This window comes from Ptychodera flava, unplaced genomic scaffold, assembly GCF_041260155.1.
Source record: "Ptychodera flava strain L36383 unplaced genomic scaffold, AS_Pfla_20210202 Scaffold_36__1_contigs__length_1797346_pilon, whole genome shotgun sequence".
In the NCBI taxonomy this organism is placed as follows: Eukaryota; Metazoa; Hemichordata; class Enteropneusta; family Ptychoderidae; genus Ptychodera; species Ptychodera flava.
Window position 1 is genome coordinate 1 of NW_027248358.1, and position 72,089 is coordinate 72,089.

The 72,089-nt window shown below is 37.7% G+C and overlaps 2 protein-coding genes across 2 annotated transcripts; one reads left to right on the plus strand and one right to left on the minus strand.

The window, feature by feature from the left end:
* Positions 1–13,909: 13,909 nt before the first annotated feature.
* Positions 13,910–35,530, minus strand: LOC139127749 (GA-binding protein subunit beta-1-like; the record flags this gene model as incomplete). Its single annotated transcript, XM_070693636.1, has 5 exons — positions 35,501–35,530; positions 33,124–33,222; positions 20,638–20,736; positions 16,876–16,974; positions 13,910–14,008 (listed from the first exon to the last, which is right to left on the minus strand). Coding segments are annotated over exons 1-5 (426 nt in total), but the record flags the coding sequence as incomplete, so codon positions are not given.
* Positions 35,531–68,012: 32,482 nt separating this feature from the next.
* On the plus strand, positions 68,013–68,540 carry LOC139127750 (uncharacterized). Its single transcript, XM_070693637.1, has one exon. The coding sequence runs from the start codon at positions 68,013–68,015 to the stop codon at positions 68,538–68,540; it is 528 nt and encodes a 175-aa protein (XP_070549738.1).
* Positions 68,541–72,089: the final 3,549 nt, after the last annotated feature.

Sequence of the window (72,089 nt, forward strand, 5' to 3'; positions counted from 1 at the left end):
AAATATCACTATTTGCTGTTGACTTAAGTGTGGTTTCCATACGTATTTACAAATGGGAGGAGAAGTTTCAGTCCTTCGACTTCATGCGTGAGATGGTAAAGCGACCCCTGACAAGAAATGTGACGAAGTCTTACGACTGCATTGCCTGAAAGTTGGGTACAGAAGGCTTTATATTAAAAAGATTTGACTCATTTTAGATTAAGATGGATTCAATTCATAGTTTTTGTCAATAAACTGATGTATTATATATATATATATATATATATATATATATATATATATATATATATATATATATATATATATATATATATATATATATATAGTAGAAACTAAATTGAAAAACACACAACTACATCTGAGTGTCTCTGCACAGCAAATTTTTGGGGCTTGAAAAAATGACCCATGTAGGACTTGAACCCACGTCCCCCGAATTCAGTTCGGATGCTCTACCAACTGAGCTAACGGATCAGTTCAAGTTGGTTTGACGTGCGCCGTCCTGTTGGCCTTTTTTCTTCCCCGAATGAGACCTCAGATTTACACTGGTTATTCTCTCGAAAGAGTTGTTTTAAGGAACCGTAATTATGTAACTAGAAACGTGATAATGAAATATGACAGGTTCCCCAGTGTTGTGTAGCGTGGAAATTTAAAGTAGAAACTAAATTGAAAAACACACAACTACATCTGAGTGTCTCTGCACAGCAAATTTTTGGGGCTTGAAAAAATGACCCATGTAGGACTTGAACCCACGTCCCCCGAATTTAGTTCAATTTCCACGCTACACAACACTGGGGAACCTGTCATATTTCATTATCACGTTTCTAGTTACATATTTGCGGTTCCTTAAAACAACTCTTTCGAGAGAATAACCAGTGTAAATCTGAGGTCTCATTCGGGGAAGAAAAAAGGCCAACAGGACGGCGCACGTCAAACCAACTGAACTGATCCGTTAGCTCAGTTGGTAGAGCATCCGAACTGAATTCGGGGGACGTGGGTTCAAGTCCTACATGGGTCATTTTTTCAAGCCCCAAAAATTTGCTGTGCAGAGACACTCAGATGTAGTTGTGTGTTTTTCAATTTAGTTTCTACTTTAAATTTCCACGCTACACAACACTGGGGAACCTGTCATATTTCATTATCACACACACACACATATATATATATATATATATATATATATATATATATATATATATATATATATATATATATATATATATATATATATATATATATATATATATATATATATATATATATATATATATATATATATATATATATATATATATATATATATATATATATATATTAAAATATCCTCCATCAAGCAACACCACGGTAGGAGAAATCAGCTACGGCTAGCAAACAGCTAGTCTCAGCGCTAAACCCCGTCCCGTACATCCGTAACATGACATTTCACAGTTCCGCACATAAAACAGGATACTGAGCATGTCAACTCGAAAACACTGCAAATAAAAATTTCTCTTCTAAAAAAATGTGAAAACCACAAGCGTGACTAGCTTTTTTGGGAGAAGAATTTGACAACCTGTAACATTTAACATGTTCGTCTACAGTATAGCCTGAAACGTGCATGTCCGTAGTGGCGTACCGGTTAGCGTGGGTGACCCATAACAGGCTCGTTCGATTGAATATTTATAATCTACACTTATGTTCAAGATTTCGGATTCCAGTACGGATTAAATCTGCTACGCCTCCTTACGTATTTAGTACTAGCTGCAGTAAAATAAAATCTTATATATTTTCCTTTCGTAAATATTACTGTAAATCAATGGTTCTCGCATTGGTTGAACGAGCTTGAATATGTTCACCAAGCATGACGAACTCCTGGCTTGTCAAGCGGGACTATTCGTCAGATTGGCAGTCACATGCGGCAGTACATGGTTGGTGCATGCAGCTACATCAAGGCGTACACTCTGATTCAGCGGCAGTAGGAATGGAACATGGATCACCTGAAGAAATGCATTTCCGCAATACAGTTCGAGTCGTGCGACCTCGTAGCTTGGTGTGATCGCGTATAAAAGCCCGTAGACTTGAGAACCTTCCGACTTCTGGTTATTTGGTGAGAACAAATGCATATGCAGCCGAAGCAAACATTCAGAGCGAAGCACATAGTAGAAAAGAAGTGATATAACAGAGGAGATGTACAAGAAATTATTCATTTAATCGTTTTTATTCAGACTTTAAACAGTAGTGACAATAGTGACATTTATAACTCACCATATGCTCATTCCGTGTCGCTATTCGCCAGAATACGTCACGTGATGAGAAATAGATACGTCTTGTACCCATTGAATCGACAAAAGTGACGTCAGAGGGTATTTTTGAAAAGCTATTTCCCTAGGGAAATAGTTCAGATCAAATTTGGAAAAGTGCCCGGTCACGTGACCATAGTGTTGTCTGCAACTTTGCAACAATGGCAGGTGACTAGAACGTGATGTGAGTATGGGATGAGCGACTAGGTCTCTCTAAAACAGATTTTCTAATATTTTCCAACATTCCAACAGCATAGGACTTGAAAAGCTCATCGACGAAAAAGATTCGAGTGCAACCAAGGATTGTTGCTGGGTATGCTTAGGATATTCTTTGAAAGAAAGTGGTACAACGTACAACTGTATAAAGCACTGTGGAAATATCGCCAAGTTAACTTGTCATGCGATACCAATGGGAAGATGGTCCCTTCCACATCACATGATGCAAGCTCCTAGCCTGGAGCTTTTATCCAAAGATTGAAATTACATGGGTAACTTCCTCTACCATTTCTATCGGTTTTTGTAAAAAATCGCGTGAGTTATAAATGGCGAAAATAACTTTGCCGGGGTAAATGACCACAAAGCTGGCACATAATTATGTAAAATCATCCTTGCTGAATTTGCCCTTTAAGTCAAATATTCCGAGCATTGTAAAGTTGGCTTATACATCCTTAGACAAAACTAAGACTCTTGTTCAGTTAATACCCTTGTATTATTAGATGAAGGATAGAGTGAAGCGGAAGTGATCTTTAACAGAAGTAAAATCAATATGAAAGCAGCAGTTTCTAAATACCAATACAAATTGGCGGAAAGTCCAAAACCACTTTAAAACCAACAAAATATAACATCTGTCCTAAAAATGTAACGTCGAACGGTCAAAAATACCTTCAAAAGTTCAAGTTTTACTCTGGTAACTAAATTTGACTGATACATGCCAAAGGCAGCTCAAATTACTGTCGGGCAATTCTTCGCATCTCTCATTGCCAATCCGCATTGTTTTGACCGGAATGTATTTTAGCAAAAGAGAAACAAATCACCAAAATTATCGATTTTTCAAAGTCAATAAGACCCGTGCACAACTCCAATCTATCAAATAATCTTACGTGTGCAAAAGAGTTTCAAAATATAAGCTGAAACGAGCAAAAGAATGTGACATTTCAGAGTCCGAGTATTTGAAACGAAGCGAATATGAATCATTTAGAACATACAAGCTGTTTTAGTATTCATATGCAAATATGTCAAATGAACTATTTTGTAAAATGCATGTTTCAGAAGATAAAGTACTACCGGAAAATAATGCACATAACGATAAAAAAGTGATTGCAATTTAATTTCTTGTATCAAAGGTTGTCATTCCTTTATCCATTAATTACGTCCAATACAAATAGAAAAGTAGAAGTCAACGTTTGCTTCTACATGTAAAAATTCAACGTGTTAGGACAATGAAGTAGTCCTGGATTTAAGCGTTGTATTAGCTTGGCTAATACTTGAGGTAGATTGACAGGGATATTGGCAACATTATCACTCCCATGGAGCCCTGCATCTATATTTATTATTTACTTCAACGCCATCATGTGTCACTAATTCAGTTTCAGGAATAGAGGGCGCCAGAAGACATAATTTACGCACGCTTTATAGAATAATTCTGTTCACCAGTTTGATGTAAATGATAAAGACGATTATCATATACCTATGCCTGTATTGTGTCTGTATTGAGTTCAGTGACATGATTTATCATGTTGATCTGCATGTCAATAAAGTGATACGCCTGTTGATTTGCATATGAAAGGAATGATCGGCGCGTCTTTTTTTATTCAATTGAATATTTGCATATGAAAAAGTGATACGACCTGTTTATTTACATAACAAAGCCTGATACGGCCTGTTGATTTGCATACCGGACTACTTACATGGTGGCGCCCTAATCAAACCAACCATGGTGCCCGTCTATGATTTTGACTTTGACTACGATTATCATGTCCGATCTCCAAAAGTGGCAGGGTTTTGAAGCATAGGGAAATGCGGGGTAACTAAATAAAACACATGTGTCGATATCGGATTAACCTGCTAGTAGTGCTACCAATTTGAACAAATTAAAGAGCAGAGCATCACACCGTACGGGCACTGACAGATCGATGACAGACCAGCTGTTCCGTCCGTGCATAAGCACAGACGCGCAGACGACAAGCAAAAGTGCTATCGGACATGTCGGAGGACCGGCAAATTCAAAAGCACAACTTTCAAAAATATCATGTATTCATGGTAAATGCGTTCTGGAAAATAATACCAAACACAACAATAGCATGTACCGTACGGATTCGGTAGATATCCTACATGTTTGATGACAGAGTTCAGGCATTTCTCAGGCATTAACTGTCAATGAGCCAGCTGATAGATTACGTCAGACGCTAGTATATCAATCCGCCCTAGCAAGATGACGCAAACAAATGTAGTCCATCAAGAAAAACTACAGTGAAACGTATCATATTTTAATATACGAGATTTATTCATTCAATAACGTGGGCATAGGTATATGATAAAGAGGTTATCCCTCAATATCACCTCTTGGTAGGGTCGTATTGCTGCTCGTGCGGTGTGGGCCGCATCACACATCGTCTTCGACTCGTGTGATGCGGCCCACAACCGCACTCGCAGCAATACGACCCCACCAAGAGGTGATATCGAGGGATAACCTCATAAAACCATCGCAATGTCTATGCAGTGTTTGTCTGGTGTCGTTGACAGTTATTGTGTTGGTCGTGTATGTCAACGCCAGTTTCAATCAACGGCTCAGTATATAACTTGGCTGAGATAATCGTAGAGTAAGATAAAGATATCACTTGCTGAGAATACGATATTCAAGGATTAGTTGTATCATATTCTCAGCAAGTGATATCCTTACATGCGTTTTCCCTAGGATATTTAATGCTATAGTTTAATCAGCAATTCGATATCAAAAATATTGATATGTAGGTTTGTCTGACAGCAGTGCTGAGGTGATCGTGACCACGAGACAACCATACCTGAAAAAAATAATCGCCCTCGTAGTAATAGATGGAAAAATGCAGAGTTGTTGTTTTTGTTTGCCGTTTTTGTTGTTGTTTGTTTGACTTTTCCATTTGCCGCTAAGTTTTCATAGAAGATTCCTTTAATCATTCGGTCATCAAAAATCTCCAGTACACATGTAACCTCTGATAGCGTAGATCGCGTTTTAGGTTTGTTAGGCAAAAAAGAATAATTTGTTTCTGTTTACCACCACGCATCGCGCATCACTTGAAGTGTGCGCGTCAAGTCTTTATTGTGTGTTTTTCTTTTGCCCCTACGGAAAAAAAGATAATGTATCAAATTCCACCAAAATATAAAAAAAAAGAAAAAAAATCCAGTCGCCGCATAATTTTTGCACATGTCAATGACTAGACACAACCCTATTATTTTTTGACCTTACTAAAAAGTATAGCTGCACGCGCGCGACTTCAGACAACTCTGCCTGAATGATGCGGACAAATTGTAGGCATGGTAACAGTAGCAGGTTTTATTGTCGTCGTTTATGCGGAAATGCTGACAAATATTTATTTATGAATATTAATGATAGAAAAAGTTACGTCATTTGCGATCAGCGCTATTGCCACGTTCGACATATTAAAAACATCGTTGGGTCGACCTTTACGTAAGACACGATTTTACGGAATATTAAGTCAACCACAACGAAATGAACGAGATACACAGCGACGATCGCGACCTACGGTTACAGACGTCATGTCTTACTGGCGTTTCTATTGCCCTAAGAGACCATTGGCGCCTTATAACTAGTTCAGGCAAAACACTTCGGACCCTGTTCACTGAAAGACTCTTGTATTCTTGTATTCTTTCAACGCACAGGGTCCGAAGATTGTGTCATTTTCAAAGCATTATGGTGATCATGTACAGCCTGCAGTATTTACTTAATCGAGAAAAAAACATCAATTCCGATCCTTGTATGCGAAGAGTATAAGAACACCAGTGTTGAACCCGTGTGTTCTCACATTCTCAATAATTTTGTGATAAAATGCGTTTTAATTTCTAACTTGTGTTTAAAAACACTCCATCACTACACTGTTGGAATTCTCGTAATCGTAAATATATTGTCAGGAACGTGAAAACGGGAACTATATTTCTGGGCGGTCGAACCACGTTACAGAATGACATGGTTTATGGATATTCCTTAATTACGATATATGTGGATAACATCCATAATGGGACAAAGTATTCAGTTGATATAGACACCAGGGTTCTTGGGGTAAAAAGGGACTACTCCCCCATAAAAGCCGGATTATCATAAATCTATGCAAATGTAAAAAAAACACGCTACTGATCGGACGTGCCGTGTTTGGTCCAAGAATCCCATAGTTTCAAGCGTTCATTATAATTGAATCTTGCATATGATATCGGTGAATACATAGCGACTAAACTTGAGTCGAAAATAAACTGAAAAAATGTTCCGTTTTTGTAGGAGAGCGCATATGTTTCACATTGTGTTCCCTGTACGATCATTTGACCCCTCTTTGCATATGTCACGAAAGAGCCCATCATGATTATTTAATTTTATCATACGGTAAAAGCGATGCAAACTGCTGCGTCATCGGTAATACCCATATTGTGCGCCCACGATCCTGTAACTTCGCGTTTAATGAATTCATACAGTTGCTCAAAGTGCAGTGTAGGTAGTGATACAGAGACCTCCACCTTGAATATTATTTTCTTCTTCTTTAGTCTGCGTAAAGGTCAATGAGCTGGTTACAATTGTGAATGACAGATCAAACAATTTCTATGGTGCTGGTCATTGATACATTTCATAACTAGGGACACATTACGAGATACATGAGTTTTGTGTAATTGACAGTTCAAATAGAATGACGTCACGACTTTGCATCATGCAAATAAACGCCATACGTTTATTGACTGGAGGAATCTATTTTCGGAAATTCTTAGGTATTGTAGTAATGAAGCCACGCCTTTCAGTCATTAAACATGTCCTAACAATACGATGGATAGACGAATGACTCCTATAAGGAGCGAGACGAAAACAATGTCAGTCGTCGCTCTGTGCCAAGACATGGGAGAAACTTGGGTGATGGCTACTGTAAGCTTGTCTTCTTTGAAATAAATACTATGTAGTACCAAAGAACTCTGGATGTCTCGTGCAGTCAATACTCTATATATTTCTGAGTACCTCTGAGCAAGCCAAACGAGTAATCTCCAGTGCGAAGGAGAAGGCATTTCTCCGAGTCCGTGAATCAATAAAGCAAATTGCAATTGTACCCATAGATCTATTGGTGGAACGTAAAGCGGGCTGTTTTTTACACTTGCATAAGGTTCGAATTCCGCCGATGGATCCAGGGCCATGTCCTCGGAATTTCAAGCTGAAGCCAACAACCTGAAACCCTGTTCAGCGATATATACATTGCTTAGTAAGATTGCTGTCATAAGTTTGCGTGTAATGCACGACTCTGTATATAGTTAAATGCTTCATGAACTTCACAGTGTTTTGAATTGTCGCGCTGAGAATGAATTGTTACAAGTTAGTTCGTTTAACTCACTTTTAGGTTGGGAATTAGCCAATTACTTTTGACTACTACCATTTCCGTTAGATGAATAGGTGCTGTGAGTTGTGGGTTCAAATCAGATACGGCAATCTAATGAATGAACATCCTTAGTTTGATGCCACAGTCATTTTGTTGTGTATAAAAGGCCATTTATGTTTGCTCCACCTATCTCAATAATTAATAGCTCTACGCTTTGAGCAGAACTAGTATCGAAGTGTCATATTTGACTCCGGACGGTATACATACACTCACTGTAATATGTTGGTTTCAGCATGATCTCGCATCCCAACCTTTCTCGCACGAGTGTCGCTAATGGCGCACTTCTGACCAAGAGCATACAAAGTGCAAACGCAGGTCGCTTTGTGCAGGAACACCATCATTTCGAGAACATGTCATGTGATATTACTAATTGTAAATATAACCTAGGTATTTGTAGCAGGCTATGATCAACTAAAAGTTACTGGAGCATAAACTTTCAAAGACGAGTATTCTTCTTTTATCAGATACAAGGATGGAATGAAGAATTGAAGCATTAACAGAATAAAAAAATGTTCATTAGGCTATGCTCATGTAACATTTAGTAAATTACTGCGTACTACCACATCATAGATAATATAATTGTATTGTTGATCTTTTGTCAATGTAAATACTGATCTCTGTCAGCCAAGAAAAAATGGAAGCATATTAATGTGAGTACAAAGAGATACAATGCTACGATTTTTTATCTTTTTCGTTTAAATATTTTTCCGTCTCATAACTAAAGCTTAAAGACACTTTCTTTGTTTAAATTACTCTAACACAAATTAGCAATATCCTGAGTTTTTCTAATTTGGGATGTCTACTGCAATATTATTATGTTCAGTAGCGTCAAGAAAATAAAAGACACATGCCATATTTACAAAGCAAAGTTTGAGCTCAGTTAACATACACAAAAACTTTACTATCCACCTGTCAAATTCAATCTGAACACAAAAAATAATTCTTAGCATGCATTTTAAGCGCTGATCAGAAGAGACCAATTACGTCGTTGAGGGCACACATCCATGAGATCAGAACGAATTCCGCTCCAGTTGAAAGAGGAACTGTGACGAGAGCACCAATCCGGGTTATGTCTCAATTACAGCATAGTAGGATGGATTAATCAGTGGACGTCCGTCGCCAACCTCATGAATAATGAATTGTGTAAATGTAAACTTGTAGATTGCGAAGATTTCGGATCTTTTTGGCTAAAGACATTCTTTACTTTTAACACACGGTAAATTTTCGATATAGATATTACGCACATGGTTCAGTACAGTCGACATGGCAACCAACACAAATGACTAGTACATCGAAAATTGCAACCTTTGATGATTGTCCTTGTCAGGTACGGCTCCTAGAAATCAGGATTCGACACTAGCAAATTTACAGTAACTTATTTGTCGCCAAATATCGCCTATTGTAGGCCAAATTTTATTTATGATAACTTTGCTAGCTGTTGTATGGAGATTTTTTAAGCTTTGAATGCTAGGTCAACAGTTCTTGTCGGTTGTTGGAGCATGGTGGAGCACGATTTGTTTCGGTCATCATGCATTTTCCGTAACAATTGACCACTCTCATACCTAAGTGGATGTGCATTCTGTTCAGGCTCGCTTTTCATTTATTTCTTACTAGGTTCTTGATGCTCGCTTACTGTAGACCGAGTCACAGGTGCTAGCATCACGCTATCATGGATGTCCGGTTTAGTATATTCATTTCAAATACATGTATATGTGTACTAGATTCGAAACCTGTTACAGCGAGATGACAGGCGCCCATACTACGGCCTACACGTTAGCTTCTGCCAAGTAAATACAATGACACATAGCGCCCGCACCCGACATACCAACACCTCAAGTGAATTTTGCCGAGTAGTGGTAGAGTATCGGATACTCCTACGAACTCCGCGACTAATTATGAAGTTTTTTACCTAAAGTTATTGATTCAAATAAATTAACTATGTGATACATAGTTTTGAGCTACATTAAAATAATTCCAGAGGTTTACTTCGTCTTCTTGGCGGGCTTGCTCAAAAAAAAAACAAAAAAAAAAAACGCGAGCCGGATCAAATCACCGAAAAAGTAACCAAAAACAGGAAAAAGCGGACGGAAAACGTCCGATTTCTCATTGTCAAACATAGTAGAGAGGGAAAAAGTAGTCAACTTTATCAATGCAGACACACCTCCGGGTACCCAACAGTCGAGCTTGATCGATGGATTTGTCAGGTGCGATCATGATCTCAGAATAAAAAAAATCAACAAATATACGCCCAGTTGAAGAAACATTTCAACACATGTAACTTTTAACCTCAATTACATTATTATACGGTACCGATTGGTTCTTTTGTAGTATGCTGTATAGAGAAATAAACCAGGGTGATATACTGCATGGGTGCGTTCACCAGCGAGGCCTAACAACCGACAATAATACCATGCATTCGTGTCTAACAGAAATATTTGAAAGTTGCAATACCATCAGCATGTAAACAAAAATCGATTTGCCAATGTATGGTTAATATAAAGAGTAATTCAAGTCATAGGCATTAAATAATCCGCTATCAAACATTCAAAATTTGGATAATATATTTTTCAAAGACATACATCACTCTGTCTCTCTCTGTCTCTCTCTGTCTGTATATATGTCTCTCTGCCGTTATATTTTTTTCGAGGCGACGCTATTGTTGTGGAATATATGGCTAAACAAACAACCAGAACAAATACAACTTTGAAAAAATGATACACTGTTACCAGTCTTCGTGCAAAATTATTTGAATAAAATCGAACGCCATATGAGTGCCGGGTCACCCATTTTGCGGACTGATCGCGGCCATCTTAGTATAATCTGTTCTTCTACATTTTGAAGTATTGCAATGGGATTATATGACTAGGACACCATAAAATGTCATAGCATTATAAGATTTAGTGACGTCGACTGTAACGTTAAAGTGGAAGAGAGATAAATGAAGTTGTTGAAGTATTACGATTCCGATATCCATATCGAGTACCGAGTCACATTTACTTACGTCATTCTTAGCATTGACATCTGCACCATGTTTAATCAGCACTTCAGCGACGTCTGCATGACCTCCTTTAGAAGCTGCATGCAATGCTGTGGAATTGTACTACAAAAATTTAAACAATGTTAAAATTGCTGTTCACCAATAAGAACTAAATCATGTCGGCATGGTATGAGGCATATACCGAAAAAGTCTGACAATATTATTGAAATCAAAAAAGGCACAGTAATCAAAGAGTATGCTTTCATTGTGATGGGAAATTAAGGATGTACGATCGGAAAAAGGAAAAGTAATGTAATTTTTTTCAAATGGGGTTTTTGAATACCTACACATGAGAGTAGTCCAAAACTGGGGAAAAAAATGGGGTCATCAGCTTGATTTTTAACAAAATGACATTAAAAATTCATGATTTTTCACAGAATCACTAAAAATCAATAAAACAGGTCATCATTTTCATATTTATATCATGATTGCATTTTTAACGTTTACACTGTAAAAGAACAAACAAATTTTAAATTTAAGCTACTTTGAAGATTTCACTTACATTAAAATTGAGCTAAAAAGCCACGATATTTATTTTCTAACCAAAATTGCGACAAATATGCCCCAAATTTAGGAATTGGAGAGGGTAAATTATTAATTATTGATTATTTCTAATAATGTCAATTTTCTCAAACTTTGCTACATAATAGCTTTTTTTGTGAATTTTTCAAAACCACATTTTGTTTAGTAGGTCTGTCTAAAGAGCAAGTCATAGGCATTAAATAATCCGCTTTCAAATATTCCAAATTTGCATAATAGATTTTTCAAAGACACACATCTCTCTCTCTCTCTCTCTCTCTCTCTCTCTCTCTCTCTCTCTCTCTCTCTCTCTCTCTCCTCTCTCTCTCTCTCTCTGTATATCTGTCTCTCTGCCGTTATATTTTTTCGAGGCGAACGTTATTGTTGTGGAATATATCGCTAAACAAACAACCAGAACAAATACAACTTTGAAATAATGATACACTGTTACCGGTCTTCGTGCAAAATTATTTGAATAAAGTCGAACCTCATATGAGTGGTAGGTCACTCTCTTTGCGGACTGACCGCGGCCATCTTAGCATAATTTGTTCTTCTACATTTTGAAGTATTGCAGAGGGACTGTATGACCAGGACACCATAAAATGTCATAGCATTATACGATTTACTAACTGTAACGTTAAAGTGGAAGAGAGATACGTGAAATTGTTGAAGTATTATCGAGTACCGAGTCACATTTACTTACCTCATCCTTAGCATTGACATCTGCACCATGTTTAATCAGCACTTCAGCGACGTCTGCATGACCTCTTTAGAAGCTGCATGCAATGCTGTGGATTCGTCCTACAAAAATTTTAACAATGTTACAATTGCTGTTCACCAATAAGAACTAAATCATAACGGCATGGTATGAGGCATAAACCGAAAAAGTCTGACAATATTATTGAAATCAAAAAAGGCACAGTAATCAAGGAGTATACTTTCAGTGTGATGGTAAATTAGGGATGTACGATCGGAAAAAGGAAAAGTAATGTAATTTTTTTCAAATGGGGTTTTTTGAATACCTACATATGAGAGTAGTCCAAAACTGGGGGGAAAGATGGTGTCATCGCGGTTGTTTTTTACAGAATGACATTAAAAAATCATTATTTTTCACAAAATCACTAAAAATCAATAAAACAGGTCATCATTTTCATATTTATATCATGATTGCATTTTTCACTTTTACACTGTAAAAGAACAAACAAATTTTAAATTTAAGCTACTTTGAAGATTTTACTTACATTAAAATTGAGCTAAAAAGCCACGATATTTATTTTTTAACCAAAATTGCGACAAATATGCCCCAAATTTTAGGAATTGGAGAGGGTAAATTATTAATTACTGATTGTTTCTAATAATGTCAATTTTCTCAAACTTTGCTAAATAATAGCTCTTTTTGTGAATTTTTCAAAACCACATTTTGTTTAGTAGGTCTGTCTAAAGAGCAAGTCATAGGCATTAAATAATCCGCTTTCAAATATTCCAAATTTGGATAATAGATTTTTCAAAGACACATCTCTCTCTCTCTCTCTCTCTCTCTCTCTCTCTCTCTCTCTCTCTCTCTCTCTCTGTATATCTGTCTCTCTCCGTTATATTTTTTCGAGGCGAACGTTATTGTTGTGGAATATATCGCTAAACAAACAACCAGAACAAATACAACTTTGAAATAATGATACACTGTTACCGGTCTTCGTGCAAAATTATTTGAATAAAGTCGAACCTCATATGAGTGGTAGGTCACTCTCTTTGCGGACTGACCGCGGCCATCTTAGCATAATTTGTTCTTCTACATTTTGAAGTATTGCAGATGGGATTGTATGACCAGGACACCATAAAATGTCATAGCATTATACGATTTACTAACTGTAACGTTAAAGTGGAAGAGAGATATGAAATTGTTTGAAGTATTACGGATTGTGACACACAGAGACAGAGAGAGACAGTAAAATTTCAAAGTACTTAACTTTATAATCTTTTGTTTTTTAACAGTGTAAAAGTGAAAAATGCAAGCATTATATAAATAGGAAAATGATGACCTGTTTAATTGATTTCTAGTGATTTTGTGAAAAACCGTGAATTTGAATGTAATTTTGTAAAAAACAAGCGCGGTGACCAATCTTCTTTCCCAAGTTTTGGACTACTCTCATATGTAGGTATTCAAAAAACCGGATTTGAAAAAATTGACATTACTTTTCCCTTTTCCGATCGTACATCCTTAATTTCCCATCACAATGAAAGCATACTCCTTGATTACTGTGATTTTTTTGATGTCAATAATATTGTCAGACTTTTTCGGTATATGCCTCATGCCATGCCGACAGGATTTAGTTCTTATTGGTGAATAGCAATTTTAACATTGTTCACATTTTTGTAGAACGGTTCCACAGCATTGCATGCAGCTTCTAGACAAGGTCATTAGTGACTGTATCCACATCGTTTACCGAGTCACATTAACTTACCCAATGCTTAGCATTGACATCTGCACCATGTTTAATCAGCACTTCAGCGACGTCTGCATGACCTCCTTTAGAAGCTTCATGCAATGCTGTGGATTCGTCCTACAAAAATATAAACAATGTTACAATTGCTGTTCACCAATAAGAACTAAATCATGTCGGCATGGTATGAGGCATAAACCGAAAAAGTCTGACAATATTATTGAAATCAAAAAAGGCACAGTAATCAAAGAGTATACTTTCATTGTGATGGGAAATTAAGGATATACGATCGGAAAAAGGAAAAGTAATGTAATTTTTTCAAATGGGTTTTTTTGAATACCTACACATGAGAGAATAGTCCAAAACTGGGGAAAAAATGGGGTCATCGCGCTTGATTTTTAACAAAATGACATTAAAAATTCATGATTTTTCACAGAATCACTAAAAATCAATAAAGAGGTCATCATTTTCATATTGATATCATGATTGCATTTTCTACGTTTACACTGTAAAAGAACAAACAAATTTTAAATTTAAGCTACTTTGAAGATTTTACTTACATTAAAATTGAGCTAAAAAGCCACGATATTTATTTTTAACCAAAATTGCGACAAATATGCCCCAAATTATAGGAATTGGAGAGAGTAAATTATTAATTATTGATTATTTCTAATAATGTCAATTTTCTCAAACTTTGCTACTAATAGCTCTTTTTGTGAATTTTTCAAAACCACATTTTGTTTAGTAGGTCTGTCTAAAGAGCACGTCATAGGCATTAAATAATCCGCTTTCAAATATTCCAAATTTTGATAATAGATTTTTCAAAGACACATATCTCTCTCTCTCTCTCTCTCTCTCTCTCTCTCTCTCTCTCTCTCTCTCTCTCTCTCTCTCTCTCTCTCTCTGTATATCTGTCTCTCTGCCGTTATATTTTTTCGAGGCGAACGTTATTGTTTTGGAATATATCGCTAAACAAACAACCAGAACAAATACAACTTTGAAATAATGATACACTGTTACCGGTCTTCGTGCAAAATTATTTGAATAAAGTCGAACCTCATATGAGTGGTAGGTCACTCTCTTTGCGGACTGACCGCGGCCATCTTAGTATCACATGTGTGATTTCACTCATTTTTTATTTAATAGAGAAACAGTAACTTTCATATGTTGTCAGACTGCTTCTACACGTATGATTGAGTGAATGTGTTTTGTGCACTCAGTACACTTACACAATAATAAAATGATTGTTCGGAGGATACGCGATGTTATATTGTTGGAGATAGAGACTCTATAAATCTTCGTATCTTTGGATGGAGATGACGAATTCGAGAACTTATTGCTGGTCTTGTGTGGTGGCCAGCGAACGGAACATTAGCCTAGAAAGTTTAAGCGGCTAAACGCCAATGATTGGCGGGCTATGACGTGTACTATGTACATGTCTGGTGACGTAGAAGAAGCTGGAAGACGGCATGGGGCCGCATGGTCGCACGCGGCTCGATTGCAATCGATTTTCAAGCTTTCCGTTCAGACGTTGTGAACGTCTGAACCGACTCAATATCAAACCTTTTAGTGTGGGCGAGACTCAAGAACATTTAGTGAGCATTCATATGTGGTAAGAGAGACATTTTCTGACAGAACGATCCATCGAGCCCCGACCACGTGTGGGCGAGTGACGTAGCTACGAGTGAAAGGACAGGCCGGAAGCTTGGGCGCGAATGGGAACTCACCAGCCTATATGGAACTTCTGTGCACCTTCAACGCTACGCCGGCGCGCCGCGCTACCGGACCGGACGTCAGGAACAGTAACTCTCAGGTTTAGTAGATAGACACCCTTGTAGGATAACAGGGACCTTGTCCTCGTCCTTCGAACCGCGTAAACTTTACTTACGAATCCGAACTTTCGGCAGAATCGAAATTGTACTTCAATAATCTCACACACACAAGTGTAAGTCGATTTCGTATGAGTGATTCTTCGCCGCTTGGAGGGACGTTTATAGTTTGGATCGTGGGTGAAATTTGTTCGAAAAGTGGGCGATTGTTATTTCCCTACAAGAAGGCTTAGAATAGCATGAGTGTTTGTATAAGTTGTCTGACACTACGTATTGATTGACGTTTTTTAGTGTCTACTTATACCAAACTGTTGTATTGTTTAAATATCAATTTGAGTTAAAGCCTCACTGCTGCAGGCTACTGTTGTTTTCTGTACACTTGTAAAATTTACTACAGTGTGTTCAAACTTTGAGATAACTTTATTTGTCATAGTGACCGGAAATACTGTAGAGTTGTCACTATTAGACTGCTGAGTTTGTTTTGAGTGCACACCATATGAACAGAGAACTGGTGTATTTCTATGTGTTATGAGTAAAGCCAGTTTAAAGACATTAAGGCGTACTAGCACATAGCTATCATATTTTCAGTGTTACTACAAGTTGTGACATCACGGAAACAGTTTCTTTGGTGTGTTACTGTCAGTCTTTGCTATAGTTGTTAGCGAGTTGTCAATCATTGTACCATACAGGGGTATCTGCGAATACTCGCTGTTGTTGTTGATTAATTTCTTAGTAATAAATATTGTTGTTGGCGGAATTGTTATGCCAACTGATATAATTGTGAGATAGCTTTCTATTGTACATTTAGAAGTAAATACCACCTATCTGAGCGAACTATCGCGACCAGGTTAAGAGGTCTCAGTGGAACGAAAGTGAGGAACATTTTAATTGTTAAATTAGGCACAGACTTTCATGCCGTTTGACAATATATTTTCTTATAGTCACGCCTGGCACAACTTAAACAAATTTTTGTCAACTCTCAGGTGTGACATTAGCATAATTTGTTCTTCTACATTTTGAAGTATTGCAGAGGGATTGTATGACCAGAACACCATAAAATGTCATAGCATTATACGATTTACTAACTGTAACGTTAAAGTGGAAGAGAGATACGTGAATTGTTGAAGTATTATCGAGTACCGAGTCACATTTACTTACGTTATTCTTAGCATTGACATATGCACCATGTTTAATCAGCACTTCAGCGACGTCTGCATGACCTCCTTTAGAAGCTGCATGCAATGCTGTGGATTTGTACTACAAAAATATAAACAATGTCACAATTGCTGTTCACCAATAGAACTAAATCATGTCGGCATGGTATGAGGCATAAACCGAAAAAGTCTGACAATATTATTGAAATCAAAAAAGGCACAGTAATCAAAGAGTAAACTTTCATTGTGATGGGAAATTAAGGATGTACGATCGGAAAAAGGAAAAGTAATGTAATTTTTTTCAAATGGGGTTTTTTGAATACCTACACATGAGAGTAGTCCAAAACTGGGGAAAAAAATGGGGTCATCGCGCTTGATTTTTAACAAAATGACATTAAAAATTCATGATTTTGCACAGAATCACTAAAATCAATAAAACAGGTCATCATTTCATATTTATATCATGATTGCATTTTTCACGTTTACACTGTAAAAGAACAAACAAATTTTAAATTTAAGCTACTTTGAAGATTTTACTTACATTAAAATTGAGCTAAAAAGCCACGATATTTATTTTTTAACCAAAATTGCGACAAATATGCCCCACATTTTAGGAATGGGAGAGGGTAAATTATTAATTTTTGATTGTTTCTAATAATGTCAATTTTCTCAAACTTTGCTAAATAATAGCTCTTTTTGTGAATTTTTCAAAACCACATTTTGTTTAGTAGGTCTGTCTAAAGAGCAAGTCATAGGCATTAAATAATCCGCTTTCAAATATTCCAAATTTGGATAATAGATTTTTCAAAGACACATCTCTCTCTCTCTCTCTCTCTCTCTCTCTCTCTCTCTCTCTCTCTCTCTGTATATCTGTCTCTCTGCCGTTATATTTTTTCGAGGCGAACGTTATTGTTGTGGAATATATCGCTAAACAAACAAACCAGAACAAATACAACTTTGAAATAATGATACACTGTTACCGGTCTTCGTGCAAAATTATTTGAATAAAGTCGAACCTCATGTGAGTGGTAGGTCACTCTCTTTGCGGACTGACCGCGGCCATCTTAGCATAATTTGTTCTTCTACATTTTGAAGTATTGCAGTGGGATTGTATGACCAGGACACCATAAAATGTCATAGCATTATACGATTTACTAACTGTAACGTTAAAGTGGGAAGAGAGATACGTGAATTGTTGAAGTATTATCGAGTACCGAGTCACATTTACTTACGTTATTCTTAGCATGACATATGCACCATGTTTAATCAGCACTTCAGCGACGTCTGCATGACCTCCTTTAGAAGCTGCATGCAATGCTGTGGATTTGTACTACAAAAATTTAAACAATGTTAAAATTGCTGTTCACCAATAAGAACTAAATCATGTCGGCATGGTATAAGGCATAAACCGGAAATGTCTGACAATATTATTGAAATCAAAAAAGGCACAGTAATCAAGGAGTATGCTTTCATTGTGATGGGAAATTAAGGATGTACGATCGGAAAAAGGAAAAGTAATGTAATTTTTTTCAAATGGGATTTTTTGAATACCCACACATTAAAGTAGTCCAAAACTGGGGAAAAAAGATGGGGTCACCGCGCTTGATTTTTAACAAAATGACATTAAAAATTCATGATTTTTCACAAAATCACTAAAAATCAATAAAACAGGTCATCATTTTCATATTTATATCATGATTGCATTTTTCACGTTTTACACTGTAAAAAGAACAAACACAATTTTAAATTTAAGCTACTTTGAAGATTTTACTTACATTAAAATTGAGCTAAAAAGCGACGATATTTATTTTTTAACCAAAATGCGACAATTATGCCCCAAATTTTAGGAATGGGAGAGGGTAAATTATTAATTATTGATTATTTCTAATAATTTCAATTTTCTCAAACTTTGCTACATAATAGCTCTTTTTGTGAATTTTTCAAAACCACATTTTGTTTAGTAGGTCTGTCTAAAGAGCAAGTCATAGGCATTAAATAATCCGCTTTCAAATATTCCAAATTTGGATAATAGATTTTTCAAAGACACACATCTCTCTCTCTCTCTCTCTCTCTCTCTCTCTCTCTCTCTCTCTCTCTCTCTCTCTCTCTCTCTCTCTCTCTCTCTCTCTCTCTCTCTCTCTCTCTGTATATCTGTCTCTCTGCCGTTATATTTTTTCGAGGCGAACGTTATTGTTGTGGAATATATCGCTAAACAAACAACCAGAACAAATACAACTTTGAAATAATGATACACTGTTACCGGTCTTCGTGCAAAATTATTTGAATAAAGTCGAACCTCATGTGAGTGGTAGGTCACTCTCTTTGCGGACTGACCGCGGCCATCTTAGCATAATTTGTTCTTCTACATTTTGAAGTATTGCAGAGGGATTGTATGACCAGGACACCATAAAATGTCATAGCATTATACGATTTAGTAACTGTAACGTTAAAGTGGAAGAGAGATACGTGAAATTGTTGAAGTATTATCGAGTACCGAGTCACATTTACTTACGTTATTCTTAGCATTGACATCTGCACCATGTTTAATCAGCACTTCAGCGACGTCTGCATGACCTCTTGAGAAGCTGCATGCAATGCTGTGGATTCGTCCTACAAAAATTTAAACAATGTTAAAATTGCTGTTCACCAATAAGAACTAAATCATGTCGGCATGGTATGAGGCATATACCGAAAAAGTCTGACAATATTATTGAAATCAAAAAAGGCACAGTAATGAAAGAGTATACTTTCATTGTGATGGGAAATTAAGGATGTACGATCGGAAAAGGAAAAGTAATGTAATTTTTTCAAATGGGGTTTTTTGAATACCTACATATGAGAGTAGTCCAAAACTGGGGGAAAAAAATGGGGTCATCGCGCTTGATTTTTAACAAAATGACATTAAAAATTCATGATTTTTCACAAAATCACTAAAAATCAATAAAACAGGTCATCATTTTCATATTTATATCATGATTGCATTTTTCACTTTTACACTGTAAAAGAACAAACAAATTTTAAATTTAAGCTACTTTGAAGATTTTACTTACATTAAAATTGAGCTAAAAAGCCACGATATTTATTTTTTAACCAAAATTGCGACAAATATGCCCCAAATTTTAGGAATGGGAGAGGGTAAATTATTAATTATTGATTGTTTCTAATAATGTCAATTTTCTCAAACTTTGCTAAATAATAGCTCTTTTTGTGAATTTTTCAAAACCACATTTTGTTTAGTAGGTCTGTCTAAAGAGCAAGTCATAGGCATTAAATAATCCGCTTTCAAATATTCCAAATTTGGATAATAGATTTTTCAAAGACACATCTCTCTCTCTCTCTCTCTCTCTCTCTCTCTCTCTCTCTCTCTCTCTCTCTCTCTCTCTCTCTCTCTCTCTCTCTGTATATCTGTCTCTCTGCCGTTATATTTTTTCGAGGCGAACGTTATTGTTTTGGAATATATCGCTAAACAAACAACCAGAACAAATACAACTTTGAAATAATGATACACTGTTACCGGTCTTCGTGCAAAATTATTTGAATAAAGTCGAACGCCATATGAGTGGTGGGTCACCCATTTTGCGGACTGACCGCGGTCATCTTAGCATAATTTGTTCTTCTACATTTTGAAGTATTGCAGTGGGATTGTATGACCAGGACACCATAAAATGTCATAGCATTATACGATTTAGTAACTGTAACGTTAAAGTGGAAGAGAGATACGTGAAATTGTTGAACTATTATCGAGTACCGAGTCACATTTACTTACCTCATCCTTAGCATTGACATCTGCACCATGTTTAATCAGCACTTCAGCGACGTCTGCATGACCTCCTTTAGAAGCTTCATGCAATGCTGTGGATTCGTCCTACAAAAATTTAAACAATGTTAAAATTGCTGTTCACCAATAAGAACTAAATCATGTCGGCACGGCATGAGGCATATACCGAAAAACGTTTGACAATATTATTGTAATCAAAAAAGGCACAGTAATCGAGGAGTATACTTTCATTGTGATGAGAAATTAATAAAACACACAGCTTGCATACTGATATTTAAGGTAACGAATCAAATAATAAATAAATACTAGAAACGTAAGCAATTGACTCATAGTAGCCATTTACCAAAAAATTACGAACAAAACAAACAATGCGCATTGCATTGTCCATTGTACGTCTTTGCAACATTTGTAAACAAAGACCTTTAAAATTCGTTATAATCACTAGTGAAATAATTGGATTAAAATAATTCATTTCGACCATTCTATGACAGATGAAATGACTTATGTGAAGCACGGTCACTCCACAAAACGGACGTCCATCAACGCCGCTTCGCCATGACGCGACGTACCAGCTATCCGGACTGGCTTTGCGTTGCAGCTATGGCGGATATGACATCAAAAAGACTTATATTAGAAGCCGTACATTAACAATATTGCAATGACGTTTTATGCGTAGTTCCGTCAATTGAACTTCAATTCTTCATTATTTTGCGATTATCTATTGTTTTCCTTCATCAAAAGTAATGGCTTTGTACACCCCAACCTGATATTCACGCACGCCTCACAACAAATAGTCTCCTCATCTAGTCTACACATACAGGAATCATCTACATTACCTTTGTGAATACTTTAGTCATAGCGTTGTGAGCTAAATACTGTCTTTTTAACAGTTTCAAGCGAATTATTGATGAAAAGTTCGTTTCGATACATGGTCAGTGGCGTCGACAACATAACCATTGACCATTCAAACTGCTGTCAATCACAAAGTGACGCAGCAGAATGTGCTAATGATTCAACATTTGCTGCGTACACCGGATCACCTACGATATACACAATGCAATATAAAAATCCCCAATAAAGAACATTCAGTTGACTTGAGAACGGGCGAATGCATACCGCCGCGATTTAGTTACAAAAGTTTTTTTTTATATCTTTATTAGCTGTTTCCCAATCTTGATCACAAATATATTAGTCGAATACTTGCAAGGAAAAGCTACTTGAACCAACTGCGAATATGTTTGAATAGTTCTGCCATGTTTCGCCGCTGCCACAGCGTACACCAGGTTCAACTTTCTGTGAACCAGTATGTTTTATGTTTATCGATGGCCCCAACATAATCTATCTTGATTTCCAAGAACGTTCTTTTTTATTATAACAGAATGTATAATAAGACCGTATCACCATTTTACATTCTGCTGTAACCTTTATTATGAAGGTAGTAGTCTAAGCATAAGTTTCACTTTCATGCCTACACTATGAAATGAGCTCGCTTCGACCGGATACTATAGAAATAACGGGCGACGCGCTTACCATGAACGTTTATTTGTCGACAAGGGCGAGAGGAAAGCCAAAAATTAACGGGCGAGCCTTGCCGAGCCCGACAATTGGCTTTCCTCGAGCCCACGCCCACAAATAAACGTTAATGGTCAGAGCGGAGTCTGTTATTTCAAGTATATTATCAGCGAACCCATGATAAACCGTCAAAATTTCCGAAAATTTCAGGAGCGAACGACAATCTGGGCCCGAGAAACTGAGCATTAATACCCGACGCACTGTCACGCGCGCTGTAAAAAATTGGCAAATCCGGAGATGTTTTCAGAAAGAAGTATCAATCCGGAGATGTTTTCAGAAAAAAAGTATCTCAACTTGACCTACAAGTGCTCCATTTATTTTGTGATTGACTATGATTTAAGTTTGAGATGTAAAGTTATGATACTTTGAGTTGTTAATCTTATTATTCATATTCCCGGGCATGTAAACAGACGTCGACCATTACTGTGTATTTGTGGTCAGTCACGTGGTTCAGCTCGACCGATGAAAATGCGACGGGCAGGGCATGGTAATTAGGGGCCCAAGCCGACCGGCTGGGACCCTATTGTTATTGCTCAAGTTCTACTACTTCCTCTTCTTCCTCTTTTTCTTCTTCTTCTGCCGATTCTTTGTCGACCTAGATCTCTAAAACGGCTGAACGAAAACTTCTCAAATTTGCAGGGCTAGTAGGTATCAATTAGTACTCGTGCACCGACCCTTGAAATTTTGATTGGTCACGTGACCAGGTGGCCATATTGGATTTTCCAAAAACCTAAAAATGGCTTCTCCAGAAGACCTAGGGGTCTAGTCGATTTGAAATTCTTTTGTATAGTAAGCATGACCTAAGGTCTCTAGAATTTGCAAATAAAATCGCATGCGGTCACCTGACCTTGGCCACCATATTGGATTTTCTAAAATAGTCATTTAATCTTTAAAAATCTTCTTCTCCAGAACCGAAACATCGATTAAGCTCAAATTTTACTCATGTCATCCTTACAGTGATCTCTTTTAAGTTTGCAAAAGACATTTCGATCGGTCACGTGGTTTGGCCGCCATATTGGATTTTTTGAAACACAATTAATCTGTAAAAATCTTCTCCTCCAGAACAGATTCACCAATTGAACTAAAATTAATAAATGTCATCTACAGTGTGATCTCTTTCAAGTTTGCGAAAAGCGTTTCGATTGGTCACGTGGTTTGGCCGCCATATTGGATTGTGCAAAAAATCGTAATTTAATCTTTAAAATCTTCTTCTCCAGAACCAAAACACTGATTAAGCTGGAATTTTACTCATGTCATGCTTACAGTGATCTCTTTCAAGTTTTTGAAAGGAGTTTTGATCGGTCACGTGGTTTTGCCGCCATATTGGATTTTGCGAAAATCGTAATTTCATCTTTAAAAATCTTCTTCTCTAGAACCAACACACCGAGTAGACTGAAATTTTACATGTATCATCTATTGTAATATCTCTTTCAGGTTTGTGAAAGGCATTCGGATAGGTCACATGGTTTTGCCGCCATATTTGATTTTGCAAAACTCGTAATTTAATCTTTTAAAATATTTTCCTCCAGAACCAATACACAGATTGAACTAAAATTTACACTCATAATCCCTAGTGTGGTAGTTCTTTCTAATTTCCGAACGGCGTTTGGGTCAGTCAGGAGGTTTGTTCGCTGTAGTGGATATAGCGAAAATCGCAATTTCATCCTTAAAAATTTTCTTCTCAAAAACCAACACACAGTTTTAACTGAAATGTTACTTCATATCTTTCTTAGTGCGAGCACTTTCAAGTTTGCGAAAGGTATTTGGATCGGTTAAGTTGCCCCAATGTTTATAAGGCAGCAGTTTAAAACCTCGTCAGTCAGAAGATCGATCAGTGATGTATGTTATCATGTTATGGTTATATTGTACACTTGAGAGTCAAAGACGGAACAACAGACTGCAATGCCCGCTGTCAAATTCAACTAGCAGTCGCACGAACCCTAATCTCGGCCCCTTGTGTATACTAACTTGAGCGCCCAGGTTTTGTACGCCATGATGACGTTGTCAAGTATACTGCCACGGAAGTACTTAGAAGAGTGTGCCACTAACTTTAGGGGTGGCCGACTGCTGTGATTGACTGAAATAGAGCAGGACAAGGTCCTGCCACAATTACTGGGGTCTACACACAGCTGTTTTGTGAGTGTCAAGGATCATAAATGAAGCTATTCGGGTAATTTGTATGTAGGTGTCTGAATGCACGCTCACTTGTTCATCACGAATAAAAAAGTAAGATATATGACATTGCAAGGTGTGGTGATTTTTTATGTTTCTCTATCTGACATGCATGGAGTGGCCCTGGTGTGTTGTGTAACTGAGAGCATGTAGCTGATTAAAAATGTAAACAAGACCACATCAAAATTGCTGATACACATCGATTAAAACAACACCTTGTGTAATGAAGTTCGTGGTGACGTTGAGATCTAATTGAAACTAAAATGTCAATATTATGAAGTAAGGGTATGATAAACATTATAGGCTGTTTGTCATAAACATTTTGAAATCGGAAAGTGAGAAGTAAAATACTTGTAGAAAAATGTATTGCGTCACTGTGCTGAAATAAACAGGCTATCGACTCAATGCCTGCGATTTGAAAAATCGTCACTCACAGCCTGCAGGTAAAATGGTTAATCAGAGCTGGACGCTCTTGCCATTGTTCTAAGGTCTAATTAGGTGCGACCATATCAGTTGTTAGTGTAGCTGTTCAGAATGTTTGTTTGCGCAGCTTATTACAGTGGAAACACTCAGTAAATATGCACTTCCTCAATTTCAAGTTCCTGCTGGAAAATAAGGTGCGTTGTGGCCTTCCTTTGTTCGCAATGACGTAGGCAGTGTTTCCGCTGCCTGCTCGCAAAATCGCAAATGCGAGAAAAAAGTAGCGTTTGCCGAGAAGATTTCGGCAAAAATTACGTCATCACTTTGTCTGTCCACGCGCTGTCCTGCATTCAACTTGAGAAGTAATACTTTATCTCTGTGCATCCCGACCTTATGCGTCAGAAGATCGTATTTGTAACACATACAGTAATGAATAAAATTGTTAAGAAATAGCTGACAAACCAAAAGTACCCATGTTTACCATGACTATTTGACTAAGATGTTACTAAGTTTTGGGTTGGACAACTTCGCACAATCATGGATAAAAATCTAATTTTTACATCCATGGCACAATGTACCTACAGATTGCTCCGTGCACTGTGCAGTACAACGTCGTCACAGGCGTGCTGTTTACTTGGTAGTTTGTATAAGTGTAGTTTATGCTACGTTCCGACGTTCTCTTCCGTAGAACGTCAGAACATAGCATAAACATAAACTACACTTTATACCTAGCTCTGCATGACAGGGCTGTGTGTTACCGGCGTTATACGATGTGGTGGGAGGCCGTATAACGCCGGTAACACACAGCCCTGCCATGCAAACAACACGCCTGTGAGTGTCATCATCAACACTGAAGGATCGTAGTGACGGTGAAACTAAGCAAAAACGGCAAACTTTCGTTTTTGACTTTAGGCAGCTCCACCAATATTGGGGAGAAACCACCCCTAACACAGGTTGTAAGCGCAAGTAAAGCTATGAAATGGAAAGAAAGATTATGATCAGAGCCGGGATCAGAGTAGGAAAGTCGACTGGAATTTGCAAAGTTAGGAACGGCATGTTTAAAAGCATACGGCTTTTTTCAACGTAGAGCGAGTAAGGCACTCCTGAACGGCGAAAATGTTGGTGGTGTATTGCTGCCAACAAGAAAATATCTGTACTGACGTTAGGAACTTGTGTGAATTGGCAAGAATTTTCAGTGTATTGTGACGTGATATTGTAAACAGATTTTCAGAGAAGGCGCTCGCTCGTCCGCAGAGTACAGTCGACGTACTTCCGCATTCATATTGTGCAAATGTGCAAGTCTTGTCGCGATATTTGAGCATTTAACTTGACCGTCAGTGAAACAAAATGATGTTTCTCCATATCAAATCATTATGTGTTTTATATTTTAGGGTTCTCTTTACGTATTAGACATGAACATTTGGATATATGATCCGTGATTTTCGCGATCCGTGGCATGATTCATATCAAGCTGGCCGTGAATAGGCTCTGACGTTTTTGATGATGACCCCTGACCCAAGTGTCATCGATGCGCTGTGCGCTGCCAGTGTCCGAGCATCGCTTGATAAATTCATAGAGCTACCAAAGCTCCATGCTAAATTCAAGCGTAAAGCAAATTTATCGAAAGTCTATAATGCACACGTTTCTCAAGTCTAAGAGTATTTTACTTTTGAACTGCTATGAGAATGGATATCTAATTCGTTTGAAAAACTGGTATGCAGAAGCAGGTTTCGTGCCGTTGTCTATAGCGATATGTGCAGTACAGCATTGATAGCGATTACAGGTTTGTAACTATTAAATATAGCTGCATCGCATACGCCTAACTTTTGCCTCAGGACTAGTATTATTGGACACTTAAAAAGGAGGATTCGTACTCAAGGCTGTTATGATTTGTTCAGCTACCCACTCTTCTTACTGCAAAACTTGTAATCTTATAAAAGAGACTGTAGTTTCAACTTTACCACGATGTTTAGCATTTGTTTCCTGAGTAACAACTCCATACTTTGTTATTGCCAGTAACTTTTGCATTTTAATATTTGGAATTTTCAGGTTTTGAAGAACACCTTTTTGTTCTACCCAACATTTTGAAATTCATAGTGTACAGGTCATTAAAACAACTAGTACAACGCCAAGAAAAATAAAACGTTTCTTTCTTATTCTAGACATATTTCAAAAATGATGTGGTGACGCGGGTTTATTTTTCATTCTTCAATCAACAACGCAGGAAAAAATGACAACATCATGATGCACGCAGAGACAAATGTACAGCAGTGTTGCTTTATTATTTTTGTACAGCAACAGTTCAGCGGTTTAAGTGCAGCATTTGCACAGTTTTCACAGAGTAATATAAGAGTGAAATATGTATACAGTTCTAATCTGAATGTTAGTGTCAATTATTTGTACGGTTCTGTTTTATACATGCACTATCGTGATGTATTTTACGCAGAGGAAGAGAAAAAAACTATATTTTTCTTGTCATCACATCAGTCTGTATGGCTGACAAGAGACCGCACAATTAATGGACTTTTATTGTAATACTATTTCCATTTGTCTATGACACACACTTTTTAAAGTCATGTAAATGGGAAATGGGGAAAATGATCTTTGACACGAAATTTTATGTATAACAACTAGTTCAAGGATATATCAACACATAGGACACATGGTAAATTTACAGAATGAGCTAGGATGGTATACATCAATTTGGCTTAAAATGCTGGTTCGCCTAGACATAAAATGATGTGGTGAGGCAGGAATTTGGTACTGTAATTTTTTTTATTCTTCAATCAACAACACGGAGTTAAACATGACAACATCATAGGAATGCACGCAGACTGCACAGTGGTGTTGCTTAATTATTTGTGTATAACAACAGTACTTTGGTTGACTTAAACGCAGAATTTGCACAGTTTTGACAGCGCAATATAAGAGTTACATATGAGTACAGTTCTGAATGGAATATAAGTGTCAATTATTTTTTTAAGCTTCTGTTTTATACATATACTATCGACGAGATTTTTGTGTTTATTTTTTTTTAAATTATTTCCCCATGAGTAGAAAAAGGTTGACGCGGCGGATCTGAATTGACGCGCACGAGGATGACAGACAAACTTTTTATTTTTCTTGTCATCACATCAGTCTGTATGGCTGACAAGTGACCACACAATCAGTGGAAATTTATTGTAATGCTATTTCCCGTTTGTCTATGACACACTTTTCAAAATCATGTAAATGGGAAATGAGAAAAATGATCTTTGACAGGAAATTTTCACTTATAACAACTAGTCAAAGGATTTGTCAACACATAGGACAAATGGTAAATTTCCAGAATGAGCTATGATGGTCTACATCAATTGTACTTAAAATGCTTGTTCACTCTCTCTGTCAAGCATACTTTTCACAATCATTTCACATGGGAATTGAGATGCGTGAGCTTATAAATGTATTTTCACATGTGTTAACAACTAGTCTAAAGATTTCTCTACACATGAAACACATGGAAGCTCAAAATTTGCACATTGTATCATCAATGCAGTACTTTCAACCATGGCAACCGCTTGGGCCCCGCCAACGCTGCTTGCAGCTTTAATATAATGTGCGATTAATGGACTCAACAATGTCGTTCATTCTGTCTGCAACACGATGTCAACATTGATTTGTATTCATTATTCAGTGCCACTCCCGGACCCTGGGATCGCGAACGATGAGTTTTCGACAGATTCAACGAAATGTTTCGTTTGATATAATATTTCAATGTTGCATTTATGTAAAATTGACGAGCTTATGAGCTATGGCCAGTAGATGGTAAAAATGCACGTTTCACATTGTTGAAGCTATCGTGCTATGGGGAGTTGTATGCCATTGTACATTATAGAACCCAAACGTGTTAAGGCAAACGTGCATGACTAAACACTGTAAAAGTCTGCACGTTAGACATTTTAGACACGTTAGGTCCGTACACATTGGGTTTGCACCATAAACGATAGGTTTGCACGATTGGCATGATAGAAATTGGAGTCATGTGGAGAACCTAAAATGACGTACACGTTAGACATTTTAGACACGTTAGGTCCGTACACGTTAGGTTTGCACGATACACGATAGGTTTGCACGATTGGCATGATAGAAATTGGAGTCATGTGGAGAACCTAAAATGACGTACACGTTAGACATTTTAGACACGTTAGGTCCGTACACGTTAGGTTTGCACGATACACGATAGGTTTGCACGATTGGCATGATAGATTTTGACTCATGATGAAAACCTAAAATGACATGCACGTTAGACATTTTAGACACGTTAGGTCCGTACACGTTAGGTTTGCACGATACACGATAGGTTTGCACGATTGGCATGATAGATTTTGACTCATGTTGAGAACCTAAAATGACATGCACGTTAGACATTTTAGACACGTTAGGTCCGTACACGTTAGGTTTGCACGATACACGATAGGTTTGCACGATTGGCATGATAGATTTTGACTCATGATGAAAACCTAAAATGACATGCACGTTAGACATTTTAGACACGTTAGGTCCGTACACGTTAGGTCTGCACGATACAAGATAGGTTTGCACGATTGGCATGATAGATTTTGACTCATGATGAAAACCTAAAATGACATACACATTAGACATTTTAGACACTTTAGGTTCGTACACGTTAGGTCTGCACGATACACGATAGGTTTGCACGATTGGCATGATAGAGTTAGACCTTACCGTGTTTGTAGGACATCACGTGAATCTTGAGACATATCGTATAACGTGCCGACCTAAGATTTACGGAGCTAACGTGTCTAAAATGTCTAACGTGTATGTCATTTTAGGTTGTCCACGAGTCAAAATCTATCATGCCAATCGTGCAAACTTATCGTGTATCGTACATATACCTAACGAGTACGTATCTAACGTGTCTAAAATGTCTAACGTGTATGTCATTTTAGGGTCTCCAGATAAGTTGAATGGTACAGTAATGATATACACGTTAGACATTTTAGACACGTTAGGTCCATAGCCTACACGTTAGGTTTGCACCATACACGATAGGTTTGCACGATTGGCATGATAGATTTTGACTCATGATGAAAACCTAAAATGACATGCACGTTAGACATTTTAGACACGTTAGGTCCGTACACGTTAGGTTTGCACGATACACGATAGGTTTGCACGATTGGCATGATAGATTTTGACTCATGATGAAAACCTTAAATGACATACACGTTAGACATTTTAGACACGTTAGGTCCGTACAGGTTAGGTCTGCACGATACAAGATAGGTTTGCACGATTGGCATGATAGAGTTAGAGACATATCGTATAACGTGCCGACCTAAGATTTACGGAGCTAACGTGTCTAAAATGTCTAACGTGTATGTCATTTTAGGTTGTCCACGAGTCAAAGTCTATCATGCCAATCGTGCAAACTTATCGTGTATCGTACATATACCTAACGAGTACGTATCTAACGTGTCTAAAATGTCTAACGTGTATGTCATTTTAGGGTCTCCAGATAAGTTGAATGGTACAGTAATGATATACACGTTAGACATTTTAGACACGTTAGGTCCGTACACGTTAGGTTTGCACCATACACGATAGGTTTGCACGATTGGCATGATAGATTTTGACTCATGATGAAAACCTAAAATGACATGCACGTTAGACATTTTAGACACATACACGTACACGTACACATCGTACACGTTGGGCGTGCACGATACACGATAGGTTTGCACGATGGCTTTTTGGTCACGTTAGTTCCGACCTAACATGTCAAACATGCACTACTAAAATGTAAAAATGTCTAAAATGAAAAAATCCCGACTTCTGGCCATGGATGGAGCTTATAACTATTAACCCTTTGAACCCTGAGCTCCCCAGGGTAACCTGATGTATATCCTGACCCCCCCCCCAGGGCGATTAGGTCCGATCGTTCGAGCTCGATGACTCCGGTAAAAAAATAGCTGAATCGTATGAGACAATATCATCGTTTGCCGCTATGGCGGCAGCATTTACACCTCTTTAGGGACCGTGAATAAAACATGCGTTCGGCCTCAAACCACCACCCTAACCCCCCCCCCCCCACGAAAGTTTGGAAGTGCGAAAATCCATCAAAGTCTCAATTATATCAGCATATACCATATACAATCTGTAATTACTAATTACACCAATACGAAATCACGCATACGCTACTACCCCGTACACCCTCTAAATTCAACCCTTTTTCAGCACAGACTCGACAATAACGCAGGCATAGAATGAACTTAATTGAAACTTTGTATCCAAATACGAATTTACTTACATGTGCACTTAATTAAACCACATGTATGTAAGAATAATGTTGGTGTAGCGCTGGTGACTGTGCTGGCCTGGCGCACGCCAAACATATAGCGCAATATTTTGCTATACATAAAAACGTATAGCGAGATGTTGCGATATAATAACATGTATCGCGATTTTTACGCATGATAAGCGAAATGTGGCCAAACCCCTCCCACTAATTGCAGAAGTTGCGTTTACCTTGCGCGTGTTTCAATTATACGTGGCCCTTACAGAAGTGTGTCAATGTTCTTCATCTCCCTTATTCACTCACGCAAGTTAGTGAAAGACGAAAAAAAGTTTCACAAAGCTTTTTAAAATTACGACGATTAGGGGAAAAATCGCTTTCGGTACAAAGGGAATGGCCCTAGGAAAAAGTCGTTCCATTATTCAAACAATTGTCAATCATTCAGTGACGTGCAGAGGTTACACTTGGTTCAAGTCTGTGATTTGTGAATGTTTGAGTGGAGTGAACGCGATGATTTGTATTCTGCTTTCATGTGAAACGCGCGCGTGAGTGGACGCGATGAGTAGGGTGAACGCGATGAGTGGAGTGAACGCTATACAGCGGAGTTTCACCCGGAATCACAGACTGGGCTTTCTTGCACGATCTGCGTTGTTATAAATTATTCATGAATGACGGCAGAAACTAACTCACTACTGCGCAGACTCAAACGTGACGCATTCAATCGCTGGGAAAACCTGGCGTGAGCTGCCAAAATCTGGATAGGTTTGTACGAAATAGGAGAGACACAAGAGAAACTATTATAAATTATTTTATTTTTTTAAATTCACCGACTTGAACCAAGTCTATGCAGAGGTGTAAACTTGTCAAACATTTGCTATGCATACGAGAACAAATACGATAAAAACAAACCAAGTGTACGCTTAGAATTACATGTATATCGGCGTGCACACTGGAAGAAAACTTCGTGGATGTCATAAGTAAGCGCCTATGATGCAATGACATCGCTAAAGTGAACCCTTTTTGGACGTGACTTCGCTAAAGATTAGTCGGCACCGGTACGATGTATTCTTGCCAAAAGTGTGTACATGGTATTTTACAAAACTGTAGGCAGAGTCCATAGTTTTCATTGACAATGACATCGAAAACAAATAAACATCAAAGCATGGCGGTAGCCTCCATGATCAATATAATTACAGCACTGTCCCTCTCATAGAGGGACCATGATTCCAGTCAGGTGAAGAGAGCCACTTTTTTAAACAGCCCCCCCACCCCATCTACGACCGAAAGTACCGGTACTCTACAATTGCTTTTGATATAAATACTAGCCCTGAAAACGACCGTATCGTTTGTAATTATGTACACGTGTTCTCACACTTTGAAATGACATGTCGTGTTAGGAAAGCGGTAAGCTTTTGACACAACGGTTGCCTTATTAACGTTTGGACTTCTGTTATGAGAATAATATAAACTTGCAAGACATCTGAATAGTCGAAACATTGTATCTGTCAGTTCACGGTGAGCAAGTGAGCGTTATCACCCGATCTTCTAAAGGCTTTTGGCCTAAGAGGGTACGTGTGTCCGAGATCGGTTCATTGAGTAGGCAATATATTGTAAGATTTCGACAAAGGTTGGACTTTAATTTCTTCAATAACGAATATATCTATGAACACAATACGTGGTTGATTACAGTCGGAGGTTAACTGACGTTTCACGCAAAAATTGCTCCTAAAATAAACATAACTCGTAAAGACTTGTTGGGGTCGCACTTCGAGCAACCGAGTAGCCGACTGCGATCGTTTACAAATATCGTGATACACGAGATTTAGGGAAATCTCGACCCCTCCGTGATGCACTTAACTTACTTTATTTTTCTATTTTAGTGATCGGTTATGAGAGATAGCGACATACCAAAACGACTTAACATACCAAAATATTTCTTATATACTTTGTTTGCGGATTTCACTGAATTAGTTTGTACATATTTACAACATGAAACAGATGTTCATAATACTCACCCAAAGCCTAAAGTCACCTCTAGCATTGACATCACATCCATCATCTATCAAAGACTCAGCCCTCTCAACATCACCTCGCCCTGCTGCATCAACGAGATCCTGCAATAGTAAACATTAAGTTATACCCTGCTATACTCAGATATCTGTGATGGTAAACAATGTTATACACTGCTAAGCTCAGATTCAGACTGCATGTTGGATGATAAACAAACATATACATGGATTTAAATGGATTTCAGTACCAAGCCCAGGGCTTGTTTACATTTATACATACAATTTAGTGAGTTGTACATCATCATCTTACAGCACGTAAATTGGTATGCAGAAAATGCTGATGCGCAATATACAAAACTTATATTTGTCTTATACCCATCTTCGTTCTGATTCTTTTATTCATTGCCAAGGACAACAGTACGAAGGACAGCAAAGCTGGCGCAAGATGGTCATTTGATCACTTCCTTGTGATTTGGAACATTAACTGAACTCATCTTATAACTCAACTAATAACGATTATACGCTTAACAAGGAAACATGACATCAAACTGGTCCAATAATCATTTCCATTCAAGGTACAGGTGCCGCCAATTTAACTGTTCGTGCAAAAGGTTGTTCGTGCGCAGTTTTTCAGCGGACTGGCAAATTTAAAACTAATCAGCGGGCGGGGAGGAAAAATCGATATTTACTGTGGGCGGGGAAGAAATTTAATTATTTTCAGTGGGCGGGTAGAAACTTTTTGACCGTGGGTACCTGAAAATACGTAGAGGGAGGGGAAAGCCGTGGTTGATAGAACTTGTGGGGGATAGAGCGCATAACTTAGAGGGGAGAAATATTCCAAGGTATACTGCTAGCTGCTCGCACGGTTTTGCTTTGATCTTGGTTGCCTAGTGGGCATAGGGGCATTTCAGTAATTGGGAGAGGGCAGTTGGGAGCTTGCATTGTTGTTGTTGGGAATGGGGGGTCGACCATAGATACTGGAGGGCAGAGGGCATCAAAATTCAGTGGGAGGGTACATTTTCCGTGTATGCCAGTGGGAGGGCAGTTACGAACAGCTCTACTTTCCCCTCCAGATTTTAGGTCAAGGACAAAAATCGGGAAAATCAGTATATCAGCCTTCAAAACATGTTTTGAGATTATTTTGCAAAATTGATGAAATTTACCAGTTTGCGGCACCTGAAAATAATACATTACCAGGTCCTGGTAATACATAACCAGGACATTTGAGATTTACAAATTTAAGTAGGACCATCCTGAACCACTGACAGTTAGTGGTGGTGCCAGGTACCCTGCTAGCATGCTACATCCATCAGGACTGGTCGAAAACTTATCTAAATATTGTATGAAGTGAAACAGTATATAAATCACTGTAATAAGTCAAAGCCGGGAATGCTGTCGCTAATCATTTGAGTGACCGAGCTTTCGTATTTGGCCACAATGTCATCATATCGACCGTAGAACTTTTTGAAAGTCCTCACGAGTCTTTCGGATGTGAATCCCTGTCTCACTAGTTCTGATACCAATAAGCTGTCAACGACTGAGCTTTGACCCGAATCTCGTTAAACCATAAGAATGGACAATGAGAAACACCAGGTTTGCGGTTGTTACCTATATTTATTGTCGGCGTGCTGTCAACTGCCAATTACTTAGACTTAATACAAAAGTTTGTACGCTTCATTAGATTTGCTATGAACGGAGATAATATTTAGTCATGAACAGAGAAACGGCTAACACGTTGATTTCAAAGTACCATATTGTCATTGTTGACAATATTTTATTGACACGTGTCAAGATGGAGATAGGTAAAGAGTACAACTTGTGCAGATATATATATATATATATATATATATATATATATATATATATATATATATATATATATTAGTATTTTAATAGACTAAGCTTTAAACGTATTTTAAATTCTATCAGAATACCGATACGCGAGGACTTTGGTTAATAACGTTTCTTACCTTTTGTTACCATACAGAAGCATTGTGTTTAAACGATATCGTGATTAAATGCAGGCATGAACGCCATTATCTGAAACAGCTGAATATTTTAACAACGGACTATGACCCCTGTACTTCAAGGATAGCGTTGACCGTAGTCAGGAAGGAGCGTGTATGTACCTTGTTATGCACTAGACAAAGTTGTTTTTCTTTCTACGGGCTTCTAGAAAGCCACGTTAATAAGCTTTAGTCATATATAGTATAGTGGCGTCAGCCAAGGTTTTCAGTCTGGCAGATTCATTGTATTTTAAGTTAGACCGGGTAACATTGCATGTCCGTCAAAACTGAATTAAGTTAGAACAGTTGAATGAACACTTTGCCTGCTACATACTACTGACGTAAAATCGTGCGAAAGAATTGTGAAATCCGCTCACCTGGGGATCCCTCCATTTGCTGGCAGCCATGGTCATGCCATAGACAATGCCAGGAGATCATCAAACTTCGTTACTGGTGTGCAGCTTCTCGACGTCCTGGCAGTCTGTCGAAACAAATATGGCGTTAACGTTACTGAAGGGGTCTCGTGACCAAAGATACGTATATTATGGGTCAATTATTAACTTCTGGTTATCCTATTTCATCAAAAACATCAATAAACATCGTCGGGTGTATTTTGACATCTCTCTAATCTTGTCAGTGTTTGTTATAGCAAACGGTTCCTTTATGTAAGTTACCTCACAGCAGAAACCTTGAACAACAGAAATACTTCCGAAAACCGATATAATGCTTTGCTAAGAATAACTATCTGGAAAAGACAAAAATAAGCACTGTATGAGAAACTTTAACGTTTACAGACAAGTATTGCGATTTTTAATATGGATACAGAAGTTTGAGATCAGTTCGTAATATTCTTATGGTGGAAGTGACACAAGTACCGGGCGATCTGTTACATTGAGATATCTAGGTACTCTAATGATCAACAATGAACCGTGGCAACGCAAAAATGTAGACTGTGGTCAACTTGATAACATTTGACAAATATCTCAGAGGACACAGTACGGCCATATTTGTGTTGAGTTGTGATTTACTGACATATTATAAACCTACCTTGAAGTCTCCGGTCGAAGACGTTATTTAAGTAGAACGGTCTAAAATATCAACTTCAATTGTCCCCTTGACCGATATTTGTAGTGTCAAATTGATATAACTATGCGGCTCTCCCTTACATGAAGTGAATTGTCGGCCTTGTAGTAAGCTTACACTGTAAACATGTTTATATTGAATTTCAACAAGCTGTTTAGAAACTATTTGTCAAGACTACGAAAATGAAATATATTTCATCTATTTCGCGACCCTATCTTCAAGGGCCTGGAGCATGCAATTTTCTTCTGAAGTAGTGTTGTACGATTATTAAGACCAAACCCTGAAAACTTCAAACATCAGCTGGCTGGATGTCCATATCAAATGACTTGTGGTTTAGACCTATGGACATTGGTGCACCACCAAGTTTCTTTCCGAAATTACAGTATTTCCTTAACGTGTGTTATCTTCCTGTAAAAAGGGAAAAGAAAGTCTTAAAGCGTAAATGCTTTTCATAAATAAATATACAACTGTTAATCTGTCTATGGCTAATGGAGGTAGAAGCGAAGTAAGCACATACGCTCATTTCACACTGTGTACAGGCTGTAATTGCTGCATAGCAATCACAGAGATGTACATAGTGTACGTGGGAGCCAAGTCTTTGCAAGGGTAAGCCTGGTGTAATTTTACAACCGATTGAAATTGTATCAGTCAGATTTCATAGAGAATATCAATTAATTATTGACAAAAATGAAATATACATATAGCATAGGGTATTAGTGTAAATAGGAGGCGAGAGCAGAAGTCTTTGGCGGACGACAGTTCACAAACAAGTCATGCCGATTGCCGACGTCCTAACAATAAAGTTACTATTGAATTGACGGTTGCGTAACACACAGTAAACAATTGCTTTTGACACGATTCACGAACTCACTCTAAGCTGAAATGCAACCATTATTTGTAAATGTTACTTCGTTATTTTATCATATAAAACTTTCTTACTAGGCTAAACATGAGCGTAGTGCTTTTGAAAATCGATTCGGCTAACTGATTTTCGATTTTTCTTCCAAAATAGATATGAAAATCTGATCGTAATATGACGACTACAAAGATAAAACATACGGCATAACTTGAGGCCTTTGCATATTTCCATCACCAACTAGTATGTTCATGGAAAATCAAAACTATTTGCTCAGTTGAAGAAATATGAAATCGCACAGGACAGTAATCTTACTTCTGCCGCGGCTAAGGTCGAAATATTTACTAATGACATGAGCTTTTTAGTGCAAGTATCAATAGCTTATCTCTTTTGTTGTTGTTGTTGTTATTTTTGTTACTTACTTCATATTATCCGTTTCCAAAATGTGCAATATTATATTTATTTGGTTGTGTCTCCCTACTTTTTGTTTTTATTGCTTTTTTGTCTGTTATATCTTTACAATACATAATTGTGCCCTAGCTCTTGTGCTTTGAATTTCCTCAGGAACATTTGACCTTGTTCTTTGTTGTCAAGATACATCATTCCTACGTATGGTAATCCTGTATGGTTTTCAGGATGCATCACAGATGGTAATCTTGTATGGATTTGTATCATCCTGTGCAGGTAATGCGCCCGCCCCCAATCTTGAATTCCCACCCTTTCAAATATCATCAGTTGACTTAATTTCTGTACGTCTGTGTAATAATTGGCTGTACACTGACTGTTGTATTACGTCTAAATATTCCAATTTGAAGGCATAAATTCCTAACTGTAAGCGTGATTCAGTGCTTGCGTTTTTTTGCTTTTGATTGCATTCCACGGTCCGTAACATTTTATAAGTTGATTTATTTATAATATAAGGCAACTTACCACACATTGCTATACCAAAATTTCAACAGTTGCCGTCACAAGACTGATAGTCAACAAACTCAGGGCAATAATGGATTTTACCGTTATGCGTACAAAATTTGTCATTGGACTTCTCGCTCTATAAGTAAGACTGACAATTTGTATTGCAGTTAGCCCTTTATCGCACATTCTTTGGTCATGATCGTTTTCCTCGCGACATTCCGAAATTAGCGACAAATAAACAGTTGGTCTTTCTTTCTCCTTGCAGTACTCATGGAAAGTTGGTTACTTAGGATGATATGTTAACCGTATCGGTTGTTGATATTACTCCGCTGTTTGGTCACTCCACTTCAGGATGGGTTGTGGTACACTTTCACGAACTGTTAAAACATTAAGTTGACTACATGTTCAGTGATATTTACGACGTACAACGGTAGATGTCATAGGAAGGCTGGAGTTTGTAGAGTTATCAGTGTTTTTTTTACGGGATTGTGAAAAATATCTTCAGCCATTTACGAAAAGTTTATGAAGATAAACAGCAAAGATCGTGTAATTTAAATGTTGACCTCGCGCTATCACAAAAAATTGCTGAATCGAGTGGTTGCGCAGCGCACGAAGCGAACAGCCTTACAGCATCTATGAATGCAGCTTGGATATATTAGCTGTACCAGTCGATTTTTAGTCCCCATGGACGAAGTCCGGGGGGACTTATATACTGGGTGATCTTGGTGATCTTTGACCTCAAACATACATATTTGTCCATAACTCAGTAACCACTAGTGCTACACCCTTCATGTATGGTATGATGGGACAGCTTATGACGCCATATATTGTACCTCATTAATTATCCGCCTATCTAATTTTGAGTGAGCCAATAGAGCTAGAGGTCTGATTTTTGGTATATAGGGATAACTTAGCAATACAATTTTTTGACAAAATGTCACGGGACCTTGGTGACCTTTGACCTGAAACAACATATTTGTCCATAATTCAGCAACCACAAGTGCTATACCCTTCATAAATGGTAAGATGGGACACCTTATGACGCCACATATTGTACCTCCTTAATTATGCGCATATCTAATTTGAGCGAGCCAATAGAGCTAGAGGTCTGATTTTTGATAAATAGGGAAAACGTAGCAATACAATTTTTTTTAAGATGTCACGTGACCTCAATGACCTTTGACCTTAATATATATATATTTGTCCATAACTCAGTAAGGGATGGACCATTAGACCTTGGGAGGGGGGTGGTCACAATGAAATTGTGAAATGTTTTTTTTACTATTGTAAATTTCTGAATTTTTTTTTTTTCAATTGAAATTAGCTGTGAAATTTTTTTTTTTCAGAGTAAATTTTCAGATTTATAATTTTTTTTTCGTTCGTCGCTGTCTGAAGATAAAGAGGGCAAACATGTGGTGCCAAGCACCACAAGCGGCCACGCAAGCAGTCACTGGGAAGAGGTCAGGAGAGGGGTGTCCCCCTGCTGCTGTTGGAGCTTTTGAAAAATAGAGATTAAAATGGTGTTATTTGGTGGCACTTGGGGAGTATTTTTGCGGGGGGAGGTCAGGAGGGGGTGTCCCCCTCCTGCCGTTGGAGCTTTTGAAAAATAGAGATTAAAATGGTGTTATTTGGTGGCACTTGGGGAGTATTTTTGCCGGGGGAGGTCAGGAGGGGGTGTCCTCCTCCTGCCGTTGGAGCTTTTGAAAAATAGAGATTAAAATGGTGTTATTTGGTGGCACTTGGGGAGTATTTTTGCGGGGGGAGGTCAGGAGGGGGTGTCCCCCTCCTGCTGTTGGAGCTTTTGAAAAATAGAGATAAAAATGGTGTTATTTGGTGGCACTTTGGGAGCATTTTTTTCGGATTACACATCTTCCTCTGAAACATGGTCTTCTTGCTCCTCAGTAGCTTCGTATAGTTTTGAAAATTGACTATTTTGGTTTCCTGGCTTCCGTTTCTACTGCGTGGTGAAATGCCTACATTCACCCCACCAAACATCATGCATATCTCATGATTTACAATTGATTTTGACAAGCTGAGAAGCTAAAATAAGCTAAATAATATAGTGAAATTTGCATGCCCTTTTTGATCAAAACATCTATTTCTCTGTAGCAGCATGTCCAAATTGATTGGATGTGTATAGATGTGTTGAAATTTCAATATTTGTCTTTTTGGCAATTTATGCCATTCATGGTAAAAAAATCTGTATTCTCTGAAAGGGCTTGTCCAATTTCTTTGAAATTTGCTACACAAAAACGATTAACCATGCAGATTTATTCAGTATTTGCTATCGAGAAACTTTCAAAGTTCAACCCTTTATGTGTTTTTGTGTTGGGATTTGTTGGATAGATGGCATTCTACGTAGTGTATTGTTGAATGTTAAAACATGTGTTGCTGTTGTTTTTTGAGGCTGTTTTTGAGAAAAAAGAATTGAAAATGCCTTTTTAAAAGCAAAATAATACATAATGACTTGATATGTTGTTAGCTCACGTGTGTAAACACGTGGGCTATTGTCATAGCGATGTCGTCTGTCTGTCCGTGTGTGTGTGTGTGTGTGTGTGTTAGTGTGTGTGTGTGTGTGTGTCTGTCTGTCTGTCTGTTTACACGATAACTCAAAAACGCCTGACAGATTCAAGTCAGATTTAGTACACAGGTACCATATGCTACTTGCAAGAACTGATTAGAGTTTGGTTAGTGTGGCTTGCATATTAATGAAGTTATGCAATATCGTTTTTTTCCGTACAATGGTTTCCCTATGGAGACGGTAATGACAGTGTAGACATATATCAAGAAATACTGCACAAAATTTCATGAAACTTTTCACAGATGACAATCTCAGAACATTATGATGGTACTGTGAGTGTCATGTCGATTACCTTCTCATTTGCATATTTAATGAACTTTTGTTATTAGTGAGATAACTCTGAAATTCCTGCACCAAACTTGATGATACTTGCAACAAATATTGATCTGATATATATCTAATTATGCTTTGAAGCATTGGGCAGTGTCAAGTTAACAAATAGGTCATTTGCATATTTTATGAAGTTTTGTAATTAGCAATATAACTCCAATATAACTTGACTAAATGTGATGAAATCTGCTGCAGATACTGATCCGACTGATATCTAACTGTAGTGTAAAGCATTAAGTAGTGTGAAATTAATTAAGGGTTCATTTGCATATTTAATGAAATTTGTAATTAGGTATATAACTCTGAAATTACGGCACCCAAGTCTTTGAAATTTGGTACAGATATTGTTTTGATAAATATCTAATTGTACAGAGAAGCATTTGGCAGTGTCAAGTTAATAAATAGGTCATTTGCATATTTTATGAAGTTTTGTAATTAGTGATATAACTCCAAAATAACTGCACCAAATGTTATGAAATCTGCTGCAGATACTGATCCGACAGATATCTAATTGTTGTGTAGAGCATTACTTGTGTAAAGTTAATTAAGGGTTTATTTGCATATTTAATGAACTTTGTAATTAGTGATATTACTCCAAATTTACAGCGTTAAATTTGATGAAAATTGCTACAGATGCTGATCAGATAAATATCCAATTGTACTGAGAAGCATTGAGCAGTGTCAAGTTAATAATTAGCTCATTTGCATATTTCATGAAGTTTTATAAGTAGTCATATAACTCCGAAATAACTGCATCAAATGTGATGAAAACTGCTGCATATACTGATCTGACAGATATCTAACTGTGTTGTAAAGCATTTAGTAGTGTAAAGTTAATTAAGAGTTCATTTGCATATTTAATAGACTTTGTAATTAGGTATATAACTCTGAAATTACGGCACCAAATTTTGTGAAACGTACTACAGATATTGATTTGATAAATATTTAATTGTGCTATGAATCATTGAACAGTGTCAAGTTAATATAGGGATTATTTGCATATCTAATGAACTTTGTAATTAGTGACATTACTCTAAAATTACTGCATTAAATTAAATAAAACGTGCTACAAATGTTGATCTGATGGATATCTAATTGTCCCATGAAGCATTGAGCAGTGTCAAGTTAATTAACAACTCATTTGCATATTAAATAAAGGTTTGTAATTAGTGTTCAAAATCTGAGAGTACTGTGCGATGTTGAAAAAACCTGCTTCATTTAGTGATAACATATATCTTATTGTTCTGAGAAGCGTACTACTATTAATGAACCTGTTGTAAAACACGTGAGCATATTCAGTTCATATCTGGTTTTATCATTATTGACGTGTTTCTACTTGTTCACCCATTCTTGCATTCATCATTGTAATAAAATGCTGTGAAAAAAATGAAACTGATGTGGCCTGCATCTGTTTACCTTGATCTTAAAAGGCAAATACAACTTTCTGTCTTGACAACCATACCATAGTTTCAATGTTTTACCTAGTGTACCTGCTTGGTTTGTACGCAGGAAACAAGTAGAAAACAGGCTCTATAATTTCATAATTTTCAAGTGATCAGAATACAAAAGTCCTGAAAAGATAAGATAATCACAACTTCCAGTATAAGGGATACAGTCACTCTAAATGTATAAATTAAAATTAAAAATGTGCCGGGAGGATGTATTAAAAATACAGAAAGCTGCTTACTGTCGGTAAAATCTAAAAAAAATTCAAATTTTAAAGACTTTTGCTGATTTTTTTTTACGCCTTTGTCTTCTTATTTATTTATTTTTTTTTTTTTTGCAAACTAGTTTGAAGATTTTTTTTTTCCTAACTTTCTGCTCTGAAATTTTTTTTTCTGTTTTTTGACCACCCCCTCCCAAGATCTAATGGTCCGTCCCTAACCACAAGTGGTACACCCGCCATATTTGGTACGATGGAAGCCCTTATGACACCACATACTGTACCTCATTAATTATGCACATATGTAATTCTGAGCAAGCCAATAGAGCTGGATGTCTGACTTTTAGTATATAGGGATAACTATAGGATAGAAATTTTTTGATCAAATGCCAGGTGATCTCTATGACCTTTTCCTAAAATATACGTTTTTGTCAATAAATAAGTAACCACAAGTGCTATGTCCTTTATATTTAGTAGGATTGGCGACCTTATGACACCACATATTTTACCTCATTAATTATGCACATATCTAATTCTGTGCAAGCGAATAGAGCTAGAGGTCTGATTTTTGGCATATAGGGATTAATTAGCAATACAATTTTTTTTTCAAAATGTCACACGACCTCGATGACCTTTGACCTTGATTATACATATATATGCATAACCCAGTAACCACAAGTTCTATACCCTCCAATTTTGATAGGATATTAGACCTTAAGATGTCACATCTTGTACCTCATTTATTATGCACATATGTATTTCTTAGCTGGCCAATACAGCTAGAGGTATGATCTTTTTTCCCGATTTAGAACCATAGCTTAGACATTCCTCATGTGTTTCAAATTGGGAACAACGACATAGACCTATGTACCCATAGATCTCAATATATACACTCCAGTGATACTTCTTAATGACCACATTTCCCAGCCCAATCAAGACTAATACTGCCCTATTACAAGTGGGGACTATGCCATTGTCAATGACCTACTCTCCAAGAATTGTGCATGCTTCTAGACGTTCGAATTCCAGATGCCGAATTTGCCATGTCAAAAAGGACGCTGTAGCCGGATTAGAGAAAACTTGAAGTGGGTACAGCATTGTAACTCATTTTGCAACATGATAAAAAGCCTGTGTTGGTACCAGATTGTCTCATCAGGAAATTTAACCACCAGATGGAAAAAAAGGGCTTTCACATCTCCATAGTCCTCTTACAGACTAGAACAAAGGCGATCCCAGGGATCGCGAACAGTGCTTTAAAGCACTTCAAAGTTATGTATAACATCAGCTTTGACGTTTGACATTCTGAGTAGCTTTTGCTTTGTGTCCGAAAGTTACTATATAGAAAATGCGATGTAGTAGAGTTATCTTAACTTTATTACTGACCACGATGTAGTGGTGGTATGATAGAAACATCATGTCAATCTCGTTCACTCTACGCGTGCGCGAATCCACATACCTACTCATCAATGCGTCAAAACCTTGCTGAGATGACTTTATGTTACACACTCAACAACTTCAACCAAGTCAATGTCAGCTTCTGACCTTTACAATTAATGTAACTGAGGTGAGCACACGGTATTCCGCTGTCATAGAAAGGTTAATCTGCAGAAGGCTTACCCAAGGTAAGCAAGGTATTCAACAAAAATATTGACACAGTAGTCTAAAATTAGCAGAGCCGGTATTTACTTAGTCATACATGTGCCGACAGTGCGCCCTTTGATAACCTCAATGCAAGCCATAAAATACCTTGGCTGTTAAAAGCAGACATTGTTCCAATTGTGATATTATAATCAAAATTGACAACGACACGACGTTGAGCCGATACGCAGAACTGTTTATGACTTTATTTGAATGGACCATGTCAGAAGCACTTAAACATTTTCAAACAATGGGAGTCGACGAAGTCGATTAGACTGAAAAATAGTAAATGCTTTAATCGTGGATTAATCACAGCTTTCACGTGTTGAAGATCGTAAAGGTGCTTCTGGAGTAAAGATGCAATTGGATTTCTAGGTCTAAAGTTCGGCCGAAATGTATTTTTGGTGACTTTCCTTGTATATCCAGTAGCCGGGTCTTTACAAATGATATATAAAGTGTTTGTTGCTTTGATGATACTATTATTAGGAATGCATAATGTCGCCATGGTCTAAAACTGGAAAAGAAAATAAAAATAAAAATTGGGAAAACATGTAAAACTCAATGTCACATTTGATCACAGAAATACCCTCTTTTCAGTCGGGAAAAAAGCCTGACAAGGCACTGCTTGTAACCAAACGTAAATGTACTCAGGACTAGAGTACCTGTAGATCTAGATGTCAAATATCACCCGACTGCGTATATGAATTTATATCTACGTTCTCAGATATTCAGATGGAAAATCATACCAAAGGACGGAATATAAACGCTTTTGGCGACTGCTCTCCCGCTACGATTCGGATAAAAAGAACGAATTCCCACAACTTACAATTCTCCAACTCATCGCAAAATCTCTCCAAACCAGGAATAGACTGACACATGCTCCATCCATGAAACCTCTAGACACATGATAGAGATTCACTCAATACCTGTCCACAAGGCATTTCCTGCCCCTAGAAAAGCAAGTTTATATGACCGACTTGTTTTAAATCGTTCACCTGAAAACGGGGACAAATATGAACAGACCAACAGTCGCTATGTGTTGCTCGTACAAGGACAAGGAGAAGATTCTGTCCAAGGGAAAAGAGCTGAGAGGCACGGACATTTTCGTCGATGAACACTTTTCTAAAGAGACTGGTTTTATAAGGAAGAAACTTTTCGGTAAGCGGAAAGAACTGATGGCACAAAATATAAAGGCCTTTGTAAATTATAAAACACTGGTAGCTTATGAGAATGGGGCCAAGGTTTTCTATACGTACAATGAATCAACAGATACTGTTGTTAGACAAGGTGGCCGAAGATAGGGCTATGGTCAAGGCCCATCGAATACTTGTGTTAGAAAATGTATTAGATTTCTTTCTTGGAATGTGCAAGGTCTGTTTAACAAAATAAGTGACTTTTCTCTGCTAGATTATTTCAATCAATTTGATATCATCTGTACTGTTGAAACCTGGTTACGTAAAGAAATGTTGACAAATATTACTTTATCTGGTTTTAAAGCATTTCATTTCTGCAGAAGTAAAACTTCCCGTTATGGCAGATGCGGAGGCGGTGTCTCTGTGTTTGTTAAAGACTGGTGCTCGACAGAGATCACTAGACTGAGTTCAACACTCCCAGATTCAATTTTCCTTTAATCTACAGGGAAATAAATTTGGATTCCCGAAAAATGTTATTTTGGGATGTCTGTATATCCCTCCAGAAGGTTCCAAATGTTATACATGCGAAAATAATGGCATTGAGTTGTTAGATAATCAGATTTTGGATTTCAAAGCCAAGTATCCTGATAGTGATATACTTCTCATGGGTGATTTTAATGCAAGAACAGCACAAGATTATGACTATATTATAAACGATTCCATAAATCACTTGCCTGTGACCGTTGACAGTTACGAGGTTGATGATTTTCATATCGAGCGTAAATCGAAAGATTCTGTAATTAATACATTTGGCAGGAGATTACTTGAAGTGTGTCGAGATCACTCCATTCATCTTTTTAATGGAAGATGTGGGTCTGACTTAGTAGGAAATTATACTTGTATTGCGAATAGGGGTACCAGTGTTGTAGATTACATGATTGCATCTACCTCTTTGTTTGATTACGTTTTTGATTTCAATGTTGAAGACAAGAGTGACTCCGATCATTTCCCTTTGTCTTGTACAATGAATATTAAGATGCCTTGCCGCCTAAATACCTCACAGAATTCACAAGAGTTAGAATTCTATGAATATTCATACTCAAAGTGGGATTCTGAACAACCAAGAAGTTTTAATGATAATATTGTGTCAACGGAGGGTAAACTCATATCAACCATATTTTAGAGGCAGACGAGGCAGACGTTGACAGATTGGTTACAAAAGTGTATGATTTATTAGTTTGGGCTGCAGCGGACTATCCTAAAATTACATTAAGGGAAGGGGTTAAAGGGTCTTTGCAACCAAAGTGGTTTAACAAAGAATGTGAAAATGCAAAGAAGGAAATGTACAAAGCCCTCCGCAATTTTAGAGTTTCGAACGACCAGGATAGTCTTAATAATTACAAAGCACTGAAGTCTTTTTTCAAATCCACGTGTAGAGTCAACAAAGCAAAATTTAGTCCCGCTGTCTTTAACACTGGGCAAAATATTTGGAAACAGGTCAAAAGTTTCAAGGGGGGTCCACAATCCAGGTCAAGTATTTCAGCAACGGAATGGGTGAATCATTTCAAAAGTCTGCACAATCCCGATTGTCAGAAAACCAGATTTGATATTACAGTTGAAGACTTCTTAGAAAACATGTATCCGTTGCAGGGAGTACAAAATGTTCATCCAGTTGATGTACTTAATGGAGTCATTACTCGAGATGAAATAATTTATGCATTGGAGAAACTTAAACCCGGTAAATCGCCCGGTCCAGACGGTATACCAAATGAATTTTTTAAGAATGCAAAGATTAGTCTTATCCCTGTTTTGGAAGTTCTCTTTAATGTTATCTACGATGCTGGGGTTTTCCCAAAAGAGTGGAAATTTGGTATGATTGTCCCCCTCCACAAAAAGGGCAGTTTTGACGACCCAAATAACTTCCGAGGTATTACTTTACTAAATTCAATTAGCAAAATTTTTACATTTGTCTTAAATCAGAGATTGACGAAATGGGCTGACATGATGGGTTGTATTACTGAGTGTCAGGCTGGTTTTAGACGTGGCTATTGCACCGTTGATAATGTTTTCACATTACATGTTATGATTCAGAAATATCTTAGTAGAACAAGAGGGCGCTTCTATTGTGTCTTTGTTGACTTCAGTAAAGCTTTTGATTCTGTGAATCACAATTTGCTACTGTACAGACTATATTTAGAGGGAATTGAGGGGAAAATGTTAATCATTTTAAAATCAATGTATAATGAGCTTAAATCTTGTGTTAAATCCCGTCAAGGTAGAACAGATTACTTTTCCTGTTCTGTTGGTGTAAGACAGGGATGCATGTTAAGTCCCTTTCTGTTTTCGCTTTTTATTAATGAACTGAACACCATGTTAGTAAATTCGGGTCAAGGTGGCATACAACTTACACAAGAACTTTATGATTTGTTTTCGCTGTTATACGCTGATGACGTCACTATGTTCAGTGATTCTCCAGGTGGATTACAAAGACTTTTGGATGTGTTGGAAGCTTTCTGTTTAAAATGGAAAATGACTGTTATTTGAAAAAATCACAAATCATTGTTTTCAGACGAGGTGTTTTGAAGAAAAACGAGCATTGGTTTTTCATGGGACAAAGAATGCAAACTGTAAGCTATTATAAGTACCTAGGTTTGATGTTTTCAAGCAGAAATATTTGGAGTAAAGCAGTCCTTACCTTAGCAGATCAAGCTAGGAAGGCAATGGGTTGTATTTTTCGTATGTTTAGAAAAACAAATACTTTATCGTTTCAAGATTATTTCAAACTATTTGATACTATGATATTACCAATATTGACTTACGGGGCAGAAATTTGGGGATATCGTATGTACAGTGCTGCAGAACGAGTACAAACTCAAATATTGTAAAGTTTATATGGGTGTCAAATCTTGTACAGCAGACGTTTTTGTTTTAGGCGATAGTGGTAGATTCCCATTTTTATTCATACTTACAAAAAAGTTTTGTCCTATTGGTATAAAATACTGAAAATGCCACAAAATAGAGTCACCAAGCATGCTTACCAGCTTGCTATGGCCCTCGACAATAACAACAAAGAATCATGGGCTACTCATGTGAAAAATCTTTTGTGTGAACATGGTTTTGGTGAAGTTTGGTTCTGGCAAGGCCCAGGAGACTTTGACACTTTCATTCACAATTTCATTACAAGGGCACAAGATATTTACAAACAAAACTGGTATTCGGAAGTATGCACAAAGGACAAACTCCGGTTGTATTGTAATTTTAAAGTTTCATTCAAACTGAGGATTATCTCAGCTCAAACATGTTTTTTAGATTTAAGAGGGCTCTTGCATGTCTTAGAAGCTGTGGTTTGAGACTTGAAAATCGAAAAGGAAGAGCCCAGGGTATTATATTTGATGATAGGACATGTAAATTATGCAACTTGTTTGAAATAGAAGACGAATATCATTTTATTTGCGTTTGCCCATTATACCATAATTTGAGAAACAATATTTACCCCGTTGGTCATACTCGCAACCAACGCAAGAAAAATTTTATTCATTGATGTCTTCCACTAAAAACTCAACAATTGTAAATCTTGCTTTATATGTGTTAAAAGCAGAAAAACTAAGAAAAGAATTCTTTGTAACCACGTGATGTACTCTTTCCCTTGAGTTTCATCATCATTTTGTTGTTTGTAGTATTTGTGTTGCGATTTGGGCCGGTGGCCTAAAGAGCAAATAAGATAATTCAAAATAAAAAAAATCGTTCACCCTTCCATATCGCGGTCACCGATACAAGTCGCCCCAGCGCCCTCAGTACTGGGCACCACCAGCGTATGAAGTTCTAATCAGCCGTCATAATGTCCTTTAAAAAGCAATGCCATTTGAAAAAAAAAGGAGCAAAGGTCATCATTGAAATCACCATGGAGACAAGATGACTTCATGTTCTTTATTACCTTCAAATATTATGTATTGCCATCGGGATATGACTCTAGGTTTCAGTCACAAAAATACAAGGCAATTGCCCGAGCCAAAAAGACAGGGATTTTTGTTTGTTTGTTTTTTTTCGTTGCAGTCCAGATCCTAAGCGCAGAGTCCCCAGTTATCTCCATGGACCGTTGCGGGGCTGTGCTGGAGGCGGTATAACACCGGGAACACACAGACCTGTACGCAGGGCTAACCCTAAACCAGCGCCATAAGTAGGTCTAAGTGGTATTGCTTGGTTACCAACGGACACATGTGAAACAGTTTATAACTAATCATATAATGCATGCTTTGTCAAACGAATACAAGTTGACTCAGCCGGCAATGCGCATACAGGGGCTGGCTAGTCACTTCGCATATAGGTGATTAGCACAGCGACTACCCAGGCGACTGTGGTGGCGTATACCGACGCGACTGCAGGGTTGCTAGAAGTAAGACATATTGGACAAATGAGCTAGGCCAGTGCTACCGAACAGCTGTTATTGCATTGACACAGTTCAGTTCTACCCTGACAAGTATTGCCCAAGCTTGTGAATATATGTATGTCGAAGCAAATGTTTTTGGGAGGGCAGTGCACAATAATTTTATGACAAAGGTAAAAGCTCAGTGGTACGACCGTTTTTCAAACGCCCGTTACTTGTAAAGTAGTTTTTACAGGTCAGCAAACTGTTATTGCTATCACGTATTCTATCACCCTTCATCCGGTCTATAAAGGCAAAAAGGTCAGAGTAAACAAACGAGCTAGACGATGATTAATTTAACAGCGCAAAGGGATACAAACAAAACTTATCAGTACTTGTCACAAGTTGAGAGATTTATATGGCGACACATTGATGCTTAAAACTGTTTCAGCGAAAACGCCCCGCTCCTTCAGATAAGGCTGACACATACTGGTTTTGTGTTCCACTTACTACTGAGAAACAAAAACACGGTGACCGTATTTTACCACTATATCAAAGAGAGTAGGCGAGCGTCAGTTTTGCTGCTTATCATGTTAATGTTCATATCACGATTGTATGTGAAATTCCAAAGCAAGCAACATAGATCGTGAAACCAAGCCAAATTACAACACGACGCACAGGCAGACTGGAAATGAATAGTCTAAAAAATGATATTATTTTCATAATTATCAAAAATAATAAATCGTAATCAAGAAACATTGATATCACTTAAACCGAGTCATTATTTCATCGCTGTAGGTGTATAAATTGTGTATGGCATGCTATGGGCAGCCGGCCGGGGCGTCCAGTATACAATGATTCCCCTTGTATATACTCGATAGTATACTGGACACCCCGGCCGGCCGCACATGTCATACACAACTCATACACCTACAGCGATTTTATCGACTATTGCTCCACAGGAAGGAAGCTCAACCCGAATGAAATACTAACTCTGTTTTAGTGATATCAATGTTTCATAATTACGAATTATTATTTTTAATACTTATGAAAATAATATCATGTTTTAGACTTTTCATTTCCAGTTTGCCTGTGCACGACGTTGCGCGTTGTCAGTCGCTGTCATCAGTATTTTCTTGTAAGCAGAGTAATATACTGTACACATCCTGCTAAACTTGTTTAAAGTATCCACATGTCTACGTGACAAGTTGCGTAGAATTGTTGCGTGATTTTACAAGTTGTACACCCTCTTAGTGGTGGACTTATAGTCCAAACAATTAATGTAGTGTCTCATTCAATTATATAGGTTTCGTCTCCAATTGAAATACTCGATTTTTATTTCATTTCCTGGACTCAGAGACATGATAAATAAGTTTTTTAAATTTATATTTCAGACATAGCTGTATGACTGTTGTTCGAGTATGCAGACATATGGGACCGTGTAACTCAAATCCATTGTAAGGACAATTTAAAGTTATATTTTACCTTAAAATGCCACACTGCTGTGATCTCAGTGCAGATACCTGTCCTACTCTTGCCATGCTGTCCGAGTAAAACAGACTATTGTCAAAGATTGGATGTCCTTCTGCACACAATATTTAGTTATTATAAAATCGGGTAAATACAATGAAAATTGCACATTGACAATGCATGATCTACCCCATATAGCCTTTACTTATTTTGGGTCAAACGATATTCTGCCGTAGGTTACTGTGATGTAGGCAACTCAAGATGACTGCTCGCTTTGATTGCCAACTAAAGTAAGGAAATTTATGATTAAGACAGTTTAAATAACAACACCATAAATCATCAGGTTGTCAAGGATTCTAAAGTCTGCTCACTAAGTTTGGTTCATTGACTTTAGTAATTTATTCGACATTGATATGATTTCTTGCCCTCTGAAGTTTGGATTACGAAGAAAACATTTAAAATCTGATATGATTTCGAAAAGAAAACGCTATATGGTATTCGGGCGTAAAGGGAAAGGACAAGAAACAGCAAATACCGGATATTAAACTCTCACTACACCCATTGTTCGGCAAACAAGGGAGCGTTCGATTTGCACGATCATGATTATGATTTATGTGACATCATTTTCGAAATCGAGGTTGTAAGCAAAACTGGTTATCTTGATCACGTGTTCAGTTGACTTGGCTGCCCTCAGTGTTTGCGCATTTCTACAGAGCTGCAGCATACGTAGCGACGCCTACAAGCTAGTTTATCGGTAAACGTTTCCATAAATCTTCGTGTAGAATAGTCTATTGTACCTACTACATACACTCCTATACGGTAGTGCGCCTAGCTAGCCTGCAATGTGTTATGAAAAATAAACAATATTTTTTTCTGATTTCGTTGTAAATCAGGGTATTTTAATTTTTAATAACAGAGGCGATTAACCGGCATCTTGTGACTACATTTGCCTGAAAATAATGCTTTCAAAATCAAATTTTACTCTCTGAAACTTACAAATTACTGCCGTTTCCGCTTTCTGCATCGGTGGCTGTGTTATCCGCCATCTTGTGATCACAGCAAACACGATTGTTATTGGGTATACGAACATACGATCACAATTATGACTGGCAAATCACGATCGATCATGATTGTATTAATCGAACGCCTCCAGCTCTAATTTTGTAGTCCGGGTCCCATATCCACCACATGTGGAATATGGATTCATCGTAGTCATACCTATAGTGTGACGTCCTACTATAGGGATAACTGGGTCTATGTTTGTGATAAATATTCTTTACACAAGTACCGAGGATCGGTCTTTGGCCTTACACGTCGATCCCGGGCATTCTATCGATTATCCAAGCAAACATGACAGCCCTGCACCAACACAGAACGTGATGGATTGTAAATCTTCGATCTGGCATGAAACGACGTTCTACACCCCGTTTGTTAGCTATGCGTAGTTTACTTTTAACTACTTTACTGGAAGATACGCTTTGTACCTTTTGATCGTCTAGCAAACGATAGGCTTTTTCCAATTATACGGTTTCCACCCGACAACGCCACTGTTGTCGACCACTGTCAATCCTAGTCGCATATTTACGACAACCCTTAACTGTAGGGTGACATAATCTTTGTTTAGAAATTTGAAAGTAGGCCTATCTGTTAGGGCAAGGCAATGGGCAGTTCATTGTGTAAGAGGACGCGGTAGGGTTAACACACAGGCTCACCTTCCAGTAAATGCGACTTTTTGGCCTTTATTTTTATCGTTCGCAAAATGTCTCATATACTTACAAGTCACCATCGTAAGTATCTTTGCAATCAATAGATGCACTTACAATCAATAACTGATAATATATGAGGAGGATTGTTTAGAATTTTCGTGCGTTGATGGCGAAAATCTAGGCCAGAAATGGCCGTTGGCGGTTTGCAACTCGCTGTCAATCAAATACTTGACGTGCCGCTCAGTCATACTGTCATACATAGCAATGAACACGTACATCGCCTTCTCATGTACTCTGCAAATACATGGTGGATAATAAAGATGGTCATACAGGCTGTTTTGCAACTTGCCATTTGATAAAAACACCAATAAATAGATTTCTGTAAGACAAATAAGTAACCAAATCAAATGCATACAAATTTCACGTTCTGGAGTTTAACCATCTCCTAGGACATGTACGTACCTTCGCTGTCGATACGATCACGAACATTCTTGCTGTGTTAGGAAATTTTACATACAGTCACAGTCCCAGCGGTCCACTCACGAGAATAGACTGTGATACTGGCAAAGTCCCTCCGTGCCGAGGGACTAAGATAATGTAACAGCGTCGTTTGGTATGCTGTCCTGAGAAAGCCTGTTTTTGCTGATCCAGCGATGTCCGATGTACGGTATCCCAGGCAAGTTCGGATCACGGTTACTCTACCCCACGTGTTCGGATACAAAGATTGGACGAAGGAAGTCACGCATACAGGCATTAACTTCGCATCCTGTGATGACAACATCATCGGCACGCGTACGCATTAGGAGCTGTTTTCGTGAAAGGTATATCTGATCACGCCATGGGGGAATTTACTATCTGGCATGTTCCAGAACTTTCTGTGCAGCCTCAGTCGAACCGATTAGTTTCTTGCCGCCGGATTCTTTCTTGTTCGCGTCTCCTAGCCAACTCCGGTGGTTTGTAGTTTTTTGGTATTACGAAATCGAATGCCGCCCTGGAAAGAATGTGTTTCCTGTTACCCGACCTACTCTAGTTCAAATCCTCTAACTCTGAGCTGTTTTACTTTGATTGAAACAAAGCCCGAGAATCCGAAAAAAAATAGCTAAAATCGCGTAAATTTAGGGAAATTCGTCAATTTCCCTCATTGCAAGGCGAAAATTACTGCACTCGCTTTTGGCCAGGTCAAGAAGCTGAATCGGGATCAGGTCTGGGTCCCTCAGCAATAGGGTAGGTAGGTCTGGAAATTTTTTTCTAGTTTTTTAAAATCAGGATTTGAGAAAAGTAAGATAGTTTCAAAGATATCAGTAATATATCACATATATTTCGGGATTTTTTGACAGTGAGGGTCATCAAAAGGTCAACCTGCCACCGTGACAACCTTAGCTTTTGACGGCCAGCGTAGACGAAGACAACAAAAAATCAACTAAATATAGTGCATTAAGAACCAAAGCTATCCCTTCAAAGAATTTCTGCAAAGTTTTGCAGCATTTCTTCATTCTTAACCATCCCGAAACAATAAAAAATCTTTGAACGGAGAAGTTAATAAGTCCAAGCAGGTAAATTACGTCAATGCTCTACCGATCAGTAAACAGCGACGCATCGCTCCTTGTCTCTACATGGATTTTAATAGTCGGGAATCCGAGAGGACAGACTCCAACCTGCAACATACAGCAGTGGGCTAGGTTTAGGAGTTATAGCTTTCAGGTGGCTTGGCGAAATGCTCCAGACCTCGTAGTCGTGACCGCAGTAACCATTCATTTTAAAGGACTTCAAAATTATCAGAACAAACGCTTGTCGGCAACGCGCCATTAATCGTCAAAACAATGAAGACGATGTTTACGTTCGAAAATCTTCCATATTTTCCTCTATTTATGTCTAATCATTAAAGATCGGTGCATACAAATTCTATGTAGATTGAGTATCATTTGTGCTGAATTTATAGAATCACGGTCCCTGCACAAAATATAGCATCTTTGTCGTGAGGCACTACATGCACTTTGTGTTAGAGCGAAGTCCGATATCTGTTCTCAGCGGTGGTTCGCTGTCACGTTAGGGTTTACGTCACAGAGCACAGGTCTGAAGTCTGGTACGTAGTAGGCCTAATTACATGCAGCTCCATGGCCTAAGTGAGATTATACAGTCCCTCTCCACACACTCTCCAATTGCGCTTCAGTTTCTGTGCGAGATGTCAGAGCAAAAATATAAACCCGGCAAATACTAGCAATATGTCAGCAGGATTACCAGAGGTGACAAACGCTTGCGTATTGTGTAACTAACGTAAGAGCAAATTAACCATTAAATAATTAATCCAGTGTGTGCCTGGGAGAAGAACTCACTGATGAGAGAACCTGGGATTTAAAATTGCGCCTTAATCATGTCCACATATGTTCGAATCAACGATGCCAATTGGATGCTGGGAGAGTGTAACGCATCTCACACAAGCACATTGTGCTTTTCAGCTGTGTATGCATTAAGAGTTCAATGACCCGTTACTAACGTGGTACTCTTGGTGTATCACATGCAATACGTATACATGATATCAAAGTGTGTCAAGAACATGTTTGATCAATGTGTAATCAATAAAAATCAATAACAATAACAGATCAATATTCTCAAACAAAAAGAACTTATAATTTCACGAATAATTTAGCTAACCCTGGCGCGTATGGATTCTTTGCACATCCTTGATTAGGCGCTGTTCGGGAATGTAAAGTCCTAATGATTAAACGAGTACAAAGAGAATAACTGTAGTCGCCTGCATGTATTCGTGAGCTGGGAGAATCTATCAATGTGCGACACAGCTAAAAGGTCAATTCCTTATCCACGTTAGGAATACACCGAAAACCTACCAGATATTTGACATGTGTATATGTGTATATGATGTCGAATTGCCCTTCAAGACTTTACCGATATAAGAACCTCTATTTAGAACGCGATTTGAACTAATTGGGAGAATTCATATTTTTCCAATTCCTCAAAAGTGTTAGACGCCCTATAGCTGAATGTTACAATATTACAAATTACTCATAAAAACAAGTGTTTAACGTCCAAAGAAAATCAAATGAGCTTACATTTGCAGCGTGGACCGACATCACTAAAACAATCCAATTCTACCAAACTAGTTCCAACCGTACGTGTTTTAGAGTTTACAACACCGAACTTTTTAAGATGTCATCCCTGTCAAACTACATACAATGCTTCAGTAAATCGCGTTTATCTCAACGATAACCGCCACTGAATTTCTGCTATGCTACAAATCAGTCTGAAAGGGTCAGCTTTGTTCTACATATCATTAGCAGACATTATGTTGATTCTCTGTTCATTTTTGCCCTGAATTTGTCAGGTACTCTACTTATTACTAAGAAAAATGTGAAAACACCGGTCACTCTAATCGGGTCAACGTTGATGAATTTGAAATAGCTTGAAGTTGATAAAGCCTTGAACAAATATTATCAATAACTTGATCAGACAAAACTAGTCATTGCCAGCAACAAGCAAATAGAGGAATGATCTCGTTACATTACACAGTACGAAGTACGCACCTTTTATCTTGTGCCGTTTTGAGCCGTATTTAGCATTCTTTATGTACCTTGCCGACGAACTTTAGTCCACAGCACGATTATAGCTAACCATAGTAAAACACATTTCGTAAAAGAATTGAAGCTCTATTCATCGCGAAATTAATAACTTCGGGGCCAACGCACATATCTGACTTACTTGCCTTTTACAGAAATTGGAGTATTAAAACGCCCCCAGTGTTTGAGGTAAAGTGTTTCGCCAACAATCGTTTCCACAGCCATCGGCACAACGTGAACAGATGTCTGAAGCCCAGCTTTCCGGGTGGGGGTGCGGAGAATATTGAGAGAAAGAAGTGGGTAAGTCAATTTTTGGTGCGAAATAAATTGAAACGCCCCTCAGCTATAATATCCACCTTAAATTTAAATCTGGAATGTAGACTGCGGGAGAACCTACCTGCTCAAGGATATTTGAGTACATGTCTGTTTCCCATTGAAGCGGGGTTTTCAGACTCTATAGAGTGTACAACATCAGACATTTGAAGATTGATCCCTGTCAAAGTACAAAAATGCATAGTAAGATGATAACACGCTTGGTACACGTTTTCAACAAATCATTTTTTCTCAACGTTGACAGGCATGGTATTTCTTTCATTCTACTAATCAGTCAGGAAGGGCCTGTTTTACTTTCAAAATGTATAATGAAAAGGCTTTATGTTCGATCCATTTGCGCCCTGAGTTTGTCAGATGTTCCAGTCATTCGAGCAACGTACGAATACCAGTTACTTTAATCAGGACAACGTTGATAATACAGCTCAAAGCTGATACAGCAGTGAAGATATAAAACCATTTTTGTCGAATGATTCATTTGATATCAGGTGTAACTTGATAAGATAAAATACTACTCATTATTTGAAACAGACAAATAGAAGAATGATGATGTCACGGTACGAAGTACGCGCTCTTTATCATATACTGAGGGATCTGTTTTGAGCCGTATTTAGCATTCCTCATGTACCTTGCCAACGAACTTTAGTCCACAATAAGATTATAGCTAACCATGGTAAAACACATTTTGTGAAAGAATCGAAGCTCTATTCATCGCGGAATTGATAACTTGGGGGCCATCGCACATACCTGACTTACTTGCCTTTCACAGAAAATCGAGTATCAAAACGCCCCAAGTGTTTGAGGTAAGCGTTTCGCCAACAATCGTTTTAACAGCTATCGGCACAACGTGAACATATGTTTGAAGCCCAGCTTTTCGCGCATGGGGAGAAAAAATAAAGACCTAAAAATGCACATTATTATTGCGTAAACGGGATTGTGTCTGGTGATGGGTTATATCGGCGGACAAATTTAATGTTTCCTGCCTGTACTTTGTTGTATCATCGATTTCCTTTTTCCTAAATTACGAATAGCTGAATAATTAAGTTATGTTACCAACGCTAAACGTGAAAGAGAATCTTGTAAATTTGTACTAGTAGAATCCAACATTTCCCCTTTTCCAAAGGGACACATACATATATGACGTCATCACTTATTGGCTATCCCATTTGTAAAATGTTACCAGTACATAAAATGATGATAAATGAAACGTCATGAGGTCTAATTTTTTACAGCGTAAGTTTTACAAAATGATAGAATAACACAAAACATGGCGAAGTTATTTTCGTCTATCACTTACAAAAAACACACATCCATTGGTTTATACGGCAAAAGGAGAGTCATTTCAATGAAAAATATAGTTGTTATAACATAATTATGATATAATGCATGAATATTGTGAAACGACAAATTGATTCAGTGCACTTTTGATATTGTCCGTACTTTGTTATATTGTTTGTAATGTTTTAGTTTAAGTAATGAACATCTCTAAATAAGTCAAGGTTTTTAATGAGTCTGACACACATAAGACCGTAAATGCATCGAATAGAAAAATCTTGATGACAAGGCAATTCAATAAATTGAGATTGATAATAGTATTTAAGTAAACGAAAATGATAGACGTGTTCATTTGTGTTAATCAAATTTTTAATTTTTGGTCACATGCTTTGAGTGTAACTCATTTGACTCAGGGTTAACGATGGCAAAATGTTTAAAACAGTCATTTACGACTACTGTGAGAATCATCAGTAAAACCTCCAGTGGACTTATAGTCAAAATTATTAATCTAGTGTCTCATTTCATTGTAGGTTTAGTCTTCAATTGAGATAATCGATTTTCGTTTCACTTTGTGGACTCAGGGACATGATAAATATGTTATTTATATTTGTATTTCAGACTTAGCTGCACAACTGTTGTCCGAGAATGCAGACATTAGACTTTGTAACTCAAATCCGTCGTGAGAACATTTTTTTACCATTGGCAGATAAAAATTCACACTGCTGTGATCTAAGTGGAGATGCCTGTCCTATTCTTGCGATGCTGTCTGAGAAAAAAAATACTACGACCCCCCACCCCTTGCAGTTTTAAAATTTCAGGTTAACCCTTCCCAGAATTACTGGTCCACACCCGGTAGTAATAACTGAACGCTCCCTTACAATCATGCCGAGAAGAACGAAAAATTATTCTGGCGAAAGGGCGAAAGTACACTGTTATAAAAAGCTGTAATATACCCCTGCATCTAAACATAACTACAATAAGATACATGCAGCTGCATCGGCGAGTTCGTGACTAGTAAAGCTGCTTGCGTTTTAGAGTTTTTTTGACAAATCTTTAATGGCCATACAAAGTCTGTCATAATATATTATTCCAAACATAGCACACCAAGCATGCGTGTGTAATTGTGTAGCCTATTATATGATAAAGAAATGCCGAAGACTGTAATCTAAACGGCAGTGTGTGGTATCGCAGCCGACTGAAAACAAAAAATAAAATATTTGTTGTCCCCTGTCCCGATAAAAACATGATCATACTTACTCTTATCATATGATTTAAAATTACAACCGTCAAGGTTTAAATATCATGACACTTCGATGCGATGTTACACAATGTTCGGCCCGTCGAGATCAAGTCGATTTTTGTTCCCGAGATATAGCGTATCTTTGTCAGCATTAAATTTCTAGGCCCATGCTTTCTTTGAAAAAGTGTATAACTTTGCTTGTAAACCGGGATGTCGTCTGGCATTTGCTCCATACACGAACGTGAACGCCGTATTCCTCGCTCACGCGACGGACGACTGGAAATGATTGACAAGTTGGCCACGGCGTATTGAAAGTAGTTCAAAAGTTTAAACGCGGAATCGTCACCGATAAGTTCTGTTACTTTTGCAAAATTACGTATTCTTGGTTTTTGTATGTGATAAGTATATTATTCCCTATCCTTTTTCTTCGCTTAGGTCGAACAATACTCGTGACGTAATGACCGTGTCACTAAGAGTCGAAGACTTGTGGTAACACGGCATTACGTCACCCGTATTTTCCTTTGCTGAACGAAGATAAGTATTAGAGATAATATCTATTATCACATTAACAGGCCCGTATCACCACCTGTATGTCGTACACCAGCACAGATATGAAGTCAAGATTACCCCTGTTGTGCGTCATCAACAGGTCCGGGAACTTTTTCCTGCAATGGTACCGTTCATACATGCACGCCGCGACACAGACAAGTTGATCGGATTTATGAATGAAAATATACCTGTAAAGCATTTGCATATCTCCGCCGCTTCAACTCAATAAATGAAAGTACTCCGCGTAAATAAGAGACACATCGGGACAAAAATCATATATATATATATATATATATATATATATATATATATATATATATATATATATATATATATATATATATATATATATATATATATATATATATATATAATACGCCAGACATTTCCTTGCAGAGAAACAAAGGTGAGACACCTCGATGTCGTCATATCCGCCAAAAACTTAAAATAAAGGCATTAAGAGAATGCTCCTCCTTCATAGTTTTAATTAAATGCTTGGATGCTTGAAACTTATAAACCCTGGCCCAGAGCTTGAAAATTAATAAATAGACATACGTTATTTAGCCATAGTATTAAACTGCAATATGTTTTTTTTTGTCCATAAAATTAGGCTTACGGTTTGTTGCTTGGTGTTCCAACTTAGGAATGAATATGAACAACAACAATCGAAATTTACCTGTAAACTATACTCTTATGTTCAGTTCCTCCACAAAAAGCAGTTCACACTTGTTGGTCTGATATCCTTATTGCAACAAATATGGCTCTATACTCAGTCTGTATATTGAATTCAGTTAGCCATTCTTAAACGGTGCAATCATTCATGGTAATTTTGACAACCGTACACATCAACAAGCATTTGTATCAGTCGCCGACTGATCTTTTATATATTGTGGACAATGTTCAATAAGGACAGACGTTCACTTAATTAAACCCCCAGTGTAATTGTTATATTAATACATACACCAAAGTCATGAAGCATTACCTGGGTGATTAAGATCAACATTGCTTAGTTCAATTGACCAGTTTGTTTTCCTAAACAAAATTCACGTATCCTGCACAAACACGACAATTAGTATACACATAGAAAATACTTACAATACACTGACCACATTTACGCCTGCTAACAAAATTCATAAATAATGTAGATATTTAATTTGAGTCTAAACAACTCTACATTTGAACATGAAAAATTACCATAATTCAAGTGCGTTTCTCTTTTTCAATGCCAAATGGAGGAGTTTTACTTCAAATGACTCGTAAATTGATTCAAATAACACATTGATAGATAATAAACAAGTACATCGATTTGTTTCGAATTAAATCTAACTCAATTCAGCATTCTCTCCAAATAAATAGAATTGCCCATGCACCTCGGCACGATTACCCGACAGAGTTGTATGTTTGATGTTTTTTTGGTTTTTTTTTGTTTATTGTTTGTTTGTTTTTTTTAATTTGACGACTTTTAACTCCTCCACCACAGGTATCGGAAACTCAATAGACAAACGTGCAAATCTGCCCGCATGGAACTTATGCACATATTTGTTCGACAATATTTCGAAAAATGTCCCTCAAAATTAAAATTGCAAAGACTTTTGACAGGCTGCTTGTGCGTTGAAGGGTTAAAAGTCGTAGAAAACCACATCTATTGACCTACTGAGACCATAGGCCCATTATGATACATTTCAGGCGGTGACACTTTTAGCGAGCATGTCCTGCGTTCAAATAACTTCAATCGATCTTCAACAATATGCTAAATAAGTGAGTAATGCCCGGTGTGAAATTGTCTTTATTCACAGTAACATACATGTAAGTATGCTAGTTACGTGTGTTTTGATACAACCAACCCTGGGTTGATAAACTATTGAGCAAATGTTACCCATTATTATCAATTTAGCTGATTTGATATCAGTTGTGCCTTGATACAACAGTACTACTTAAACATAAGTAGCGTTGGTACTGACAAGTAAAAGAATGATGACTGTCAGAATACGATGCATGTACCTCTTGTCAGGTATCTGGTGACATATTAATGGAACAAACGCGCCCAGTGGCTTAGATTAAGTATTTTGTGGACGTTTTTTTTTCACTGCCACCTGGAAAAACTTGAGCCCGCTGCTTGGCCTGTCAGCCTTCAACCGAAAAATTATCAATCAAAGCATGCAAAATGTACACAGTTTTCTGCATACTCATAATTAAGCTCAGTATATGAACCATGCTGTTGTTGAGTGGCACTATATATCAGTGTTACAGAGGTATGTGACCATTGTGTCAACTGTCATGCAACCGTTCGATGCGACATTAGGGTCGTTACCTTTACTCCACTGCACTACCTACCTTAAGTTTGTCCTAGTGACGTATGAGTGAAAAATTTATAAGGGGAAACATAACGAGATTTAATTGACGTAGCAGTTTGAAGAGGTCTGATCACGAACAGTAGCAACAGTTGTAGGGACCAATTGCAACACGAGGACTTGACTTGTCATTATATACAAACCACTGTATGATAGACATTCACGAATACTGGTGAAGCAGGGACAATAAATGTGTAACATGGCATAAAAATGAACAGTCAATGACATTCTTGGTCACATTGAATCGGTACTTCGATCGATATTCCAGTGTCCTTACGATCTATCGCTTGATACTATTTCCCATTATGAGACTAAAACGTCTCACATCGCTTCAGCAATCACACCTCAGTACAGGCCTCGTTTTGGTTTGTCTTTGGATTCCTGTATTGTGCTTTCAACTTGAGGTACGATCGTACCAAATAGATGTTATTTCGGCTGTCGTCAGACTTTGTTAGATGAATGCATACATTCACTTTGTCTTCTTTGTCTGGTTTATTTACTCAGAACTGGAAGAGATTTGGCAAAAGTAAGAAACTGATTTTCCCCTTTTTTAAATGAAGTGACATATGTATACAAGGTAGATTGGTTTTTCAGATGTAGAGTTAAGGTCATGAGAACTAACATCATTAAGCCATGGTTAATTGATAATTTAAAGTATACAACAACAGTACATGAAAACTTGTAAATTTAACACAAAATTTATTTGCATATCCCATGTCCTGCCATTATCGACACCTGTCAGATAGCGGCAATGATCAAACGTCGCCGATTCTTGAAAATAAGGATTTCCAGGTTCATTTCACGATGTACAACAAATGTTTACAACGAGGGGTAGAAGCGAAACTATTGATAATGGTATTTTTTCTGTTCCGCTTCTTCTATTTATGTGTACAATGAAGCACTAGAGTCGGAAAATATACTTGTGTGGAATGATGGAATTTCGAATGGCGAAAGCTTTAGCTCTTTCAACTAACGGTACAGGGTGCCCTGGTACGACGGACTCTATTCCCATGGTCCACTGCAGATGGTGAAACAGTTTGCCGACTGATCATATCGACCGCTGAGCTGAGTTCGGTCGCTGGTTGCACGCTCGAGTTGCACGTATATGACTTATTGCCGTCGTCGTATTAGGTAATAATTAAAAGTAGAGACCTAGAAACTTGTTAATACCCGATGTGTCGACTGTATGCTCTAAACAAAACTGAAATACAGACACGAATCTTAAATGTCGCGTTATTCGACGAACCATACGCTGCATTCATCATACATAGCTACGTTGCGGTCGCTGTAAATTCAACAACCGGTGCTAGCCTGTACGCTGCATACTTTGTAGACAATGGACTTTATATGCCTGCGAGTATCTGTCAAGAGACGGGAGATTAAACCCATGTACGGGTATGTCTAACTGACAAAAATGTACTACCCCAAGATAGACGTGTTAGCACTGTATACGTAGACAGCACGGCGAAGTAACGGCGATTGCAGTGGTGAGAGTCATGGCCGGCGATGCTTGTCGGTAAGCTTATGTGCTATTGAATGACCCTTTTCGACCCCGTATGGATCGACAGCCTAAGATATTTTTTAAAGCAACAGCGCCCCCAAATTGAGATAGACTGTTTCAATCCTTTAGTCATAATTGTCTGTTGACAATTTTTAAGGTCCAAAATAACTTTGAAGGTACACGGGGTATGCGCTAACATACGTTCCATTGCTTGCCATTGGCTAAAGGGTATGTCTGGTCGACGTATCCAGATACATCCAAACCAAAAGTGAGGAAATATTTGGTATGGGGTATACAGAATCACACAAAGACAATACCTCATGGGAAATGACTTGCCTGAGATGTATAATTGGGGCACAAAATTAACTTAATTAATACACTTAATAATTAAAATTGAATGATTTAAATAAAAATGACAATCACGTGAGTTTATGGATGGTGTCAGTTGACTCAACACAATTGGATCACTACAGCCTATACGATTGTTTTTACATTATTTTTCCCTTGCCCAAACCGCGCACATTGATCAAAGCATTGACTACGACTGTCCATTGTTGCATAGGCTCTGCATGATGAGAAAGGAACTGCAGTTAAGCCTAGCCTAGGACACAGCGCTGGTCAGGTCAGCAGTGACCACCCTTCACTTGCTTGTAAGTCAATGATCACTGTAGTACAGCAGTGGTGCAGTCAACGATTCGGTAGCATAAGCTAGAAATAACTGAGACAGTCTTGGTTGTCAGTACCTTATTATGCCACAAAGAAGCTTTCCGTGCTAATTTTTTCTATTGGGCGGGAAAATTTGAAAATCAATTAGCCGGCGGGGAGAGAAAAAGTCAATATTTATAGTGGGAGGAGAAGAAATTTCAATTTTCACAGTTGGCAGGGAGAAAATTTCAAGCAGTTGGTACCGGAAAATAGGTAGAGGGAGGGAAATGCCGTGGTTGATAGAGCTTCAAGGAAGGTTTAGCACCTATCTTAAAGGAAGCAATGTCCGAAGTTGAAATGATAAGTTTTGTGCTTGCACAGTTTTGCAATGGGGAATTTCAGTAGTTTCAAGAGGGCAGTGGGGAGGTTAAACTGTTGTGGGAATGTGGAACGGGCAGACTATAGATACCAAAGGGCAGTGGACATAGTAATTCCAGTTGGAGGGCATATGTTTCGCATTTGCTAGAAGGAGGACAAGTACGAACAGCTCTACTTTCCCCTCCAAATTTTATGTCGAGGTAAAAAAAAGATAAACCAATATATTAGCCTTCGAAACAATTTCTGATGATTTTTGCAAACGACGAAATTTAACAGTTGGCGACACGTGATAGTAAACACACTAGAGTAACGAAGTATAAAGGTTTGGTGTTGATTTTCAGATTGAATTATTCAAAGATTGACTTTCATGTTTTTCATTACTGGGCGAGCTAAATTAAAAACCCTGATCTGTGTAACAACCTGTTAAGAAAGCCTTTGGCTAGGCTCGCAGCGGTTCTGTGGCGTTGACCCTAGGCCAGAGAGTAATCTATACGCAGCAGCACAGAGTTTTATAATCGAATATAGACTGGTAATATAGGAAGTCGGGAGAATATTGAGTTGTAAAACGGGACGGTTTGCACGGATGACTGTGTAGACTACGGCCGATAGAGGTCGCTGTAACAGTAAGGTGAAGAAATCAATTTGCAATATGCAATGAACGTGAAAAATTACAATCAACACGATTGGAACTAATTTGCGATAATTGGATTTAATATTTTTCAAATTTCTCTAAAGTGTTAGGTGCAATATACCTTATTGTTGAAATATCGCAAATTACTCATAAAAACAAGTGTGTAATGTATGAAGAAAAGCAGAATAGATAACATTTGTAGATGAAATCGACATTACTTTACCATACAATTATCCCAAATTAGTTCCCATCATGTTAATTTTCAACATGACAACTTTTCCCCACACAGACTTAGACGGGGTGGCTGAGACCAATCTTGATTGAAATTGGTCTTAGCCACCCCGTCTATTAAAATTCATGAGTTTACTTTTCTTGTGGACGTACATACTTATATCAGATGGAAATCTGAGGATTTGCGATTAAATCAGGTTGACAACCCCCAAACAAGAGCAATGAATGTAAAAAGTTTGAAAGAGGCTCCCACCTAACTATCCAAAATGTTTTTGTGTCGAGTTTGTGTTTGATTCGTTTCAAAAATGTGTTCCTACATTCTTATCCGATTGTTATGTTAACAGAAATGTTTGTTTTGCCTCGGATATACGAGGGAAGTTTGGATCAGTGTGTACGGTAATGTTTTTGTTTGTGTAGGGAAAGCTTATGGCGAGACGCAGCCGGACCTATTGTATTACAGAGTTCATAGAGTGGCCCTTTGACGCTTGCGATTCGAAACCCGAGTGTGGTTTCTCATCAGTCGCAGTGTAGATTCTTTCCTTAGGTTGTGTTTGTGAAAAATTATTGCAATGCATTTTAGTGGTCTTGCTCTTCGAGTAGCGAGGCAAGTATGTTGATGTTTGGGTCTCGTTGTGAGTCCGTTTGGTGGTTCAGTTTGTTTGTTCTATGTTTCTTTACTTCAGTAAATTTTGTTTTGAATAGTGTGTCTTTTAGAATTTTGCCGAGGTTTGTGTATTTTTAGGCAATAAGTACCACTGCGGGGTACGGATTTTATGTTTTCTGGATCAAGATACTTACAAGTATCATGATCGATGTGTTTGTTCTCGTACATTTTGTTTAATAGTTCGTGTACTTTGTTTACTGTTAGTTCTGTGTCGTCACTGGCTAGTTGTGTATAATACTTAGTGTTGCGTAATTGCCTTTCGCATTCGTGTACGTAATCTTTTGTGTTGACAAAGACAAAACCCGACCCTTGTCGAAGGGTTTTTATGGTAATTTGTCTACTGTTTGCAAGCTGGTTTATCGCAATTCTTTGGGCACACGACATGTTTTGTTTCCTTGTTTGAAAGGGTATCTCTAGAGAGAATTAAGCGGGAAAATGGTAATGGACATGTGGAGTCTATTTAAGAATATTTGAATAATGCAGTAGCTGAGTGTGTTCCACTGAAGATAAAGAAAAAGTTGCATAAAGTCCTAAGAGCAGTCAGAAAGAAGAAGAAACGGTGGAGAAAATACTGTCAAACAAGAAGTATGAGGACTACTTGCTATACAGGCAACAGAGAAACAGAGTGGTTAGCGATATAAGAGTGGCAAAAAGAACGCATGAAAGAAGCTGGCTGACAATATTAAAGAGAATCCTAAAGCTTTTTATGCCTATGTGAGATCGAAACAAAAGACAAAAGAATCTTTGGTCCCTTAAAGGACAGTGACGGCAATCTTTTCAGTGATAGCAGTGACATGGCAGGCATCTTAAACGTTTTTTTTTGCAAGTGTTTTTACAAAGGAAGATACAGTCAATATGCCAATACCAGAAAATCGCTATGAAGGCTCAGAAGAAGGTAGACTTCAAGAAATCCATATAACTCAAGAGTTGGTAATAAAGAAGCTTAGTGAGCTTTGTGCTCATAAAGCTCCAGGACCTGACAGAATTTTGGCTCGGGTGTTAACAACTGTGCTTTTCAACTGGCTGTCCCACTTACTATTATATTTTCAAAGTCACTTGAGACTGGTTGTATTCCACAGGACTGGAAGAGAGCCAACGTTACGCCAATTTTCAAGAAAGGAGCCAAATATGACCCAGGGAATTACAGACCTGTCAGCCTTACCTGCATTTGCTGTAAAGTTTTAGAGTCTATAATCAGAGACCGACTAGTTCAGCACTTGGAAGTTAACAATTTGATAATCAATACACAACATGGTTTCTGCCATAAAAAGTCATGTCTTACAAATCTACTTGAATTTCTGGATGAGGTCACAGATTATGTTGACGACAGTATACCAGTTGATGTGGCTTATCTTGATTTTGCCAAAGCGTTTGATAAAGTTCCGCATGGTAGACTCTCAGCTAAACTAATTTCCCATGGTGTCCAGGGATACATACTCCGTTGGATCAAGGAATGGTTGACGGACAGAAATCAGCGGGTAGTCATAAAAGGTGCTGCATCATCATGGGAGTCTGTTACCAGTGGCGTGCCACAAGGATCAGTTTTAGGCCCGGTACTCTTCCTCATATACATAAATGATATTGATCTAAGTGTGAGCTCCAAGTTAAAGAAATTTGCCGATGACACTAAGGTGTACAGCCCAGTTCATCAAGACATATGCATTTCTAAATTACAACAGGATATAGACAGTCTTCATTAATGGTCACAAAAGTGGCAGATGAGCTTTAATATAAAGAAGTGTAAAATAATGCATATTGGTCACAATAATCCCACTGACACTTATACAATGGATAGCATACCACTGGAAAGTACGGAGGAAGTAAAGGATCTACGTGTTACAATCCACAGAAGCTTGAAACCAAGTAGTCAATGTGTAAAGGCAGCTAAGAAAGCAAATATGATACTTGGCATGATCAAGAGATCATTGACATACAAATCGGAGGATATTATAGTTCAGCTTTATAAACACCTGGTTAGACCTCATCTGGAATATGCTATTCAAGCTTGGTCGCCATGGCTGGTCAGCGACATAAATATTTTAGAAAAAGTGCAACGGAGAGCTACCAAGTTAGTGCCACGTCTATACCATGTTGACTATGAGGAAAGACTGAAAGTGCTGAACCTGACAAGTCTAAAGAAGCGAAGAGAGAGAGGTGACATGATTCAACTCTATAAAATTCTTCATGGTGTGGATTTGTGTAATCTGTCACTCAATTTGAAAATGCACTCTGCAACGCGAGGCCATTCCCTGAAACTTGCCAAACCATCAGTCAAAAAGGATGTCAGAAAACACTCATTTACCGTGAGTGATTAATACCTGGAACAGTCTACCGTCATGGGTAGTGAAGTCTAGCAGTGTAAACGTCTTCAAGAGGAACTACGACTACTATTGTTGCAGTTAGTGCAGTCTCATTGATGGTTACCACTCCAATAGTCTGTGTTTACTTCAAAGAGGGATGTTATTATCCAATGGATATCTATTCCCTTTACGGAACTCAACTGAACTGAACTGAACTCTAGAAGTGCGAGTTTAGCAGCTTCAGATAGCTTTCAGGTTTTTGTATTTTTGCTGTTCGTGGAGTCCAATTTGACTTTTCTTTGAATAGGTGTTGTTTCGATTGTTCGTGTCTCATGATGTCTCCGGTGTTTGGCTTAATTGCTAATGAAACTTTTAATGTTAATTGTTTTCCAAGTCAACTATCCAAGCATTTTACGAGGGTGATCAAAAAGGCCAGAACAGCCAATTTTGACCAACCGGGTTCAAGAACCCGGGAAAGGTGCGATTGATGTGTTTACGACACAAACATTACGAACAGTAGGATTAAGATAGGTATGAATAATCCAAACTGCCCAGTTTCTGTGTGGGGAAAAGTTGGAATGATGTTTTGTATCGAATTCAAAATGAGTTTGAAATTGTAAAATTGACTTCAGAATAGTTAAATATAAAGTAGTAATTTTAGCGTGGATTCGACAACACACAACATGTAGGAGCGTTGAATTTCTTGTTGTTGATTCATGAAAAGTTATCAATCCCTTTAAAAGAATTTGAATCTAATAATATGACTCAACTCAAGTACCGAGGAGGCATCGCTAATTCATTTATATGTTTTCGTGCTAATGATAATTCATTAAAAGAGTTCAAAGGGCAAACTATCCCTCTCTAGATTGGAGGGAATCTCGTGTACATCAATTCTGTAGTAGGGCACTTTAAATTGAAATGGGTTTGATGTCATTTAATTTCGGTTTGATGAATTTCGAAATCCTTTCGGTGGAAGGCAAAAGTGTATTTATGTTCCATTCTTAATGCGAAATCGATTTATTTGCATTTAGAAAATGTAAAAGTTGTCATTGTAATCATATAGACATTATTTGACAACTTTGAAAAAATAGTTGATATAAGAATCTATTTCACAAAATATTATCCAATCGAAATACTGTCGCCGATCTATGTTTTCTGATAAGTAAAGAAGAATTTTTTTTTTCCAATTTAACAATACCAAAGGGAAAAATTCTAACTCTTTGGTATTGCTTAACTCTTTTAATATAAATATTAGCCCTAGTTTAAGTGATGGTGTGAGAAACAGTGTCCCATGGTTGTCAATACTATCACGTGAACTGTCGCAATTCTTGATAGGTCAATCATCTCTCTACTTCTGATGTGTCCAAGAATTCCATTTGCACTGGTATATGAAGTTTACCGTAAACTTATTATACTGACCTAAGAGAGAAATTGAAATCGCTCGAGGTATGGCAGCCAACGTTAAGCGAAATTATAATTTTCTACATCTAGTTACACCACGATACTTTTCCAGGAAAAGACACCTACAATTACTTTTATTTGATATTCCAATGTTCGCTTGGTTCTGATTAAGACATCCACAATTGATATTATCTAAGCATCGATATCGCTGCCGGCAGCACATTTTACCATATAATGAATCGAAATGATGAAAAATGCGTAAATACATCAATGAGGAAAATGGAGAGACCGATGACAAATCGGGACAATGAACTGGTATGCAATTACGTAATTTGGGGATTTCACAAAGTAAACGAATAAGTGCGACCGTAATTGTAGCCCCTGAATCTATCGACGCAAGAATCCTGTGTTGAAACTGTTGCATTGATTATGTGTTGAAATGTATTTCTAAATAAAGTAACTGCGGACTCTGAACACAATAATGATTTATCTGTACATTTGATGAACTCCCTTATTTGCATTTTCACCTGAGCATTTGCGGTCACATCCTTTCAAAATTTGATCAACTGGTTTCCTTCGTACAAAATTCCTTGCGCTGTTTCTATGTTTACAAAAATCACCATGTGTGGCAATATGGCCAGGCTTACCATATGTATCTCCTATTCTCAGTTTAACATAGGAATTAACGGGTTTGTTTGCATTATTTCTTCTGATATTAAAACATTTGGAATCGAAAGTTTCTCCATGAATTTTTCAAACTCGGCAAATCTCTGACATATTTATGTATATAACATACCAGGTCATTGTTCTGATCAGTCATCGGTCTCTCCATTTTCGTTGTTGATGAGTTTACACAATTTTTCATTATATCTTTGGATTATCTCTCCACATGGTTTCACGATGTCGTTCAGTATGTTTTCTTTGCAATGTTAACGGTACGGGCAGTGACAGTTGTATTACGAACATCGTGCGCCAAATGCGTCGATAATTGTTAGTAAGCTCCATTCACTTTTTCTTGTACAAACACAGACAGTTGAGAAATCCTCTTTCTCGACTGTCTATGGTACGGAGGTACTGTACCTGAGACTTTGCAATGATCTTACGTATTATACAATAGCTCTGTCTGTCTGTCTGTCTCTCTGTCTGTCTGTCTGTCTGTCTGTCTCTCTCTCTCTCTCTCTCTCTTCTCTCTCTCTCTCTCTCTCTCTCTCTCTCTCTCTCTCTCTCTCTCTCTCTCTCTCTCTCTCTCTCTCTCTCTCTCTCTCTCTCTCTCTCTCTCTCTCTCTCTCTCTCTCTCTCTCTCTCTCAGCGTAACCTATAAGTTACAATGGCAATGTGTTCTTATATATTAGAGTCAATGAACGTGTTACTAACGTTGTATTAAGGGTAAAGGTACCCTCAACTAGAGACTGGCACTCTCTACTATACCAGATCATTTTGATTTAATTTTCCAGTGCCTAGTTCCACAAGTTCCCATTCAATTTCATAGTTACCGTAATATTCAACTCTACCGTAATAATAAAATTATCTTCCTGAGAGTCAGAAAACTGACTTAATCTCTTCTCAGAATTGCGACAAACTTCGAGGCGCGATTTCTTCCTACCGATATTACACATAAAGAAAATCTTACAGAAACTTTTTTGGTCTGAAATATACCTGTTTCTTTATCTAGTTGATAGCCTGATAAATAGATACATTACTTCTAAAAAATATACAAAAAACCTTACCCAGAAGTTGCTTTGTGTAAGAGTCGTTCTGGTAGCAAACAGGGCGCGTTTTAGCGATTAACGAGCACAATTTTACGTTATGACTTTGGCATTTAAGCTTTGTCAATACCAAATAATTTTATCACGTCACACCGTTACAATATTACAGATATATCCGATTATCCAATATTGTGGCAATATATGTTTTCTACGACTTCAAATTCACTGGCATTGCCGAAACTTTAAAAATAATAGCAATAATGTATCCCTTCCGGCTCGTACCGAACTAAAGCATACTTTGCACGGCATATTGTATTCAGCTACGACTATTACATTATGTCGAGCAAAGTTTGGTTTCGTCTATTATGCACCAGGAGTGGATACATTTTGCTTAGAAATTCTCAGTGTATGCCAAACCTGTCGTGACTTTCGTTCATAGCATATTGCGACTTCCCTC

Excerpts from the sequence above, each read along its gene's own strand:
- LOC139127750 (XM_070693637.1), top strand. The coding sequence starts at position 68,013 with ATGGATAGCATACCACTGGAAAGTACGGAGGAAGTAAAGGATCTACGT.